Source organism: Rutidosis leptorrhynchoides, chromosome 5, assembly GCF_046630445.1.
Source record: "Rutidosis leptorrhynchoides isolate AG116_Rl617_1_P2 chromosome 5, CSIRO_AGI_Rlap_v1, whole genome shotgun sequence".
Classification (NCBI taxonomy): Eukaryota; Viridiplantae; Streptophyta; class Magnoliopsida; order Asterales; family Asteraceae; genus Rutidosis; species Rutidosis leptorrhynchoides.
In genome coordinates this window covers 364624890-364696978 of record NC_092337.1, presented here as the reverse complement: position 1 = coordinate 364696978, position 72089 = coordinate 364624890, and positions in this window count along the sequence as shown.

Here is a 72089-nt window from a genome sequence, read left to right as displayed (position 1 = left end):
TGGCATAACTCTTTTGCCGACTTCTGGCGGTTCTCAATCTTTCCTTAATCTGTACGATCTTCTCGGTAGTCTCATGAACAATTTCTGGCCCTGTGCGTTGAGCATCCCCAACCTCATTCCAACAGATAGGAGACCTACACTTTCTACCATACAGAGCTTCAAACGGTGCGGCTTTAATATATGCATGATAGCTGTTATTATAAGAAAATTTAGCTAGCGGCAAATATTTATCCCACCCATTACCAAATCAATAACACACGCTCGTAACATGTCTTCTAATGTTTGAATGGTCCTTTCACTCTGACCATCCGTCTGAGGATGATAAGCGGTGCTCATATCTAACTTAGTTCCCAAAGCTTTCTTTAAGGATCGCCAAAACCTTGATATAAATTGACTGTCTCGGTCCGAAATAATAGACACAGGAACACCATGTCTAGAGACAATCTCCTTCAAATACAAACTGTGACAAGCCAGAAATTTCCAACTAAATTTAAACTTTAATCTTTATATGTTTCCGACACGATAAGCAATATTTGTTAAGTTAAATTTCAAGAATTTTAAACTATGTTCATACATTCATTCAACCTCGACCAAGTTCCAACGATTCACGAACCATTAAACGAATATGATTATATATGTATATGTGTATATATTTATTACTTGAAACGTAAACAAAATATTAGATTAAATACTTTATATGATTGTATCTGTTTCAAAATATTTATCAATGGAATTAAAAGATAAGATCAAATGATTGAATTATCAGATATATTGAATTATGATTACAAGTCTCTGTTGAAAGGCCCACGTTGATTTGAGAAATCTTTCCATTTTAACAATATTCGGAAAATGGTAAAGTGATTTATAAATAAGAACAAATTGTCAATCATTGAGAACTAGACAAAGGATAGTGGAAGATTGAATCTCATAAAGACTCGATTGATCTATTTAGTTTCAAACGTACAAAAACGTTTTCAGTTTAAAAAGAACTTTATTATTAAAACGTATAAAACTTTTATAAATATCTAGAACCACTTTTGACAACTCATTACTTAACTAGTATGATAAAGATAACGATATTTATATTTTATTTTATTAAATATATATAACGATTTAAATTAATATTATATATATTTATACGCGTATTATACGTACATAGTTTTATACTTTTTAATATACTTAAACTTTACCTTTACTTTATTTTTACTTTACTTTAACTTTAATAATTCACTTTAATAATTCATACTTTAATAATTCACTTTAATAATTCATACTTTAATAATTCACTTTAATAATTCATACTTTAATAATTCACTTTAATAATTCATACTTTAATAATTCACTTTAATAATTCAAAAATCTATTATAAATAGAATTCAATAGGTTTCATTATTTCATAGAAACTTGAAAATATTTTTCTCTAAACTCTCTCAATCGATTTACATATATATATTTACTCCATATTATTTCAAGATATTATTAGTGTACATAAAATATTACGACGGAGTGCTGTCCGAGTGATTTCGAAATTGTTTTTCGAGTAGGATAGGATTAAGGAAATTATGGGTTATAGCTATGGAGGTGATTGAGTATGGTTCATGGGTATGCTCGTGAGGTCAATATAGTGTTTATCATTTCCGTTGCGTCTATGTACCGTTCCTGCAATATTGAATCTCAATATTGATACGTGAGTACTCATAATTTAACTTTTACATACTAATAGTGTATCCCTGACTAGTGCTCGAGTATTTAGGATTATGCATGCTTGTACTTTTGATATTGCCCTTAGACAGGTTAGGTTGAATCTTGAATTAGTTACATTTGCGGTTGAGATAAGGTATAAGATATGCATGTCCTTGGAAAGCCAGCGAAAAATTAAGAACTTTTCCTTTAGATATCGAATGGTTTCGATGAACGGATTAGAAGTTATAATCAATTGAATTTTTGATATTTTTATTAAAAATGATTATTATTATCATCGTTTTTATCGTCGTTCTAGTTTTATCTTATTATTATCATTATTATTATGTTTATCAATAAAAGGGATTTATCATTAAAAATTATTTTTTTTTATTATTACTATCGTTATTATCGTTAAAGTTATAATTAGTATTATTATTATTATCCAATTATTATTATTATTATTATTATTATTATTATTATTATTATTATTATTATTATTATTATTAGTATTATTATTATTATTATTATTATTATTATTATTATTATTATTATCATTATTAATATATTTATCATTATTTAAAAATGGTTATTGTTATTGTTATTATTATTATTACTATATTATCATTAAGATAATTATTAGTATTATCGTTAATAATGTTATAGTAACTATCATTATTAATATTAGTGTAATTAAAACAAATATTTGTAACACCTAATTATTTTGATTACTATTATTATCATTATTATGAACACGATATAAAAGACGATTAAAAGCTATTAAATGAAATGATTAGGAAATAATGAGTAAGAGTATCATGATGAAATTAAAATATTATAAGATATTGATTTAGATAAAATTATCGTTCTTATTAGTTTTATCATTACTATTATTATTAAAAGTATCGTTAGTATTAAAACTATCATTTTAACAAAAATTATCATTTTAATAGAAATGTCATTGTTACTATAAAATATCATTATTATTTTTATTTTAAATAGAATTATTATTTTAAATATAATATTAAAAATTATCGTAAATATTAAAGTTATCATAATTAGAATTATCGTTTTATCATAATGTCATCTTAGTAATTATAAATATTGATATTTTTATAATAATAATTATTATTACAAAATAATACAACTTTTACTTACTATCATTATAGATATTATTTTATCAAATAAATATGTGATACAAACATATTTTACTACGTGTAATAACTTACTTTAATAATACCTATCATATTATATTTATGATATTAAATGAACCCTATAAATTTTATTACTTAATATATATAAAAGTATATTTTATTATATAAATTTAATATAAAATTTTATTTATTAATAAATAAATTATATTATTTACTCTAATAAATCTTTAAAAAATATTTAAAAATATAAAACGACGATATTTAAACTATATATTAATCATGTATAGATTTTTGAAAAATATTTTGAGTCAAATTTACTTTTGTTGACTTTTGCATATTAGTCTCGAGCATTAGGATTGTGGCACACTATGACTTGACCTAATTTGTTAGACAAATATTGACCAACACATAAATATATATACTTAATTTAGGTTCGTGAATCCGAAGACAACCTTGCACTTTTTCAATGACGTTATATGTATTTTTACTACGAAATACAGTATGGTGAGTTTCATTTGCCTTTTTACCCTTTATATTTTTAGGACTAAGAATACATGCGCTTTTATAAATGTTTGACGAAATAGACACAAGTAATTGAAACTACATTCTATGGTTGAATTATCGAAATCAAATATGCCCCTTTTTTATTAAAGTCTGGTAATCTAAGAATTAGGGAACATACACCCTAATTGACGCGAATCCTAAAGATAGATCTATTGGGCCTAACAAACCCCATCCAAAGTACCGGATGCTTTAGTACTTCGAAATTTATATCATGTCCGAAGGAGGATCCCGGAATGATAGGGGATATTCTTATATGTATCTAGTTAATGTCGGTTACCAGGTGTTCACCATATGAATGATTATTTTGGTCTCTATGCATGGGACGTATATTTATGAGAACTGGAAATGAAATTTTTGTGGTCTATTAAAATGATGGAAATAAATGATTATGATAAACTAATGAACTCACCAACCTTTTGGTTGACACTTTAAAGCATGTTTATTCTCAGGTGTTAAAGAAATCTTCCGCTGTGCATTTGCTCATTTTAAAGATATTACTTGGAGTCTTTCATAGCATATTTCAAAGAACGTTGCATTCGAGTCATTGAGTTCATCAAAGATTATTATTAAATCAATTTATAGTTGGATAGTGGATATTATGAAATGGTATGCATGCCTGTCAATTTTTGATGTAAAGAAAGTTTGTCTTTTAAAAACGAATGCAATGTTTGTAAAATGTATCATATAGAGGTCAAATACCTCGCAATGTAATCAACTATTGTGAATCGTTTATAATGTATATGAACGGCCCTTTCAGTTGGTATCAGAGCGGTGGTCTTAGCGAACCAGGTCTGCATTGGTTTGTCTAACTGATAAGTCGATAGGATGCATTAGTGAGTCTGGACTTCGACCGTGTCTGCATGTCAAAAGTTTTGCTTATCATTTTGTGTCAAAAATTAACTACTTATCATCCTCAGGAAATTACCTGCTTATCATTTTTAGTCTAAGACACGTCTTGCTGCATTGATTGCATGAATAGTGTATAGACAAAAATTCATATCTTAGCATATCTGCTAAATCATATCTTATCGTATCTGTTACTTTAAACTTTGCCTGACATATCCTGCAAAGTCCTCCGTAATCTACGAAATCTTTTGATCTATATATATATATATATATATATATATATATATATATATATATATATATATATATATATATATATATATATATATTCTATGTAATTAGAATACCATCCATTAGCCAAAATCATTTCATATCGAAAAAAAAAATCCTTTATCCAATCGTACGAAATGGAATTCGTCATCAGTTCAAGTTACTCAGATTCCGAAATGGAATCCCATTCAAGCTCCGAAAGCAGTGTGACCGGAATAGATCAACCAATCAGTTATCACCTATTCTGGATGAATTGGGGATGGGTTCGTAGCCTCCTCAATCATTGGAGACAAGAAGAAGGTGATCCATTCCATCCACCACATTGCCCTCTTGACGAAGAACCTGAAGCACTTACCGGCGAACCTGTCCGAAACACCATTTTCTCGCTCATTTCCAGAGTATCTCATCACGATTATATATTGCATCAAATTTTAGATTTTATTTATCCGCTCGTCCGAACCGACAATCACCCCGGTGTAATAGAAGTCAACGAGCTTCGCGCTCGGGTAGTGACTTTGGAGAATATGGTGTAGAGATTACAAACACCAACAGCAGCATCAGCAGCATAACCATTACCACCTCCAACCATAACCGTGTCGTAAACCTCAACTTCACAATCTGTCCCACGAGCATCAACGTCATACGCACCATAGATACCAAGGAGTACCAACAACAATAACTGACGAAGTATTAATTCATAACTTCATTGGAGAAACATTCCGCGACGATTATGTAATCTCTAAAGTCTTAGAGATTATCTAATCTAGCCCTAACCATAAATCAGTTAAGCGAACCAAAATGATAGAAGGAAGAATAGAAACCCTGACAAAAATGGTGTGTGATTAACAAGCTAAACTTGTTTTACTAACAGCATCAACAGTACCGTCAGCGTTACCAGCATCGTCAGTACAATCAACATCCGAATCAACAACACCGATAACATCACAAACTCCGTCAGTTCAAGAATCATTGTGGACATCATTACAAATCAATAACGTGTATATTGTATCAACGAGTTATGAAGAATTAAATCATTCCCTCTGAAGAAATTATATGTATATTATATATATATATATATATATATATATATATATATATATATATATATATATATATATATATATATATATATATATATATTTTGAAATAAATCTTTCCGTGCTAAGATATTGTGTGTGAATCTTAACTACTCGGTTAATTCATATTACAAATATGCAATAATGTACGTCCTTCGGCCGCAACTTAACCAGCGTTATCTACAACCTCTGTCGCAATTCAACAAATTTCAATTCATAATAAATCAAGTATATATTTAATTTTACACTTTCATCATCGATGTACCCGAAACTTTTCAGATAACATCATTTTTACTTTGCGAAATTCACAAGAATTCCACGAACCGAACATCATACATCAACAAATAACAAAGTATTGATTCATAATTTCAATGTCATTAAAGAAATACTGCGTAAAAATTATGTACTTTTTAAAGCCTTTAGGGATTATTCAATTCTAGTTTCAACCGTACATCAAATGAGTTTAATTTAACATTAACTCATTAAATCTATGTTACATCTGAAGAAAATATACATATATATATTTTCATAAAGACTGTTATAAAATTCTTTTGTACAAAATATTAATTGTGAATTTTTTTTAACGGGTAGGTAATACCCGAGAGATATATAAATTCACAATTAATATGTTACATTCTTCGAATCTGATTCAGCAAATCATCCATTATACTCCCTACTTTCATAACAATATACATTCTTTTATAGAAATCAAAACAACCATACTCATTCAAAATTTAATTACATATTCTGATTTTGAAATCTCAAAATTCAACTTGAGATATGACCAAAATCATCACTCTTAGATCCTTACATCTTTCACAAGCTATATTTTGACTTCAAAACTGTGTTAGAACATCAAATGTATGTTAACGATTACAATCTGTGTTCAAACTCTTCGAAAATTTCTGAAGAGACTTCGAATGATGAGCAATCGAGATGATGATCCAACCACATGTTACCCACAGTTATGTACCCGAAAAACTCTTGAAACCAAAGTAAAAGTTTAAACAACGCATCCGCGTCAGATTCTTTGGCATTTATTAGCAAAAATAACTTTGCGACTCCTATTCAAAGTAGCCAGTTTTGTCACAGCTCCAGCAAGTCAACTTTGACTTTTCAGTCAGACTAACCTTATTATAACCTTGAGATATACACCATCGTTACCAGGGAACCTTTTACATTCCACCACATTATTAGCAGATTTACCAACAACTTCATTACCCTTTGACTTTAGCCTCTCCAAAAAGTCATTATAATTATTCATTGAAACCTCCTCATTTACTAATTCGCATCTTGTAATGAGAATTGCCATACGAATCATTGGGAATTAGCAATCAATATTTTGAAATCTCGCAGCATGTCTACGCCAACAGTTATATGTGTATATATAACGTCTATCTTCTGGACTTAATTTGAATATGAAGTTTCTGAAAAACACTCCGAACTACGAATTGGTTCTCCGAAAATGGAAAAAAAAATGCTGATGAAGCAGCAAAAACTATAAACGACTTTAAACGGTAAAAGCTGGTTGATAATGATGAAGTGTGCTGGCAAAGCGCAGAAAAAGAGAAGTTTTAGAACTGGAAAACGGATTGAGCAAATTAGGAAGGAGGCTGTGGACAAATTACAAAGACTGAACCTGAATTCAAAGGATCCAAATGATTCAGTACCTGCTGAAGTCATTAACGAATACCTTGCTCCTGACTCTAAACCCCTGCAGACAATATTCTTCATCATCCTCTGATATTAGAAATTCAAAAATATCATCATATCTTTCAATATAAATATCCTCCATATTTCTGAAGATATTTTCTTAATTTTTCTTATTTGAAATCATTTACCTCTTCGCGCTATCTGTACTACATCATAAAAGAAACTATTTTAGTTTCTAAATTCTGAAACATTCAATTTAAAATAGGAATATTTTGAAGTAGTGTTGGGAACTGAAGCATGAATTAGTATAATATAATGACACTTGATCAATGTGATTATATTACAGTAAGTCATGCTGAGTTTCTAAATGGAACGTGATGATTCACAGATCATAACATCATCATGTGTCATGTTACACGACTCTTGTATTCTATTTAACCTCTAAAATATCAAGAAAATATTTCTTGATGATTCGGCCTTTTCCAAGGTATTCTAGTAATTTAACAAGTCAAGATCGTGCCATCACAATTTTCTTCCTAGAACATTAACAATGTTCATTCCGAAATTCATATCTGTGAATTCTGGACCATTACAAGCGGTGCTTAATCGCAAGAAGAAGAAACGAAAGGACAAAACTCCGAAATAGAAAGTGGGGTATAAATTACAGCAAATAAAAGAGAGCATTAACTGTGAATGATAATGATTATAGAAGACAGAAGCAGAGACTTTGAAATATAAGGGAACATATAAAGCCCAACGACAAACCAGAAATTATAAACCATATATATCAATGCAAATAGCAATATAACGACACGGGAGAACTAGAAACACTATAAACCCAAGAGTATAGTAGAAGTAAATAGATTCTTCTGGCGGTAGATGAAAAAGAAGAATGACCGATATGAAAGTTAGAAGTATATCGAGAATCAGAACTGGATGGAGCATATTGATGAATACTTTAAAATATGAGTTGAGGGGGAAAGAATAGAAGGTGATGAAACATGACTAGGAACTTAGAAATCAACAGATTTAACTCACACAATGACGAAACAAGTGAATCAAACCCTCTAGTGAATACGTTAAGTTTTTTTTTTTTTATTTAGTCAAACCACAACTAAATCAAGTGTGATTAGATCAACACCTAGAGCTATTATTCACCACCTGGGTGATTTGGACTGAGAGAGAATCGGAGGAGCTCACTAGATCTGAGTGTGTGTAACAAATGAGAGGCTTAACCTAAAATGAAGAACATAAGACTTTATATACCCCTGCTGTTGACTCACCCATACGATTCATTCATCACACGTACGAGTTGGCTTCATCAGCCGTACGGGTGATCACTCACTCGTGTCTTCTCATTTAGGTTGTAATTGTGACTTAGTTCAGCATCAACCGTGCCTATGAGCCTGTCAGCGGTACTAGTGAGGCTTCACTCATACGTCTGACTAAGTCTAACATAGTCAAACATCTAAATCTCGTTCCTGTAGTTCCTGTAACCACATACAAATACGGATAGGATAATAACAAGCAATCATGGTGGCCTGTAAACTGTTGTACCTGTAATGAACGTGGGTAGATGTCTAGGGACTTGCATAAAATGCATCAACAGAAGGTGTGAGTTGTAAGGAAACGAATGAGGTGAATTTATAAGAAAATCTCAGACAGAACAATTAAAATGGACGATCGCATTTAAAGCGGATCCTAATTCCCTTGATTACCAGAGAGTCAAATCTTATTAAGAAGATTTTCTTCAAATCCCTTGAAATCTGGGAATCAATCATATCTACGTCAAATGATAAGATGAATCTACACTTACTCATTTCACTCTTCTATGTTAGCTTCATTCGTACTCTTCATATAAATGGATTGTTTATCCAAATTATTCGCTGATGATAAAACTCTAATTTTCAGCCCGTATGCATCATGAAAACATACTTATTATCATTCACGACCTTTCCACTCAAATTTTGGGACGGAATTTCTTTAACGGGTAGGTACTGTGACAACTCGGAAATTTCCAACCAAATTTAAACTTTAATCTTTATTTGTTTCCGACACGATAAACAATATTTGTTAAGTTAAATTTCAAGAATTTTAAACTATGTTCATACATTCATTCAACTTCGACCAAGTTCCAACGATTCACGAACCATTAAACGAATATGATTATATATGTATATGTGTATATATTTATTACTTGAAACGTAAACAAAATATTAGATTAAATACTTTATATGATTGTATCTGTTTCAAAATATTTATCAATGGAATTAGAAGATAAGATCAAATGATTGAATTATCAGATATATTGAATTATGATTACAAGTCTCTGTTGAAAGGCCCACGTTGATTTGAGAAATCTTTCCATTTTAACAATATTCGGAAAATGGTAAAGTGATTTATAAATAAGAACAAATTGTTAATCATTGAGAACTAGACAAAGGATAGTGGAAGATTGAATCTCATAAAGACTCGATTGATCTATTTAGTTTCAAACGTACAAAAACATTTTCAGTTTAAAAAGAACTTTATTATTAAAACGTATATAACTTTTATAAATATCTAGAACCACTTTTGACAACTCATTACTTAACTAGTATGATAAAGATAACGATATTTATATTTTATTTTATTAAATATATATAACGATTTAAATTAATATTATATATATTTATACGCGTATTATACATACATAGTTTTATACTTTTTAATATACTTAAACTTTACCTTTACTTTATTTTTACTTTACTTTAACTTTAATAATTCATACTTTAATAATTCACTTTAATAATTCATACTTTAATAATTCACTTTAATAATTCATACTTTAAAATTCACTTTAATAATACATACTTTAATAATTCACTTTAATAATTCAAAAATCTATTATAAATATAATTCAATAGGTTTCATTATTTCATAGAAACTTGAAAATATTTTTCTCTAAACTCTCGCAATCGATTTACATATATATATTTAGTCCGTATTATTTCAAGATATTATTAGTGTGCATAAAATATTACGACGGAGTGCTGTCCGAGTGATTTCGAAATTGTTTTTCGAGTAGGATAGGATTAAGGAAATTATGGGTTATAGCTATGGAGGTGATTGAGTATGGTTCATGGGTATGCTCGTGAGGTCAATATAGTGTTTATCATTTCCGTTGCGTCTACGTACCGTTCCTACAATATTGAATCTCAATATTGATACGTGAGTACTCATAATTTAACTTTTACATACTAATAGTGTATCCCTGACTAGTGCTCGAGTATTTAGGATTATGCATGCTTGTACTTTTGATATTGCCCTTAGACAGGTTAGGTTGAATCTTGAATTAGTTACATTTGCTGTTGAGATAAGATATAAGATATGCATGTCCTTGGAAAGCCAGTGAAAAATTAAGAACTTTTCCTTTAGATATCGAATGGTTTCGATGAACGAATTAGAAGTTATAATCAATTGAATTTTTGATATTTTTATTAAAAATGATTATTATTATCATCGTTTTTATCGTCGTTCTAGTTTTATCTTATTATTATCATTATTATTATCTTTATCAATAAAATGGATTTATCATTAAAAATTATTATTTTTTTATTATTACTATCGTTATTATCGTTAAAGTTATAATTAGTATTATTATTATTATTCAATTATTATTATTATTATTATTATTATTATTATTATTATTATTATTATTATTATTATTATTAGTATTATTATTATTATTATAATTATCATTATTAATATATATATCATTATTTAAAAATGGTTATTGTTATTGTTATTATTATTATTACTATATTATCATTAAGATAATTATTAGTATTATCGTTAATAATGTTATAGTAACTATCATTATTAATATTAGTGTAATTAAAACAAATATTTGTAACACCTAATTATTTTGATTACTATTATTATCATTATTATGAACACGATATAAAAGACGATTAAAAGCTATTAAACGAAATGATTAGGAAATAATGAGTAAGAGTATCATGATGAAATTAAAATATTATAAGATATTGATTTAGATAAAATTATCGTTCTTATTATTTTTATCATTACTATTTTAATAGAAATGTCATTGTTACTATAAAATATCATTATTATTATTATTTTAAATAGAATTATTATTTTAAAGATAATATTAAAAATTATCGTAAATATTAAAGTTATCATAATTAGAATTATCGTTTTATCATAATGTCATCTTAGTAATTATAAATATTGATATTTTTATAATAATAATTATTATTACAAAATAATACAACTTTTACTTACTATCATTATAGATATTATTTTATCAAACAAATATGTGATACAAACATATTTTACTACGTGTAATAACTTACTTTAATAATACCTATCATATTATATTTATGATATTAAATGAACCCTATAAATTTTATTACTTAATATATATAAAAGTATATTTTATTATATAAATTTAATATAAAATTTTATTTATTAATAAATAAATTATATTATTTACTCTAATAAATCTTTAAAAAATATTTAAAAATATAAAACGACGATATTTAAACTATATATTAATCATGTATAGATTTTTAGAAATTATTTTGAGTCAAATTTACTTTTGTTGACTTTTGCATATTAGTCTCGAGCATTAGGATTGTGGCACACTATGACTTGACCTAATTTGTTAGACAAATATTGACCAACACATAAATATATATACTTAATTTAGGTTCGTGAATCCGAAGCCAACCTTGCACTTGTTCAATGACGTTATACGTATTTTTACTACAAAATACAGTATGGTGAGTTTCATTTGCCTTTTTACCCTTTATATTTTTGGGGCTGAGAATACATGCGCTTTTATAAATGTTTGACGAAATCGACACAAGTAATTGAAACTACATTCTATGGTTGAATTATCGAAATCGAATATGCCCCTTTTTTATTAAAGTCTGGTAATCTAAGAATTAGGGAACAGACACCCTAATTGATGCGAATCCTAAAGATAGATCTATTGGGCCTAACAAACCCCATCCAAAGTACCGGATGCTTTAGTACTTTGAAATTTATATCATGTCCGAAGGAGGATCCCGGAATGATAGGGGATATTCTTATATGTATCTAGTTAATGTCGGTTACCAGGTGTTCACCATATGAATGATTATTTTGGTCTCTATGCATGGGACGTATATTTATGAGAACTGGAAATGAAATTTTTGTGGTCTATTAAAATGATGGAAATAAATGATTATGATAAACTAATGAACTCACCAACCTTTTGGTTGAAACTTTAAAGCATGTTTATTCTCAGGTGTTAAATAAATCTTCCACTGTGCATTTGCTCATTTTAAAGATATTACTTGGAGTCTTTCATAGCATATTTCGAAGAACGTTGCATTCGAGTCATTGAGTTCATCAAAGATTATTATTAAATCAATTTATAGTTGGATAGTGGATATTATGAAATGGTATGCATGCCTGTCAATTTTTGATGTAAAGAAAGTTTTTCTTTTAAAAAAGAATGCAATGTTTGTAAAATGTATCATATAGAGGTCAAATACCTCGCAATGTAATCAACTATTGTGAATCGTTTATAATGTATATGAACGGCCCTTTCACAAACGAGTGAGCTTCTCCATCGAATCTGTTTCCTTACTCGGCTAAAAGTGAGCTGACTTAGTGAGTCGATCTACAATCACCCAAATGGTATCATAGCCACCCACAACTCTCGGTAACTTTGTAATAAAATCCATAGTAATACCTTCCCACTTCCACTCAGGAATCTCAGGTTGCACCAAAAGTCCAGATGGTTTTTGATGTTCGGCTTTAACCTTGGCACAGGTCAAACACTTAACCACATATGTAGCCACATCAGCTTTTAAATTAGGCCACCAATACAGCTCCTTAAGATCATGATACATCTTTCCTGAACCAGGATGAATAGAGTACCTAGACTTATGAGCCTCATCCAAAACAAGTTGTTGCAGATCACTAAACTTTGGAACCTAAAGACGTCCCGCAAAGTATCTAGTACCATCTGCTCGTACCTCAAAATTCTTAGCTATGCTTCTGACTTTCTCGTTCACAAAATTCTCCTCCTTCAAGGCTTCTTGTTGTGCCTCAAGAATCTGCCTTGTGAGGTTTATTCGAATTGTCATATTCAAGGCTCTAAAACTGCGAGGTTCGGCCCTCTCTTTACAACTTAACGCATCGGTCACAACATTGGCCTTCCCCGGATGATATAAAAGTTCACAATCATAATCATTCAACGTCTCAATCCATCTTCATTGCCTCATATTCAACTGTTTCTGATCGAGGATATGTTGAAGACTTTTGTGATCTGTGTACATAGTATTTTGACCCCATACAAATAATGCTCCAAATCTTAAGTATAAAAACAACAACTCCCAACTTTAAATCATGGGTTGTATAGTTCTGCTCGTGAATTTTCAACTGACGTGATGCGTACACAATAACTTTCTTTCGTTGCATCAAAACACAACCAAAGCCCTGACGCGAAGCATCACAATAAACAACAAAATTATCATTACCCTCGGGTAGCGATAATATCAGAGCGGTAGTCAACTTCTTCTTCAAGGTTTGAAAAGCAATTTCTTGTTCATCCTTCCACTCATACTTCTTCCCCTTGTGCGTTAAAGCAGTCAGAGGTTTCGCTATATGAGAGAAATCTTGAATGAACCTTCTATAATAACCTGCCAACCCTAGAAACTAACGAATATGAGTAGGAGTTTTTGGAATTTCCCACCTTTCAATCGCCTCAATCTTAGCAGGATCAACTTGTATCCCCTGTTTACTAACAATATGTCCAAGGAATTGAACTTCTCTTAACCAGAAAGCACACTTAGAGAACTTAGCGTACAATTCTTCTTTCCTCAACAGATCAAGCACCAACTTCAAATATTCTTCGTGCTCTTCATCACTCTTGGAATAAATAAGGATATCGTCAATGAAAATGTAGTGACCCGAACTTTTCCATGTTTATATATATTAATTGAGATTGATATTTACATGACTAAATGTTTCCAACGTGTTAAGCAATCAAACTTGTTAAGACTTGATTAAATGAAATAAGTTTCATATAGACAATTGATCACCCAAGTTGACCGGCTATTCACGAATGTTACAAAATTGTAAAAAATACATGTTGTGGTATATATAGACATATATATATGGTTGACATAAGATTATGATGAGTAAGTATCTCACTAAATATATTAACAATGTGTGATATACATAAGAAATGAGATTACTAAGTTAAGAAACTCGAAATGATATTTATAACGATTATCGTTATGATAACGTCTACTAAATACATATGTATCATATTAAGATATTGATACACTATATTTAACATGATAAAATGATATTTAAATATATCATTAAGTGTGTTAACAATGAACTACATATGTAAAAACAAGACTACTAACTCAAGAATTACGAAACGAGACTTATATGTAACGATATTTTAATGTATATATCATATTATGAGTTATTAATACATCATAATATCATGATAATATAATAATTTAACATCTCATTTGATATAATAAACATTGGGTTAACAACATTAATTGAGATCGTTAACTTAAAGGTTTCTAATCAACACTTACATGTAACGACTAACGAAGACTTAACCACTCCATTAGAATGTATATACATGTTGTGTTTTGATATGTATTCTTACACTTTTGAAAGACTTCAAGACACATATCAAAGTACTTCTACTTAACAAAAATGCTTACAATTACATCCTCGTTCAGTTTCATCAACAATTCTACTCGTATGCACCCGTATTCGTACTCGTACAATACACAGCTTTTAGATGTATGTACTATTGGTATATACACTCTAATGATCAGCTCTTAGCAGACCATGTGAGTCACCTAACACATGTGGGAACCATCATTTGGCAACTAGCATGAAATATCTCATATAATTACAAAAATATTAGTAATCATTCATGACTTATTTAAATGAAAACAAAATTACATATCCTTTATATCTAATCCATCTACCATCGACCAAAAACACCTACAAACACTTTTATTCTTCAATTTTCTTCATCTAATTGATCTCTCTGAAGTTCCATCTTTAAGTTCTAAGTGTTCTTCATAAATTCCATAAGTATAGTTTCATAAAAATCAAGAATACTACCAAGTTTGCAAGTTTACTTCCAAGCTTTCTAATCCATTTCAAGTAATCATCTAAGATGAAGGAACCTTTGTTATTTATAGTAAGTTATCTTTCTAATTCAAGGTAATATTCATATTCAAACTTTGATTCAATTTCTACAACTATAACAATCTTATTTCGAGTGAAAATCTTACTTGAACTGTTTTCGTGTCATGATTCTGCTTCAAGAACTTTCAAGCAATCCAAGTATCCTTTGAAGCTAGATCCATTTTTCTTATTTCTAGTAGTTTTATCCAGAAAAATTGAGGTAGTAATGATGTTCATAACATCATTCAATTCATACATATAAAGCTATCTTATTCGAAGGTTTAAACTTGTAATCACTAGAACATAGTTTAGTTAATTCTAAACTTGTTCGCAAACAAAAGTTAACCCTTCTAACTTGACTTTTAAAATAAACTAAACACATGTTCTATATCTATATGATATGCTAACTTAATGATTTAAAACCTAGAAACACGATGAATACCATAAATTCGGATATACGCCGTCGTAGTAAAACCGGGGGCTGTTTTGGTTTGGATAATTAAAAACTACGATAAAATTTGATTTAAAATTTGTTCTTCTAGGAAAATGATTTTTCATATGAACATGAAACTATATCCAAAAATCTTGGTTAAACTCAAAGTGAAAGTATGTTTTTCAAAATGGTCATCAAGATGTCGTTCTTTCGACGGAAATGACTACCTCTTTAGTAATTGACATGTAACTTAAATTTCAGACTATAAACCTATAATTTTTCTGTTTAGATTCTTAAATTAGAGTTCAATATGAAACTATAGCAATTTGATTCACTTAAAACGGATTTAAAATGAAGAAGTTATGGGTAAAACAAGATTGGATATTTTTGATCTTTTTAGCTACGGGAAATGTTTAACAAATCTATACAAATCATATCCTTGCTAACTTATATTGTATTATACATGTATTCTAATATATTATGTAATCTTGGGATACCATAGACACGTATGCAAATGTTTTGACCTATCATATCGACCCATGTATATATATTATTTGGAACAACCATAGACACTCTATATGCAGTAATGTTGGAGTTAGCTATACAGGGTTGAGGTTGATTCCAAAAATATATATACTTTGAGTTGTGATCTAGCCTGAGACGTGTATACGCTGGGTCGTGGATTGATTCAAGATAATATATATCGATTTATTTCTGTACATCTAACTGTGGACAACTAGTTGTAGGTTACTAACGAGGACAGCTGACTTAATACACTCAAATCTTTAAAACATAATAAAAATAGTTGTAATTATATTTTGATCATACTTTGATATATATGTTCATATTTGTATAGGTTCGTGAATCGATCCGTGGCCAAGTCTTATTTTCGAGGAAGAAAATATATGTGAAAGTGAGTTATAGTCCCACTTTTAAAATCTAATATTTTTGGGATGAGAATACATGCAGATTTTATAAATGATTTACAAAATAGACACAAGTACATGAAACTACATTCTATGGTTGAATTATCGAAATCGAATATGCCCCTTTTTATTAAGTCTGGTAATCTAAGAATTAGGGAACAGACACCCTAATTGACGCGAATCCTAAAGATAGATCTATTGGGCCTAACAAACCCCATCCAAAGTACCGGATGCTTTAGTACTTCGAAATTTATATCATATCCGAAGGGTGTCCCGGAATGATGGGGATATTCTTATATATGCATCTTGTTAATGTCGGTTACCAGGTGTTCACCATATGAATGATTTTTTATCTCTATGTATGGGATGTGTATTGAAATATGAAATCTTGTGGTCTATTGTTACGATTTGATATATATAGGTTAAACCTATAACTCACCAACATTTTTGTTGACATTTAAAGCATGTTTATTCTCAGGTGAATACTAAGAGCTTTCGCTGTTGCATACTAAAATAAGGACAAGATTTGGAGTCCATGTTTGTATGATATTGTGTAAAAACTGCATTCAAGAAACATATATCGATGTAATATATTTCTATTGTAAACCATTATGTAATGGTCGTGTGTAAAAAGTATATTTTAAAATATCATTATTTGATAATCTACGTAATGTTTTTAAAACCTTTATTGATAAAATAAAGGTTATGGTTGTTTTAAAAATGAATGCAGTCTTTGAAAAACGTCTCATATAGGGGTCAAAACCTCGCAACGAAATCAATTAATATGGAACGTTTATAATCAATATGAACGGGACATTTCAGTTGGTATCCGAGCCAGGTTCTTAGAGAACCAGAAAAATTTGCATTAGTGTGTCTTATCGAGTTTGTTAGGATGCATTAGTGAGTCTGGACTTCGACCGTGTTTTCTTTAAAATTGATTGCTTAACATTTCTGTTGGAAACTATATATTATTAACATGTAAATATTATGTGATATATTAATCTCTTAACATGTTTGATATTGTGTGATAGATGTCTACCTCTAGCACAAATCCCATTGACTCAACTAATAATAACGAAGAGTCGAATATATATTGGCAAGATTTACAAGTTCCCGAAGAACCGGAAGAAGAGGAAACGGAACCGGAAGAAGAGGAACCGGAAGAAGAGGAACCAGAAGAAGAGGAACCGGAATAAGAAGAGGTTCCGAAGGGGTAATAGTAGGAACCACAGAAAACCGGTCAAATAAAAGAAAATCCTCAATCAATGGACCAAAGTTAATAATGGTCAATGGTGTTTCCGCTAAGGAAGCAAAATATTGGGAAAATTACCAATTTTCTGATGAATCGGATCCTGATGAGGATTCCGATGATGTTATAGAAATTACCCCGACCCAATTTAATGAGGCAAAAGAAAATAATAAGGGAAAAGGCATCAAAATAGAGAAATCTGATTCTGACCCCGATAAACTTTATATGTACTGTCAACACCCTTATTTTCAATATCGTGACAATAACCCGGGAACCTCTAAACCACCAGGTTTTTCTAAACCAATGTGGAAAACGACGACTCGTATTAGAGGAACATCATATATCCCTAGAAGATTAGGAAAAAGAACCAAGTACGATAAAGAAGAAACCAGTGATTTAGATTAGAGGGGTGTGAGCATGTTGTGTAATAAATGTATTGTAGTGTGCTTGTACTTTTATGTTCTATGTAAAAATTGCTTGTATTGTTTGTTATTACGAATCTAATCCTTGTCTATTTTACAGTATAAAAACAAAATGGACGTTAAGGGTAGACAACCGAATATTTTAAAAGACCTACCAGAGGATATGATTGAGGAAATCTTGTCTAGAGTCGGTCAGAATTCATCAGCACATTTAGTTATGGCGAAATTAACTTGTCAAACATTTGAAAGACTTTCCAGAAATGCCTTAGTTTATAAAAGGCTTTCCTTTGATAGGTGGGGTATATCACATTGGGGAGACTTTAAGTTACGCCGTGTTTTCTTTAAAGCGTTAAATGCGGGGAACCCAAATGCAATTTTACGCTACGGGTTAAGAACCTATTTTGACTCAACATATCCCAACATAGGATTTCGTGAATTAGAAAGAGCTTCTAACATGCAACATAAAGAAGCATGTTATGCTTACGGGTTAGTGATGTTCGCTTCTTACCAAAGTGAGAAAAAGAACATCGGATTGCAGATTTTAAATAAAACTTTCCCACAAGTGACAGATTCAGTAGTTGGGGTGAGAAACAAGGATTTTAGATTATTACGGGGCTGTTGGACATTACGAAACCCTCGTCCTTTTGACGACATTACAACATGCTGCCTAGCCAATGGTCATAACGTGAAATGACCCGTTCATATACATTATAAACGATTCACAATAGTTGATTACATCGTGAGGTATTTGACCTCTATATGATACATTTTACAAACATTGCATTCGTTTTTAAAAGAAAAACTTTCTTTACAACGAAAGTTGACGGCATGCACACCATTTCATAATACATCCAACTATAATTGACTTAATAATAATCTTGATGAACTCAATGACTCGAATGCAACGTCTTTCAAAATATGCCATGAATGACTCCAAGTAATATCCTTAAAATGAGCTAATGCATAGCGGAAGATTTCTTTAATACCTGAGAATAAACATGCTTTAAAGTGTCAACCAAAAGGTTGGTGAGTTCATAGGTTTATCATAACAATCATTTCAATATATTAATAGACCACAAGATTTTCGTTTATAAATATATGTACACTTGCAAGTGTATAAAGTATTCTATAAGTTGTAGGCACCCGGTAACAAGCCTTAACGTTCATGTTTTACCCTCTGAAGTACACCAGATCAGGTGTGTTTAAAATTACCTCGAAGTACTAAAGTATCCCATAGTGAGGATGGGGTTTGTCAGGCCCAATAGATCTATCTTTAGAATTCATGCCTACCGTACATAGACAAGTAGTTTAATGTTACCAAGCTAAGGGTATATTTCTGGTTTAAACCCACGTAGAATTAGTTTTAGTACTTGTGCCTATTTCGTAAAACATTTATAAAAACAGCGCATGTATTCTCAGTCCCAAAAATATATATAAAAGGGAGCAAATGAAACTCACAATACTGTATTTCGTAGTAAAAATACATATAACGTCATTTAACAAGTGCAAGGTTGGCCTCGAATTCACGAACGTATCAATATTGAGATTCAATATTGCAGGAAAGTACGTAGACGCAATGGAGATGATAAACACTAGATTGACCTCACACGCATACCCATGAACCATACCCATCACCTCCATAGCTATAACCCATAATTTCCTTAGCTTCGACTCATTCAAAAAAACTATTTTGAAATCACTCGGACAGCACTCCTTCGTAATATTTTATGTATACTAATAATATCTTGAAATAATACAGAGCAAATATATATATAAATTGATTGAGAGAGTTTAGAGAAATATATTTTCAAGTTTCTATGAAATAATGAAACCTATTGAATTCTATTTATAATAGATTTTTGAATTATTAAAGTGAATTATTAAAGTATGAATTATTAAAGTGAATTATTAAAGTATGAATTATTAAAGTGAATTATTAAAGTATAAATTATTAAAGTGAATTATTAAAGTATGAATTATTAAAGTGAATTATTAAAGTATGAATTATTAAAGTAAATTATTAAAGTATGAATTATTAAAATGAATTATTAAAGTATGAATTATTAAAGTGAATTATTAAAGTATGAATTATTAAAGTGAATTATTAAAGTATGAATTATTAAAGTGAATTATTAAAGTTAAAGTAAAGTAAAAGTAAAGTCAAGGTAAAGTTAAAGTATAGTAAAAGTATAAAAACTATATATGTATAATACGCGTATAAATATATATAATATTAATTTAAATTGTTATATATATTTAATGAAATAAAATATAAATATCATTAGATTTATTATACTGGTTAAGTAATGAGTTGTCAAAAGTGATTCTAGATATTTATAAAAGTTATATACGTTTTAATAATAAAGTTCTTTTTAAACTGAAAACGTCTTTGTACGTTTGAAAATAGATTAATAGAATATTATGGAAACCAATTCTCCACTAACTTTTGTCTAACTTTCGTAAATGACACTTTTTGTTTTTATTTGTAAATAGCTTTTCAAATTATTCTGAATATCGTTAAGAGGAATAGATTTTTTCAAATCATAGTGGACCTCTCAACAGAGACTTGTAATCATAATTCAATGTTTCTGATAATTCAATCATTTAATATATTTTTTTTATTTCGTCGAAAATCATATTGAAACAAATACGTTCGTGTAAAGTATTATACGTTTAATACTTTATTAATATTCTCAAGTTATAATATATATATACATATACATATCTATTTATATATAACGGTTCGTGAATCGTCGGAATTTGGTCGAGGTTATAATGAATGTATGAACACAGTTTAAAATTCTTGAGATTTAACTTAACAAACTTTGCTTATCGTGTCGGAATAATATAAAGATTAAAGTTTAAATTTGGTCGAAAATTTTTGGGTCGTCACAGTACCTACCCGTTAAAGAAATTTCGTCCCCGAAATTTGATAGAGGTCGTCATGACTAACAATGAGAATGTTATTATAATGATTATAGAGTTTTATCATGTTCAAGAAGAATGGATAAAATAATTCGATTCTCGAAGCGTGTGAGTGAAGTTATCGTAAATGAATGAAATAAGATAATAGTGATTCGTCGTATCTTTTGACGTCATCACGATTGATCTCCGAAAAGAAAATCTTTGTAATCTATATTGGATTTGATTATTCGGCGATTAAGGAAATTATGATCCTCTTCGAATTAATGCGATAATCCATTTTGATTTCTCTGTCGGATATTTCACTATAAATCCACCTCATTTGTTTTCTTACAACTCACACCTTCTCAACTCATATTTTAAAGTATTTGTCAATATGCTTCATCCAGTGCTGATTCTTGATATACTCCTCACTTTCATATCTGTCGCTCTTCTTTTTCATCTGCCTCTGGAAGAATCTATTTACTTCTACTATACTCTTGGTTTTATAGTGTTTTTAGTTCTCCCTTGTCTTTATATTGCTATATGCATTGATATATACGGTTTGTGATTTCTGGGTTGTTGTTGGGTTTTATATCTTCCCTTATATTTCAAAGTCCTTGCTTCTTCTATAATCATTGTCATCCACAGTTAATGCTCTTTTCTATTTGCTATGATTTATTATCCCATTTCTAGTTCGGAGCTTTGTCCTTTCGTTTCTTCTTCTTGCGATTAAGCACCCCTTGTAATGGTCCAGAATTCGCAGATATAAATTTCGGAATGAACATTGTTAATGTTCTAGGAAGGAAATTGTAATGGCATGATCTTGACTTGTCAAATTACCAGAATACCTCGGAAAAGGCCGAATCATTAAGAAATATTTTCTTGATATTTAGAGATCAAAGAGAATACAAGAGTCATGTAACATAGCACATGATGACGTTATGATCTGTGAATCATCATGTTCCATTTAGAAACTCAGCATGAATTACTGTAATATAATCACGTTGATCAAGTGTCATTATATTATACTAACTCATGCTTCAGCTCCCAACACTTCTTCAAGAATATTCCTATTTTAAACTCGAATGTTTTAGAATTTAGAAACTAAAATAGTTTCTTTTATGATATAATACAGATAGCGCGAAGAGGTAAATGATTTCAGATAAGAATAATTATAAAAATATCTTCAGAAGTATGGATGATATTTATAATGAAAGATACGATGATATCTTAGAATGTCTAATATCAGAGGATGATGAAGGATATTGTCTGCAGGGGTTTAGAGTCAGGAGCAAGGTATTCGTTAATGACTTCAGCAAGTACTGAATCATTTGGATTCTTTAAAGGCAGGTTCAGCCTTTGTGATTTGTCCACAGCCTCCTTCATACTTTGCTCAATCCGTTTTCCAGTTCCAAAGCTTCTCTTTTTCTGAGCTTTGCCAATATACTATCCTTTATCATCCAACTTTTTACTGTTAAGGTCGTTTACAGTTTTTGCTGCTTCATCAGCATTTTTCAAAATTTCAAGAACTGGTTCACAGTTTAGGGTGTTTTTCAGAAATTTCTCATTCAAAGAATGTAAGTCTTGGAGGTAGACGTTGTGTGTATATGTAATTGTTGATGTAGACATGCTGCGAGGTTTCAAAATACTGATTGCTGATTCTCAATAATTGGTATGGCAATTCTTGTTATAAGGTACGAATGAGTATATGATAGGGTTTCGATAATTATAATGATTTTTTTTTTGGAAAGTCAAAGATCAGTGAAGTTGTTGGTAAGTTTATTGCTAATGTGGTGGATATAAACGATTCCCCAGTAACGTTGGCGAAAGGGCAACGTATCTATCGAGGTTATAATAAGACTGTTTTGATTGAGAAGTCGAAGTTGACTTGCTGGAGCTGTGACAAAACTGTCTATTTTGAAACGGAATTGAAAAGTTATTTTAGCTAGTAAATGCCAAAGGGTCTAACACGGATACGTGTCGAACTATGACTTGGGTTTTGAGAGTTTTTCAGGTGTATAACTGTGGGTAACATGTGGTTGGATCATCATCTCAATTGTTTCTTAGTTGAAGTGTCTTCAGGAATTTCGAAGGGTTTGAGCACATATTGTAATCGTTAATACATATGATGTTCTAACACAGTTTTGAAGTCAAAGTATAGCTTTGAAAGATATAGGAATCTAAGAGTGATGATACTGGTTATATTTCGAATTGAATTATGCGATTTCAAAATCAGAATATGTAATTGAATTTGAATGAGTATGATTGTTTTGATTTATATGAAAGAATGGATATTGTTGTGAAAGTAGGGAGTATAGTTGATGATTCCTGAATCAGTTTCAAAAAATGTAATATATTAATTGTGAATTTATATATCTCTCGGGTATTACCTACCTGTTAAAAAAATTTTCACAATTAATATTTTATACAAAAGAAGTTTATTACAGTCTTTATGAAAATATATGTGTATATTTTCTTTAGATGTAATATGGATTTAATGAGTTAATATTAAATTAAACTCATTTGTTTTATGGTTGGAACTAGAATTGAGTAATCCCTAAAACTTTATAAATTGCATAAGTATTTCTTCAATAATATTGAAATTATGAATCATTACGTTGTTATTTGTTGGTTTTTCGTGAAATTCTTGTGAACTTCGCAAGGTACGAATGATGTTATTTGAAAAGTTTCGAGTACATCGATGATGAAAGTGTAAAATCAAACATATATTCGAATAATACACTTAATTTATTATAAATTGGATTTTTATTGAATTGAGACAGAGATTGTAATTAACGATGGTTAAGTTGCAGACGAAGGACGTACATCATTGCATATTTGTAATATGAATTAACTGAGTAGTTAAGATTCACACATAATAGCTTAGTACGGGAAGATTTATTATGGTTTAAAATTTTATACATATAAAATATACATATAAATCTTTCGATTGGAAATGAGTTAATACTTCATAACTCGTTGATACAATATATTTGTTATTGATTCGTAATGATGTCCACAATGATTCTTGAACTGACAGAGTTTGTGATGTTACATGTGCTGTTGATTCTGACGATACTGACGGCACTGACTGTGTTGATGATGCTACGGTCCTGTTGATGTTGTTGGTTAAACAATTCTAGCTTGTAAATCGTACACCATTTTCGATCAAAGTTTCTACTCTACCATCTCTGTTCACTCATCCGATTTATGGTCAGAATTAAATAATCTCTAAGATTTTGGAGATTACATAACTGCCGCAGAGATATCTCTTCAATGAAGTTTATGAATTAATACTTCATCGTTTGTTGTTGTTGATATTCATGGATATTTACAGGGCGAATGACGTTGATGTTTGCGATACAGATTGTAATGTTGCGGTGTGGGATGTGGATGTTGTTGTTGGTGGTGGTGATGGTACTGTTGGTGTTGCTGATGGTGGTACTGTTTATGCTGCTGGTGCTGTTGCTGGTGTTTGTAACCTTTACACCATATTCTCTAAAGCCACTACCCGAGCGCGAAGCTCTTTAACTTCTTCTATTACACCTGGGTGATTGTCGGTTCGGACGAGCGGATAGATAAAATCTAGAATTTGGTGTAGTATGTAATCATGACGAGATACTCTAGAAATAAGAGAGAAAATGGTGTTTCGGATAGGTTCGCCGGTAAGTGCTTCAGGTTCTTCGCCAAGAGGGCAATGTGGTAGATGGAAGGGATCACCTTCTTCTTGTCTCCAATGATTAAGGAGGCTACGAACCCATCCCCAATTCATCTAGAATAGATGATGACTAATTGGTTGATCCATTCCGGTCACACTGCTTTCGGAACTTGAGTGGGATTCCATTTTGGAATCCGAGGGACTTAAACTAATGACGAATTCCATTTAGTACGATTGAATAAAGAATTTTTCGATATGAAATGATTTTTCCGGCTATCGGGTGGTATTCTAATTATATAGAGCAAAAGGTTTCGTAGATTACGGAGGAATTTACGGAATATGTCAGGCAAAGTTTACAGTAACAGATACGCTAAGATATGAATTAGCAAATACGCTAAGATATGAATTTTGTCTATACACTATTCATGCAATCAATGCAATAAGATGTGTCTAGACTAAGAATGATAAGCAGGTAATTTCCGACAAAAATGATGAGCAAAACTTTTGACATGCAGACACGGTCAAAGTCCAGACTCACTAATGCATCCTAACGACTATCAGTTAGACACACTAATTGTCACGACCCGGAAATTTCCGACCAAATTTAAACTTAATCTTTATATGTTTCCAACACGATAAGCAAAGTTCGTAATGTTGAAATCTCATAATCATTGAACTATGTTCATGCATACATTCTACCATTGAACTACTTATGTGGATTCAGTGAACCTTTGACCATTCTCGACTATTCACGAACAATGATAATGTGATATATATTAATGTATAAGAAATTAATGCCCAAAATAGGTTATTATATAATATGTTATATTACATAATCAATAATGTGTAATATTAATATATTTAATTGCAAGTAAAAATATAGTTGTTTTGGTAATGTTATTATTACTCTCATTATTACTATTAATATTAATATCAATAATAGTATTACAAATATTATTAGAATTTTTATTATTAATAACATTATCAATATTATTATTATTAAAATATTTATTAATTATTAGTTTTAATTAAAAATGAAAATGACAAAAGCATGGGATTCCTTTTATGTGCTTATCATAATATTTTTCTGTCAGTAAATGAATAGAATATTTCATTACTATAAGACAATTGATCATTGACAAATTCGGTTAGAAATCAACTTCAACTTTTATTTCTTTCTATTCATGATTTTGATTGATACACTTCTATTACTATAAACCTCGATCAATTTCAGTGTAAAGGAATCAATCGAATTTTTATATCATCACTAATACCACACCTTGCATCTGCAACTCGAATCTTTGTTCATGCTATTCGAATAACCCTAACAAAACTACCATCTCTCTCTTTGTCACTTTCTCGGTCCAAGAACCACCTCAAAATAACTATCACCCAAGACTAAGCAACCTCTACAAGCGTCTCTCTGCAACTCGTCTTGTTTTCTGCTTCTTTCTTATACAAACAACCAGCATCACCCTACTCTCTCTCTCTATCTCTCCCCTCTTGGTACTATTTTGGTTCGAACCAACATCAAACCACCACCACGTCTATTCAATTACTGTTGATTACTACTTTGTTTTCAGACTCGCAAACAATTACTGAATAAACCCATTAATGTTACATGCCACCACTTGTGAATATATATTTCTGTTTTGTCACCAAAGACCAAACCTATTTAAACACCCAACACCACCCTAACTATCACAACCGTCCACCACCACATCGCCTTCTACATGTCCCCTTGCTACTATGCAGTATTTCTGTTTCAGTTTTACAGCTCGACCTATTACCATAAATAAACAGTCACCCTTGTTTTCCACTCTTGTTTGCTGTTACTACTTCTACATCTGTTTCAATCGTAAACCCAGCCCATCGAGCGAAATGAAATGATACTGCACCTGTGTGTATTGATGAACAAAATGATGAACCAATTTAAAGATATATAATATGTGTCACCCACATGTTGGGGTCGATTGCAGTTAATCAAGGAAATTAAATAAGGATGATGAGGTGTGGGGAAATAAAACAATGATAATGGGGTCAATTAGATTTATTTAGGTGGAACAATACATCTACTATGGCCGACATTTACCTAATAAAGGTGGCCAAAACTTGCAAGTTTGTGTTTATTACTTTAATCAATCTTATTCCCTTCGTTTTCAAAACAGTCGACAACTTAAACCATAAACCTTTGATTAGCAGGCCATAAATCCTTGTGATGGGCTTTTGTTGATTGGATCAAGGTTTACATTTTCTGTTTGGGCCGTATTCTGTGCATACGGTTGGGCCCAAAAGTCGAACTATGTTGCTGTGGGATAGTTAGTGTCGAATTACTATCAGAGAGGAACAAGAAGACCGAAATAAAGGTTATATAAATTAGGACGTGCATAATAACAGAAAGAAACATATAGCACGCTGGTTAGGGGTTTGGTGTTTAACCGAGAGGTCAAGGGTTCGAGCCTTGGCAAGGGCATTTAATTTTTTTTTCAAAAGCCTAGTACACTAAGGTAGTCTTTCTACTACTACTATTACTATTATTGATATTATTATTGTTGTTATTATTATTACTAGTATTATAACTATTATTAGTATCATAATTATTATTATCATTTAGATATTATTTATCTATTTATTATTATTATTATTATCATTATTATTATTGTTATTATTATTATTATTAAAATTATTATTAATAATGCCATTTATATTATTATTAGTATCATTTTTTTTTTATTAAAAACTATTATATTAAAAGTATCATTTTTACTATTATTATTATTATCATTATTAGAGAAATTATTTTTTTTATCAAAATTATTATTATTACTATCATTATTATTATTTTGACATTAATATTATGATATTATCAATATTAGTATCATAATAACTATTATTATTATTATTGTAAAATAATACAACTTTTATTTATTATAATATTATTTTATCAAATAACAATTAGTTATATAAAACCATATTTACTACACATAACTATATTAATACTTTTATAATAAATATTAATAAATATAATTAATTAGGTTATTAATGAAACACCTAATTAAAATAACATTTAAATCATTAATAATATATAAATTTGATCGACTACCATTATATGTGTTAACATATATAAATGATATAGGTTCGTGAATCTGAGGCCAACCCTGCATTGTTCAATATAGTCATATGTATTTTTACTACAAAATACATTAGGTGAGTTTCATTTGCTCCCTTTTTAATTGCTTTTGCAATATATATTTTTGGGCTGAGAATACATGCGCTGCTTTTATAAATGTTTACAAAATAGACACAAGTACTTAAAAATATATTCTACGTTGAGTTGTACTACTGGCATATTTCCCTGTAGCTTGGTAACTACTATTTACATGGGTATTGTAAACGCGAATCCTGTTGATAGATCTATCGGGCCTGACAACCCCAACCGGACTGGACGACCAGTATTCAATGGTTGCACAGTACTTCGTTTTGTAGGCTACACTTGGTACGGTGTAGTGAGATTTCATAATAAAGGGAATATGCGACGTTGATTAATAGTTAAGTATGGTTACCAAGTGCTCAACAACTTAGAATAATTTTGTTAAAATGTTTATGAATATGAAATCTTGTGGTCTATTAAGATATTGAAATGATTGTTATGATAAACCTATGAACTCACCAACCTTTTGGTTGACACTTTAAAGCATGTTTATTCTCAGGTACGAATTAAGTCTTCCGCTGTGCATTTGCTCAATTTAAGGACATTACTTGGAGTCGATCATCGCAATGGGACCAAATGTTGATGACTTCATCCAGGTGGATAAGGACGGGTTATTACAGGTGGTATCAGAGCATTGGTCTTAGCGAACCAGGTCTTGCATTAGTGTGTCTAGCTGATAGTTGTTTAGATGCATTAGCGGGTCTGGACTTCGACCGTGTCTGCATGTCAAAAGTTTTGCTTATCATTTCGTGTCGAAAATTACCTGCTTATTATTCTAAGTCTAGACACGTCCTACTGCCTTTATTGCATAGATAGTGTACTGACAAATCCATATCTTAGCGTATCTGCTAATTCATATCTTAGCGTATCTATTACGATAAAATTTGCCTGATATCTCCCGTAAATTTCTCCGTAATTTAAGGAATCCTGGTACTATATATATCTATGCATATTATGCATTGAGAATACCATCCAACTATCAGTTGCTGTCACTAAACGTTTCATACCAAAAATATTTTTCTGTGATCGCGAAAGATGGCCTCTACGAATCGTCCAAGTTCCTCTGACTCCGAAGACAGTGTGACAGGAGCACACCAACCAATCAACTACCGTGATTACTGGAGAAGATGGGGATGGGTTCGCGACATACTCACCCTATGGAGAAGGGAAGAAGGTGCTCCATATCATGAACCGAATCTACCACCTAACCTTGGAGTACTCGACCCGCTCACCGGCGAACCTGTTCGCAACACCGTTTATACCCTTTTTGCGAGAATTTTTCATCTTGAGACTACCATTAATGGAACTAGAGAAGATATCCGATCTCTACCTCACACTGATAACCAACTAGGGTTAGTAGAAGAAGTTAAAGAACTTCGAGCTCGAGTGCTAACCTTGGAGAATATGGTTCAAAACTTACAAGCACCAGCAGCATCACCGGCACTAACAGTACCACCAACATCAGTATCACCAACACCAGTAACATCACCAGCCTCAGCACCAACAGCACTAGTACCACCAACAACAACATCCGCGTCACCAGCTTCGACATCTCATTATTTACCTCGAGTATAATCATCGTTCTACATATCGTTCTACATCGATTATCTTCGCTCGACATGGCGATTACGTAATTTCTAAAGTTTTAGAGATTATGTAATCTAGTATTAACGATAAATCAAATGAGTTTAATATCTTATTGACTCATTAAATCCATGATTACATCGGAAGAAAATATATATTTATATATGTTTTCATAAAGAATGTAATTAATAATTCTTTTGTACAAATTGTTAATGGTGAAAATATTTTAACGGGTAGGTAATACCCGAGGAATATTTAGATTCCACATTAATAAGTTACACTGTACATTCTTTCAAATCTGATTCAACAGTCATTTACTATCCTGTTTACATCTACAGATATATGTATCCATTCACCGCAGAATAATCATATCCATCCAATTTCATATTTGGATTTTGATTTATCAAAAATCAAGTGGCTTAATGAAGGAAACATTTGACAAAATAAAATTTGTTAGAAACAAACAAATTAACTATGAGAAATTTTGTTAAGAATCCACGCTAACTGATCCTAGCTAATTGTTCCCAGCTAACTGATTACACTTTTTTTATCGCAATTTAATTATCGCAATTTACATTCTCGCAATTTTATTTATCGTCATTTAATTTCTGTTATTTACATTACGCATTTTATTTATCGTCATTTAATTTCTGTATATTTTTTTTTACGCACTTTAAATATCGGGACACATATACAAGGTTTTGACATATCATATCGACGCATCTATATATATTATTTGGAATCACCATAGACACTCTATATGCAGTAATGATCGAGTTCTCTATACAGGGTTGAGGTTGATTCTATAATAATATATATACTTTGAGTTGTGATCGAGTCTGAGACGTATACGGGTCACGACACGTATTAATTAATTCGAATATAATATAATAAACTATATATGAATTACTGGACTGTTAACTGTGGACTATCGACTGTGGACTAATAACATTGGACAATTAAAATGAATTAAAATATTGATTATAACATATGAAACTAAATAATTCTTCAAGTTTGCCACTTAATTTCATTTTAAACTTCATTTGTATCTTGGCGATTACAATTTGCGTTCAAACCTTTCATAATTCTTGAAAACATCTAAATCGAGAGGATGAACCAATCGCACTTCATCTACGGAAGAAAAGATTGATGCATATAGTTATGCAACTGAAAAACATTCGGAACCTGAATAAACGTTTAACATGAATATGTGCTAGCTCCTTTGACGTTGTTATTTCCGAAAATAACTTTACCATCCCTCTCTAAAAATAGCCAATTTTATCACAGCTCCAACAAGACTTTTCATTTAAAACAACCTTATTATAACCTTGATATATATGTGTGCTCATTTATTGTTATCAGAGAACTTTTATATTCCACCATATTACCATCAGCTTTTAATCATCTAAAAACACAATTCTCCTAAAACCCCTCGGTTTGATAACCAATGATCCAGATCCGGAACTTTAAAAATGCTAACGAAGCATCATGTAGTAAATGGTCTTAATGGCCAAAAGTGATGATAAAAGCATGGAGTGTTGGGAGCACTCGATAGAAAATTTGGTACTGAAAAACGGATTGAGCAAACCATGAAGGAGACCAAGGACAAATACAAGGACCATACCCTATATTCAAAGAATCCAGATAATTCTGGATCCGATGAAACTTTCAACGAATATCTTGCTCCTTACTCATGTTAAAATCTTGTGGAAAATTTTTCTTCATCAACCTTTGAACTTAGAAATTCCAAAATATCATCATAAATATCTTCGATACTTCTGAAGATATTTTCATAAATATTCTCATCCGAAATTATATACCTATTTGTGCTATCTGTATTCCATTATATTGGAAACTTCTATAAAATCTAAGTATAAATACGAATGAATTCTGGAAAAGTGTAGGGAATTGAAGCATGGGTTAGTATAATATAATGACACTTGGCCAACGTGATTATATTACAGTAAGTCATGCTAAATTTCTAATGTAACGTGATGATGATTCATAGACCTTATCCTCATCATGTACCATGTTACACGACTCTTTCATTCTACTTAAGCTCTAAGCATATCACGGAAATATTCCCTTTGATATTTATGTTCTTCTGCTTCTAACATTTGCTAATAAATCGTGCTATACATTTTCTTCCTGATTAGAAGATTTTCCTTAAATTCCTTGAAATTCGAAAATCCACCATGACTACGTCAAAAGTCAAGACGAAACTTTTCACTCTTTTGTGATAGCTTCACTCGTACGCTTCACATGATCGAATTGTTTTATCTATATTAATCAATAATGATAAAACTCTATTTATCAACTCATATTCGTCATGAAATCATTTTTAGTGTTAACCATGACGACCTCACTCAAATTTCAGGACGAAATTTCTTTAACGGGTAGGTACTGTCACGACCCGGAAATTTCCGACCAAATTTAAACTTAATCTTTATATGTTTCCAACACGATAAGCAAAGTTCGTAATGTTGAAATCTCATAATCATTGAACTATGTTCATGCATACATTCTACCATTGAACTACTTATGTGGATTCAGTGAACCTTTGACCATTCTCGACTATTCACGAACAATGATAATGTGATATATATTAATGTATAAGAAATTAATGCCCAAAATAGGTTATTATATAATATGTTATATTACATAATCAATAATGTGTAATATTAATATATTTAATTGCAAGTAAAAATATAGTTGTTTTGGTAATGTTATTATTACTCTCATTATTACTATTAATATTAATATCAATAATAGTATTACAAATATTATTAGAATTTTTATTATTAATAACATTATCAATATTATTATTAAAATATTTATTAATTATTAGTTTTAATTAAAAATGAAAATGACAAAAGCATGGGATTCCTTTTATGTGCTTATCATAATATTTTTCTGTCAGTAAATGAATAGAATATTTCATTACTATAAGACAATTGATCATTGACAAATTCGGTTAGAAATCAACTTCAACTTTTATTTCTTTCTATTCATGATTTTGATTGATACACTTCTATTACTATAAACCTCGATCAATTTCAGTGTAAAGGAATCAATCGAATTTTTATATCATCACTAATACCACACCTTTCATCTGCAACTCGAATCTTTGTTCATGCTATTCGAATAACCCTAACAAAACTACCATCTCTCTCTTTGTCACTTTCTCGGTCCAAGAACCACCTCAAAATAACTATCACCCAAGACTAAGCAACCTCCACAAGCGTCTCTCTGCAACTCGTCTTGTTTTCTGCTTCTTTCTTATACAAACAACCAGCATCACCCTACTCTCTCTCTCTCTCTCCCCCCTTGGTACTATTTTGGTTCGAACCAACATCAAACCACCACCACGTCTATTCAATTACTGTTGATTACTACTTTGTTTTCAGACTCGCAAACAATTACTGAATAAACCCATTAATGTTACATGCCACCACTTGTGAATATATATTTCTGTTTTGCCACCAAAGACCAAACCTATTTAAACACCCAACACCACCCTAACTATCACAACCGTCCACCACCACATCACCTTCTACATGTCCCCTTGCTACTATGCAGTATTTCTGTTTCAGTTTTACAGCTCGACCTATCACCATAAATAAACAGTCACCCTTGTTTTCCACTCTTGTTTGCTGTTACTACTTCTACATCTGTTTCAATCGTAAACCCAGCCCATCGAGCGAAATGAAATGATACTGCACCTGTGTGTATTGATGAACAAAATGACGAACCAATTTAAAGATATATAATATGTGTCACCCACATGTTGGGGTCGATTGCAGTTAATCAAGGAAATTAATTAAGGATGATGAGGTGTGGGGAAATAAAACAATGATAATGGGGTCAATTAGATTTATTTAGGTGGAACAATACATCCACTATGGCCGACATTTACCTAATAAAGGTGGCCAAAACTTGCAAGTTTGTGTTTATTACTTTAATCAATCTTATTCCCTTCGTTTTCAAAACAGTCGACAACTTAAACCATAAACCTTTGATTAGCAGGCCATAAATCCTAGTGATGGGCTTTTGTTGATTGGATCAAGGTTTACATTTTCTGTTTGGGCCGTATTCTGTGCATACGGTTGGGCCCAAAAGTCGAACTATGTTGCTGTGGGATAGTTAGTGTCGAATTACTATCGGAGAGGAACAAGAAGACCGAAATAAAGGTTATATAAATTAGGACGTGCATAATAACAGAAAGAAACATATAGCACGCTGGTTAGGGGTTTGGTGTTTAACCGAGAGGTCAAGGGTTCGAGCCTTGGCAAGGGCATTTAATTTTTTTTTCAAAAGCCTAGTACACTAAGGTAGTCTTTCTACTACTACTATTACTATTATTGATATTATTATTGTTGTTATTATTATTACTAGTATTATAACTATTATTAGTATCATAATTATTATTATCATTTAGATATTATTTATCTATTTATTATTATTATTATTATCATTATTATTATTGTTATTATTATTATTATTATTATTAAAATTATTATTAATAATGCCATTTATATTATTATTAGTATCATTTTTTTTTATTAAAAACTATTATATTAAAAGTATCATTTTTACTATTATTATTATTATTATCATTATTAGAGAAATTATTTTTTTTTATCAAAATTATTATTATTACTATCATTATTATTATTTTGACATTAATATTATGATATTATCAATATTAGTATCATAATAACTATTATTATTATTATTGTAAAATAAGACAACTTTTATTTATTATAATATTATTTTATCAAATAACAATTAGTTATATAAAACCATATTTACTACACATAACTATATTAATACTTTTATAATAAATATTAATAAATATAATTAATTAGGTTATTAATGAAACACCTAATTAAAATAACAATTAAATCATTAATAATATATAAATTTGATCGACTACCATTATATGTGTTAACATATATAAATGATATAGGTTCGTGAATATGAGGCCAACCCTGCATTTTTCAATATAGTCATATGTATTTTTACTACAAAATACATTAGGTGAGTTTCATTTGCTCCCTTTTTAATTGCTTTTGCAATATATATTTTTGGGCTGAGAATACATGCGCTGCTTTTATAAATGTTTACAAAATAGACACAAGTACTTAAAAATATATTCTACGTTGAGTTGTACTACTGGCATATTTCCCTGTAACTTGGTAACTACTATTTACATGGGTATTGTAAACGCGAATCCTGTTGATAGATCTATCGGGCCTGACAACCCCAACCGGACTGGACGACCAGTATTCAACGGTTGCACAGTACTTCGTTTTGTAGGCTACACTTGGTACGGTGTAGTGAGATTTCATAATAAAGGGAATATGCGACGTTGATTAATAGTTAAGTATGGTTACCAAGTGCTCAACAACTTAGAATAATTTTGTTAAAATGTTTATGAATATGAAATCTTGTGGTCTATTAAGATATTGAAATGATTGTTATGATAAACCTATGAACTCACCAACCTTTTGGTTGACACTTTAAAGCATGTTTATTCTCAGGTACGAATTAAGTCTTCCGCTGTGCATTTGCTCAATTTAAGGACATTACATGGAGTCGATCATCGCAATGGGACCAAATGTTGATGACTTCGTCCAGGTGGATAAGGACGGGTTATTACACTAATGCAGACCTGGTTCGCTAAGACCACCGCTTTGATAGCAACTGAAATGACCCGTTCATATACATTATAAACGATTCACAATAGTTGATTACATCGCGAGGTATTTGACCTCTATATGATACATTTTACAAACATTGCATTCGTTTTTAAAAGAAAAACTTTCTTTACAACAAAATTTGACGGCATGCACACCATTTCATAATACATCCAACTATAATTGACTTAATAATAATCTTGATGAACTCAATGACTCGAATGCAACGTCTTTCAAAATATGCCATGAATGACTCCAAGTAATATCCTTAAAATGAGCTAATGCACAACGGAAGATTTCTTTAATACCTGAGAATAAACATGCTTTAAAGTGTCAACCAAAAGGTTGGTGAGTTCATAGGTTTATCATAACAATCATTTCAATATATTAATAGACCACAAGATTTCCGTTTATAAATATATGCACACTCGCAAGTGTATAAAGTATTCTTTAAGTTGTAGGCACCCGGTAACAAGCCTTAACGTTCATGTTTTACCCTCTGAAGTACACCAGATCAGGTGTGTTTAAAATAACCTCAAAGTACTAAAGCATCCCATAGTGAGGATGGGGTTTGTCAGGCCCAATAGATCTATCTTTAGGATTCGCTCCTACCGTACATAGACAAGTAGTTTAATGTTACCAAGCTAAGGGTATATTTCTGGTTTAAACCCACGTAGAATTAGTTTTAGTACTTGTGCCTATTTCGTAAAACATTTATAAAAACAGCGCATGTATTCTCAGTCCCAAAAATATATATAAAAGGGAGCAAATGAAACTCACAATACTGTATTTCATAGTAAAAATACATATAACGTCATTTAACAAGTGCAAGGTTGGCCTCGGATTCACGAACGTATCAATATTGAGATTCAATATTGCAGGAAAGTACGTAGACGCAACGGAGATGATAAACACTAGATTGACCTCACAAGCATACCCATGAACCATACCCATCACCTCCATAGCTATAACCCATAATTTCCTTAGCTTCGACTCATTCAAAAAAACTATTTTGAAATCACTCGGACAGCACTCCGTCGTAATATTTTATGTATACTAATAATATCTTGAAATAATACAGAGCAAATATATATATATATATATATATATATATATATATATATATATATATATATATATATATAAATTGATTGAGAGAGTTTAGAGAAATATATTTTCAAGTTTCTATGAAATAATGAAACCTATTGAATTTTATTTATAATAGATTTTTGAATTATTAAAGTGAATTATTAAAGTATGAATTATTAAAGTGAATTATTAAAGTATGAATTATTAAAGTATGAATTATTAAAGTGAATTATTAAAGTATGAATTATTAAAGTGAATTATTAAAGTATGAATTATTAAAGTGAATTATTAAAGTATGAATTATTAAAGTGAATTATTAAAGTATGAATTATTAAAGTGAATTAATAAAGTTAAAGTAAAGTAAAAGTAAAGTCAAGGTAAAGTTAAAGTATAGTAAAAGTATAAAAACTATATATGTATAATACGCGTATAAATATATATAATATTAATTTAAATCGTTATATATATTTAATGAAATAAAATATAAATATCATTATATTTATTATACTGGTTAAGTAATGAGTTGTCAAAAGTGATTCTAGATATTTATAAAAGTTATATACATTTTAATAATAAAGTTCTTTTTAAACTGAAAACGTCTTTGTACGTTTGAAAATAGATTAATAGAATATTATGGAAACCAATTCTCCACTAACTTTTGTCTAACTTTCGTAAATAACACTTTTTGTTTTTATTTATAAATAGCTTTACAAATTATTCTGTGTGAGGACCCGTCCTTATCCACCTGGACGAAGTCATCAACATTTGGACCCTTTGCGGTGATCGACTCCAAGTAATGTCCTTAAAATGAGCAAATACACAGCGGAAGACTTAATTCGTACCTGAGAATAAACATGCTTAAAAGTGTCAACCAAAAGGTTGGTGAGTTCATAGGTTTATCATAACAATCTTTTCAATATATTAATAGACCACAAGATTTCATAATCATAAACATAATACACTCGCAAGTGTATGTAAAGCATTCTAAGTGGTTGAGCACTTGGTAACCATACTTAACTATTAATCAACGTCGCATATTCCCTTTATTATGAAATCTCACTACACTGTACCAAGTGTAGCCTACAAAACGAAGTACTGTGCAACCGTTGAATACTGGTCGTCCAGTCCGGTTGGGGTTGTCAGGCCCGATAGATCTATCAACAGGATTCGCGTTTACAATACCCATGTAAATAGTAGTTACCAAGCTACAGGGAAATATGCTAGTGGTACAACTCAACGTAGAATATATTATTAAGTACTTGTGTCTATTTCGTAAACATTTATAAAAGCAGCGCATGTATTCTAGCCCAAAAATATATATTGCAAAAGCAATTAAAAAGGGAGCAAATGAAACTCACCATACTGTATTTTGTAGTAAAAATACATATGACGTCATTTAACAAGTGTAGGGTTGACCTCGGATTTATGAACCTCAAAAACTTTTCCCAAAAATAAAATGACCTAGACAAGGCTCGATCCTGCGACCTCTCGTTTAACCAATCAACGTCCTAACCATCCCTCTGTTACATCGTTTCTTGAATTAATTAATACTTAATACTATATAAAGCTTATATTTACGTTTTCATTTTTTTTTTAAAATCATCAGCAACATCATTATCATCATCATAATCATTTAACATAATCATTATGATCTCGTTTCATCACCATCATAATAATCACGTTATCATCATCGTCTCACAACTATCATCATAACATCATACGATCATCATATCAACATCATTTTCTTATCATCAACATATTCATTCGTCATCATCATGTTACATCATCACATCATTATTACCATCGAATACCACAAGGATTTACATATGATACTTATTAGAGAATCGAACCAACAAGCATGCATCTCTCTGCCCAACTTCATGAAGTTAAATGGCCCAACAATATATAAATAAGCCCACGACTTTAAGAAGGAAACCGAAATCTGTGGCTCAACATAAAAAAAATAAAGGATTCGGCCCAACAACATTAAAACTCACGAGCCCACGCTGCAATGCCCATGTATCCTATTTATTAAAAAGAAAACCGAAGCCCCCTAGTTTAATTCTCGGTCAGGAAGCGATTTAATTAATCATTTTTTTTTATAGTATACCCACTCCTCATATAAAGGAAGTGTTTCCCCACTAGATTAAGAAAGTGTCGGCCACTTGGTTATGATTAGTTCCACTTACATAACATTGCTTTAGAGATAAATAATGCAATGAATATTATATTCATCACACTCCTAACGACAAGCTTTCATCTATGACCCGTTAGCTTTGTTCTTATTCATATCATCATTTTTATTGAGCGAATTTCGAATAACACAACCTTTTAGCAGCGTAGCAGGTTGGTGACGGTTGAATGGGAAGACAATAATAGCGTGGCAATAGTTGGAATAGCAGGAAGTTGTAGGGTTGTTTGTGAGCTGCAAAACAGAAGAGACGAGTAGCAGCAAACCTTCGATGTTGGTGATTAAAGGTAATGAGGTACGATTTCAAGATAATAATCAAAGGTTATGGCAGCTAATGGGTTTAAATATATGCGTTTTTGGGTGATGGTTTCCGGTTGTATTGCAGCAATGGTATCCTCAATGATGGTGGTTGCAAAATATGGATTGTGGTCTCAACAGAAAAAATATATAAGGTGCAGCAATTTCAATTGATAAGAACTTTACAACAGTAGTTGTGGTGGTGTGTGTCATGATTGCAAGATAATAACAGCAGGGGTCGGTTATGGGTTGTTTTATGTTGCAGCAAGAAACGAAAACTAAATAGATGATGTAGGTTTCGATGGCCTGTGGTGGTGTAAATGGAGATGGTTGTGGATTTCCCTCGGCCAACACAACAGTGAGAGGAGCAGATGATTAACGACGGGTTGATGGTAGTCGTGCAATCATGAAGAAGATAGAACGTGGTTATGGTGGTTCTCTTGTTGACAGAAATTAGATTTTTGGAGGGAGAGTTAGTGAGAGAGAGGAGAGAGATGGATAGAGATGTGGTAGTTTATGGTGTTCATGGGTGTGTGTAGAGTGAGGTGCCGATGGTGGCTTGATGTCGGGGTGATGGTTGATAGTCATGGTGGTCGACGATGATTGTGGTGATGGTGGTGTTCGGTTGTCACCAAGAAGAAAGAAGGAGAGGAGTGGAGTTCAACTAAGTGGTGCATTAGTTGATAACTTTTATAGCATGTATATATTATAAGTGTGAGATAGATAGATGGATTTTTATAATTCAAAAAGCACACAGTAATTATCAATCATCATTCAATAATACGGGTTTGATTACAATTATTCTGCCGACAGTTTAAGATATTTTCAATTTTCGGAGTGCTATATCGTGTCCATTGCTAAACAGTTACGGATAAAAGTGTTCCTAAAAATCCAAAATATTTAGATTAAATATATTTAATTATTTCACTCATTACCTTTTTGAAACCTGCTCAAAAAGGTTTGAAAATTATTTATTTTCTGTTCCGATTATTATGTACGGAGTACTAATATTTAAACTTAAAAAGGTAAAAATACATTTAACAAATCTAAAATCTTCGTAATTGATTTACAGTTCAACTTTTATTTTACTCCTTCATAAACTTATATTAAATTTATATGAACGCTAACGAAATGTCAACTGAATTTTACTGACGTTTACTAATTAAGCATCAAAATCATTTATATTCCCTTTCTATATATAAACAGTTTTAGAATAGCAAATTTAATTACTAAAACAATTATATTATTAAACAAATAGATTTAATACAAATTTTATATACTTACGAGTAATGTTTATATACATATTTATATATATCTATATATTCTTAAATACAGTTTCCATTACATCGCATTTTATTTATGTTACAATATAAATCCTAATAATCATATTATATAATATTCTAAATTATATTTCAAATTATAAATACCTATTTAAATATATATGTTATCTATTTACGAATAGTTGTTCGTGAATCGTCGGGAATGGTCGAAAGTTAACTGAATGTATGAAATAGTTCAAAATTTTTGAGACTCAACCTAACAGACTATGCTTATTGTGTCAGAAATACTAAATTGTATCGAGAGTTTGGTTTAGAATTAGACGAAATTTTTCGGGTCGTGACATTCTGAATATCGTTAAGAGGAATAGATTTTCTCAAATCATAGTGGACCTCTCAACAGAGACTTGTAATAATAATTCAATGTTTCTAATAATTCAATCATTTAATATATATATTTTTTAATTTCGTCGAAAATCATATTGAAACAAATACGTTCGTGTAAATTATTATACGTTTAATACTTTATTAATATTCTCAAGTTATAATATATATATACATATACATATCTATTTATATATAACGGTTAGTGAATCGCCGAAATTTGGTCGAGGTTATAATGAATGTATGAACACAGTTTAAAATTCTTGAGATTTAACTTAACAAACTTTGCTTATCGTGTCGGAATAATATAAAGATTAAATTTTAAATTTGGTCGGAAATTTATGGGTCGTCACATAACGGTTATTTTCCACAAGACCAAGGATGGGAAGTCGTTTTAGTAAAACCAGAATGCATGACTTGTTTCTGGACTTATGAATTACGTGTCTTTATTTCCTTTGCCGAACAACTTGCGTATTAACTAGATTTATCTTCAAAACTATTCTGTATCATAGTGTACTATATTTCATGTTATATGTAATATAGCGAAGTTGTAAGTTTGAAGAATATTTGTATGTGATATATTATTATAATCAGTTTTTCATATGGAATTGTAGTAGTTGAATTGTATATTAGCTACTAAGTATGAACTTAACAGATAGGTAGTACCCGAATTTAAACTTATAAAACGCTAATATGAAGAAAAAGCTTTTATAAATGAGTTCATATTATGCTACGAGATACTATTGACTACTCTTAATATTCTTTATGATTAAATTGTTTTCATTTGACTATTTTGAAGGAAATGGCACCGACTACTCGACACACCTTGAATATGAGCGAAGAAGAATTTCGTGCCTTTCTTACTTCAAACATAGCTGCAGTACAGGCCGTGCTACATACCAACAATAACTTTGAATCTAGCAATACAACTAACGGCGCAAGAAATCGTGTAGGATACTCCTACAAGGAATTCACTGCCTGCAAACCTTCAGAATTTGATGGGACCGAAGGACCAATCGGATTGAAACGGTGGACCGAGAAAGTTGAATCGGTGTTTGCCATAAGTAAGTGTGCTGAAGGAGACAAAGTGAAGTACGCTACGCATACCTTCACAGGTATTGCGTTAACATGGTGGAATACCTATCTAGAGCAAGTGGGACAAGATGCTGCTTACGCGCTACCGTGGTCAGCATTCAAGCACTTGATGAACGAGAAGTACCGTCCCAGAACCGAGGTCAATAAGCTCAAGTCAGAACTTAGAGGGTTACGAACACAGGGATTTGATATTACTTCGTACGTAAGATGATTCACAGAATTGTGCCTATTGTGTCCAAGAGCGTTCGAAGATGAGGAAGAGAAGATCGACGCGTTTGTGAAAGGGTTACCGGAGAGAATCCAAGAAGATATAAGTTCACACGAGCCTGCCTCCATACAAAAGGCATGTAGAATGGCTCACAAACTAGTGAACCAGATTGAGGGAAGAATTAAAGAACAGGCAGCCGAAGAGGCCAACGTAAAGCTAGACAAAAGAAAGTGGGAGGAAAACGATGATAAGAGTTACCAATACAACAACAACTATCCTAACAATTGCAACAAATGGCACAACAACAACAACAACAACAACAACAACTACAACAATCATCCCAACAACAATAACAACCGCAACAACAACAACAATCAGAAGCAGCTATGCCAAAGGTGTGAAAAGTATCATTCGGGGTTCTGCATCAAATTTTGCAACAAGTGTAAAAGAAATGGTCATAGCGCGGTGAAGTGTGAGGTCTACGGACCAGGGGTTATCAGAACGAAAGGAACAAATGGTGTCAGAACTAGTAATGGTGAAGCAAGTAGTGTCGGAGCAAGTTATGTCAATGTAGTTTGTTATAAATGTGGAAAACCGGGCCACATTATTAGAAATTGCCCGAACCAGGAGAACACGAATGGACAAGGCCGCGGAAGAGTTTTCAATATTAATGCGGCAGAGGCACAGGAAGACCCGGAGCTTGTTACGGGTACATTTCTTATTGACAATAAATCTGCTTACGTTTTATTTGATTCGGGTGCGGATAGAAGCTATATGAGTAGAGATTTTTGTGCTAAATTAAGTTGTCCATTGACGCCGTTGGATAGTAAATTTTTACTTGAATTAGCAAATGGTAAATCAATTTCAGCAGATTATATATGCCGGAATCGAGAAATTAAACTGGGTAGCGAAATATTTAAGATTGATTTGATACCAGTAGAGTTAGGGAGTTTTGATGTAATAGTTGGCATGGACTGGTTGAAGGAGATGAAAGCAGAGATCGTATGTTACAAAAATGCAATTCGCATTGTACGAGAAGAAGGAGAGCCCTTAATGGTGTACGGAGAAAAGGGAAACACGAAGCTACATCTTATTAGTAATTTGAAGGCACAAAAACTAATAAGAAAAGGTTGCTATGCTGTTCTAGCACACGTCGAGAAAGTACAAACTAAAGAAAAGAGCATCAATGATGTTCCCGTTGCAAAAGAATTTTCCGATGTATTTCTGAAAGAATTACCGGGACTCCCTCCACATCGATCTGTTGAATTTCAAATAGATCTTGTACCAGGAGCTGCACTAATAGCTTGTGCTCCTTACAGACTCACACCCAGCGAGATGAAAGAACTGCAAAGCCAACTGCAAGAACTATTAGAACGTGGTTTCATTCGACCAAGCACATCACCATGGGGAGCTCCTGTTTTGTTTGTCAAGAAGAAGGATGGTACATTTAGGTTATGTATTGACTACAGAGAGTTGAATAAACTTACCATCAAAAATCGTTATCCACTGCCGAGAATTGACGACTTATTTGATCAACTACAAGGCTCGTCGGTTTATTCAAAAATTGATTTACATTCTAGATATCATCAAATGCGAGTAAAGGAGGATGATAGTCCAAACACTGCTTTTAGGACGCGTTATGGTCATTACAAGTTTATGGTTATGCCGTTTGGATTGACTAACGCACCAGCTATGTTCATGGACCTTATGAACCGAGTGTATGGGCCATATCTTGACAAGTTTGTCATTGTTTTTATCGATGACATACTTATTTACTCAAAGAATGATCAAGAGCATGAAGAACATTTGAGAAAAGTGCTAGAAGTATTGAGGAAAGAAAAACTGTACGCTAAGTTTTCAAAGTGTGCATTTTGGTTGGAAGAAGTTCAATTCCTCGGTCACATAGTGAACAAAGAAGGTATCCAGGTGGACCCGGTAAAGATCGAAACCGTTGAAAAGTGGGAAATCCCAAAAACTCCGAAGCATATACGTCAATTTTTAGGATTGGCTGGTTACTACAGAAGATTCATCCAAGATTTCTTCAAAATAGCAAAACTCTTGACTGCATTAACGCATAAAGGGAAGAAATTTGAATGGAAGGATGAACAAGAGAAGGCGTTTCAGTTATTGAAGAAAAAGCTAACTACGGCACCTATATTGTCATTGCCTGAAGGGAATGATGAATTTGTGATTTATTGTGACGCATCAAAGCAAGGTCTCGGTTGTGTATTAATGCAACGAATGAAGGTGATTGCTTATGCGTCTAGACAATTGAAGATTCACGAGCAAAATTATACAACTCATGATTTGGAATTGGGTGCTGTTGTTTTTGCATTAAAGACTTGGAGGCATTATTTATATGGGGTCAAAAGTATCATATATACCGACCACAAAAGTCTCCAACATATATTTAATCAGAAGCAACTGAATATGAGACAACGCAGGTGGATTGAACTGTTGAATGATTATGATTTTGAGATTCGATACCACCCGGGGAAGGCGAATGTGGTAGCCGAATTTGAGTAGAAAGGACAGAGAACCTATACGGGTAAATGCTATGAATATAATTATTCGTACTAACCTTACTACTCAAATAAAGGAGGCGCAACAGGGGGTTGTAAAAGAAGGTAAGTTGAAGAATGAGATACACAAAGGATCAGAGAAACATCTTAATATTCGGGAATACGGAACCCGATATAGGGCTGATAGAATTTGGGTACCAAGGTTTGGAGATGTGAGAGAAATGGTACTTCAAGAAGCACATAAAACCAGATATTCAATACATCCCGGAGCGGGGAAGATGTATAAAGATCTCAAGAAATACTTTTGGTGGCTGGGTATGAAAGCCGATATTGCTAAATATGTAGGAGAATGTTTGACGTGTTCTAAGGTCAAAGCTGAACATCAGAAACCATCAGGTCTACTACAACAACCTGAAATCCCGGAATGGAAATGGGAAAACATTACCATGGATTTCATTACTAAATTACCAAGGACTACAAGTGGTTATGATACTATTTGAGTAATAGTTGATCCTCTCACCAAGTCATCACACTTCCTGCCAATGAGAGAAGATGACAAAATGGAGAAGTTGGCGTGATTGTATTTGAAGGAGGTTGTCTCCAGACATGGAATACCCGTCTCTATTATCTCTGATAGGGATGGTAGATTTGTTTCAAGGTTCTGGCAGACGTTGCAACAAGCATTAGGGACTCGTCTAGACATCAGTACTGCCTATCATCTACAAACTGATAGGCAGAGCGAAAGGACAATACAAACACTTGAAGACATGCTACGAGCATGTGTTATTGATTTCGGAAACAGTTGGGATCGACACCTACCGTTAGCAGATTTTTCCTACAACAACAGTTATCATTCTAGTATTGAGATGGTGCCGATTTGTTGGAATGAAGTAGGGGATAGACAGATTACGGGTCCGAAGATAATACAAGAAACTACCGAGAAAATCATCCAAATTTAACAACGATTGAAAACCTCCCAGAGTCGACAAAAGAGCTACGCGGACAGTAAAAGAAAAGATATAGAGTTTGATATTGGAGAAATGGACATGCTTAAGGTTTCACCTTGGAAAGGCGTTGTTCGATTTGGTAAACGGGGGAAACTAAATCCAAGGTACATTGGACCATTCAAGATTATAGATTGTGTCGGACCAGTAGCTTACCAATTAGAGCTACCTCAACAACTCGTGGCTGTACATATCACTTTTCACGTCTCGAATTTGAAGAAATGTTTTGCTAAAGAAGATCTCACTATTTCGTTGGACGAAATCCAAATCAATGAAAAACTTCAATTCATTGAAGAACCCATCGAAATAATGGATCGTGAGGTTAAGAGACTTAAGCAAAACAAGATACCGATTGTTAAGGTTCGATGGAATGCTCGTAGAGGACCCGCGTTCACCTGGGAGCGTGAAGATCAGATGAAGAAGAAATACCCGCATCTATTTCCAGAAGATTCGTCAACACCTTCAACAGCTTAAAATTTCGGGACGAAATTTATTTAACGGGTAGGTACTGTAGTGACTCGAACTTTTTCATGTTTATATATATTAATTGAGATTGATATTTACATGACTAAATGTTTCCAACATGTTAAGCAATCAAACTTGTTAAGACTTAATTAAATGAAATAAGTTTCATATAGACAATTGATCACCCAAGTTGACCGGCGATTCACGAACGTTACAAAATTGCAAAAACTACATGTTGTGGTATATATAGACATATATATATGGTTGACATAAGATTATGATGAGTAAGTATCTCACTAAATATATTAACAATGTGTGATATACATAAGAAATGAGATTACTAAGTTAAGAAACTCGAAATGATATATATAACGAATATCGTTATGATAACGTCTACTAAATACATATGTATCATATTAAGATATTGATACACTATATTTAACATGATAAAATGATATTTAAATATATCATTAAGTGTGTTAACAATGAACTACATATGTAAAAACAAGACTACTAACTCAAGAATTACGAAACGAGACTTATATGTAACGATTATCGTTGTAACGATATTTTAATGTATATATCATATTATGAGTTATTCATACATCATAATATCATGATAATATAATAATTTAACATCTCATTTGATATAATAAACATTGGGTTAACAACATTAATTGAGATCGTTAACTTAAAGGTTTCAAAACAACACTTACATGTAACGACTAACGAAGACTTAACCACTCCATTAGAATGTATATACATGTTGTGTTTTGATATGTATTCTTACACTTTTGAAAGACTTCAAGACACATATCAAAGTACTTCTACTTAAAAAAATGCTTACAATTACATCCTCGTTCAGTTTCATCAACAATTCTACTCGTATGCACCCGTATTCGTACTCGTACAATACACAGCTTTTAGATGTATGTACTATTAGTATATACACTCTAATGATCAGCTCTTAGCAGCCCATGTGAGTCACCTAACACATATGGGAACCATAATTTGGCAACTAGCATGAAATATCTCATAAAATTACAAAAATATTAGTAATCATTCATGACTTATTTAAATGAAAACAAAATTACATATCCTTTATATCTAATCCATATACCAACGACCAAAACACCTACAAACACTTTCATTCTTTAATTTTCTTTATATAATTTATCTCTCTCAAGTTCCATCTTCAAGTTCTAAGTGTTCTTCATAAATTCCATAAGTATAGTTTCATAAAAATCTAGAATACTACCAAGTTTGCAAGTTTACTTCCAAGCTTTCTATTCCATTCCAAGTAATCATCTAAGATCAAGGAACCTTTGTTATTTACAGTAGGTTATCTTTCTAATTCAATGTAATATTCATATTCAAACTTTGATTCAATTTCTACAACTATAACAATCTTATTTCGAGTGAAAATCTTACTTGAACTGTTTTCGTGTCATGATTCTGCTTTAAGAACTTTCAAGCCATCCAAGGATTCTTTGAAGCTAGATCCATTTTTCTTATTTCCAGTAGTTTTATCCAGAAAACTTTAGGTAGTAGTGATGTTCATAACATCATTCAATTCATACATATAAAGCTATCTTATTCGAAGGTTTAAACTTGAAATCACTAGAACATAGTTTAGTTAATTCTAAACTTGTTCGCAAACAAAAGTTAATCCTTCTAACTTGACTTATAAAATAAACTAAACACATGTTCTATATCTATATGATATGCTAACTTAATGATTTAAAACCTGGAAACAAGATGAACACCATAAAATCGGATATACGCCGTCGTAGTAAAACCGGGGCTGTTTTGGTTTGGATAATTAAAAACTATGATAAACTTTGATTTAAAAGTTGTTCTTCTGGGAAAATGATTTTTCATATGAACATGAAACTATATCCAAAAATCTTGGTTAAACTCAAAGTGAAAGTATGTTTTTCAAAATGGTCATCAAGATGTCGTTCTTTCGATGGAAATGACTACCTCTTTAGTAATTGACATGTAACTTAAATTTCTGACTATAAACCTATACTTTTTCTATTTGGATTCTTAAATTATAGTTCAATATAAAACCATAGAAATTTGATTCACTCAAAACGGATTTAAAATGAAGAAGTTATGGGTAAAACAAGTGGATATTTTTGATCTTTTTAGCTACGGGAAATGTTTAACAAATCTATATAAATCATATCCTAGCTAACTTATATTGTATTATACATGTATTCTAATATATTATGTAATCTTGGGATACCATAGACACATATGCAAATGTTTTGACATATCATATCGACCCATGTATATATATTATTTGGAACAACCATAGACACTCTATATGCAGTAATGTTGGAGTTAGCTATACAGGGTTGAGGTTGATTCCAAAAATATATATACTTTGAGTTGTGATCTAGCCTGAGACGTGTATACACTAGGTCGTGGATTGATTCAAGATAATATATATCGATTTATTTCTGTACATCTAACTTTGGACAACTAGTTGTAGGTTACTAACGAGGACAGCTGACTTAATACACTCAAATCTTTAAAACATAATAAAAATGGTTGTAATTATATTTTGATCATACTTTGATATATGTACATATTTGTATAGGTTCGTGAATCGATCCGTGGCCAAGTCTTATTTCCGAGGAAGGAAATATCTGTGAAAGTGAGTTATAGTCCCACTTTTAAAATCTAATATTTTTGGGATGTGAATACATGCTGGTTTTATAAATGATTTACAAAATAGACACAAGTACGTGAAACTACATTCTATGGTTGAATTATCAAAATCGAATATGCCCCTTTTTATTAAGTCTGGTAATCTAAGAATTAGGGAACAGACACCCTAATTGACGCGAATCCTAAAGATAGATCTATTGGGCCTAACAAACCCCATCCAAAGCACCGGATGCTTTACTACTTTGAAATTTATATCATATCCAAAGGGTGTCCCGGAATGATGGGGATATTCTTATATATGCATCTTGTTAATGTCGGTTACTAGGTGTTCACCATATGAATGATTTTTTATCTCTATGTATGGGATGTGTATTGAAATATGAAATCTTGTGGTCTATTGTTACGATTTGTTATATATGGGTTAAACCTATAACTCACAAACATTTTTGTTGACATTTAAAGCATGTTTATTCTCAGGTGAATACTAAGAGCTTCCGTTGTTGCATACTAAAATAAGGATAAGATTTGGAGTCCATGTTTGTATGATATTGTGTAAAAACTGCATTCAAGAAACATATGTCGATGTAATATATTTCTATTGTAAACCATTATGTAATAGTCGTGTGTAAACAGTATATTTTAGATTATCATTATTTGATAATCTACGTAATGTTTTTAAAACCTTTATTGATAAAATAAAGGTTATGTTTGTTTTAAAAATTAATGCAGTCTTTGAAAAACATCTCATATAGAGGTCAAAACCTCGCAACGAAATCAATTAATATGGAACGTTTATAATCAATATGAACGGGACATTTCAGAAAACAATAACGAATTTGTACAGATAGGGTCTACACACACGGTTTCTGAGGTCCATGAACACAGCAGGTGCATTTGTCAATCCGAACGGTATAACAAGAAATTCATAGCGACCATAACGGGTGCGAAAAGCGGTTTTCAGAACATCAGATTCTTTAACGCGCAGTTGATGATAACCGGAACGAAGATTGATTTTGGAATAAACAGACGAACCTTGAAACTGATCGAACAGATCATCAATTCTTGGAAGAGGGTAACGGTTTTTAACTGTAAACTTGTTTAATTCAAGATAATCAATGCACAAACGAAACGAACCATCTTTCTTCTTAACAAATAGAACAGGAGCTCCCCAAGGGGATGAACTGGGATGAATAAAACCTTTGTCTAACAACTCGCAGAGTTGACTCGACAATTCTTGAAGTTCGAAAGGTGCAAGTCGGTAAGGAGCACGTGCTATAGGAGCAGCACCGGGAACAAGATCAATTTGAAATTCTACCGCGCGTTGCGGCGGAAGGCCAGGTAAATCTTCGGGAAACACTTCGATAAAATCTCTAACATTATGAACATCACCAACGCTCTTCTCTTCTCTATCAGAATCAATAACATGAGCTAGAATAACATGACAGCCTTTGCGAAGATGTTTATGAACTTTCAAACAGCTAATAAGATTTAACTGTCTGCATTTCTTATCCCAAAAAACCATCATCGGCTCTCCAACCACAATAGTAATACGAATAGCTTTCTCATAACACATGATCTCAGCATGATTCGCAGACAACCAATCCATGCCAATAACAATGTCAAAACTGCCTAGCTCAATCGGTATCAAATCTACCTCAAAATCTCTACCAGTCAGATTAATGTTACATTTACGATACACAGTCTTAGCAGTTAGTACTTTACCATTAGCTATCTCTACAGCATAAGTGCTGTCTAGAGGAGTTAACGGTGTTTTAATTTTTGGACTTAATTTACTCGACACAAAACTCAAATCAGCCCCTGAATCAAATAATACATAAACTGATAAATCGTTGACCGAGAACGTACTCATAACAAGTTTAGGATCTTCCTCAGCATCCCTGGCGTTAATGTTGAATGCTCTTCCACGTACATTCTCAGTAGTCTTCTTGTTAGGGCAGGCATCACGAAAATGCCCCGGCTTACCACATTCATAACAAACTCTCTGATTACCACCATTTCTCGGCTTCCCATTACCATTACCATTACCACCATTATTACCAGCATTATTACTACCACCTGCAGCAGGAGTAGCAGCACCCAGCACAAGCACCATACAATCTTTAGCAATGTGTCCCTGCTTGGAAGACCTCTTACAAGTAACCGTACAATAACCATCATGAGCCTTATAACATCGAGGACAAACACGCTGATTTCGGTTGTTAGAACCAGAAGTATCTTGTTTCTTCTGCTGACTTTGGTTCTGATTTCGGGCACAGCAGCCTTACTTCTCCTCAAAATCTTATCATTAAGTTTATGGGCCATAGACATAGTAGCTTCAATAGATTGGGGCTCACTAAACTCAACCCCATGCTCAATTTTCTCAGATAACCCATCACTATAAGCTTCAATCTTGCGGTCCTCATCCGCATAAGCATTAGGACACAACAAAGTCAACTCAAAGAACCTTTGCTCATAAGCATCAAAATCGGTGCCCTTTATTTTTATGTTCTTAAGTTCAGCCTCCAATTTCTTAAGTTCACCCCGGGGACGATAACGGGTGATCATTCTCTCTTTAAAATTATTCCAAGTTAAACCATACGCCTCATCATTACCCAAACTATTCACCAAGTTGTTCCACCAGGTTAATGCACTATCTTTAAGAGTGCAGCTTGCAAAACTAACCTTATTCTCATCACGAACTCGGCTAACCCTAAAAATAGACTCAATCTTCTCGAACCAACGAGTAAGTCCAATGGGTCCTTCAGTGCCACTAAATTCTTGCAGACGACTGGCCATAAACGTCGTGTGGGAGCATCCCACCTGATTGTTGTTATTAACGTTAGCATTAATGTTTGCTGTCATAGCCGCTGCTATCCCTTCGGAAATAAGATGTTGCATACGGGCTTCGTTGGACTCGCGGGCAGGCATGATCTTCAAAACAGAATAACACAACTGTTAGCACTAAGAATAATACTAGTGTTATAAAGGAATAGATCGAACACGAAAAGGTTAACTATTAAAATAATAGTTAATGAACAATATGAGTAATAACATGATAGTATGATAGTTATATAAATAGCCACCACATGCATACATATTTTATGATAAAATCATACAACATCCATAGCACCTGTAGTGACCCGAACTTTTATGAACTTTTCCATGATTATATATTAAATGAAAACTATATTTACATGATTAAATGTTTCCAACATGTTAAGCAATCAAACTTGTTAAGACTTGGTTAATTGAAACAGAAATTATGTAAACGTTTGACCACCCAGTTGACCGATGATTCACGAACGCTATAAGTTGTATATGACATGATGATACATATATGGATAAATAAATGTGTTTAACATGATATTATGATAATAAAGTATCACATTAAATATAGTAACAATGAGTTATATACATAAAAATGAGACTATTGACGTAAGAAACTCGAAATGATATATATAACGATTATCGTTATAACAACGCCTTACTAGATATATATGAATCATATTAAGGTATTGTTACATTATATTTAACATGATAAAATGATAATTAAATATATCATTAAGTGTGTTAACAATGAACTACATAAGTAAAAACAAGACTACTAACTTAAGGAATTCGAAACGAGACATATACGTAAAGATTATCGTTGTAACGACATTTTAATGTATATGTATCATATTAAGATATATTCAAAAATAATGTTAACATGATAATATAATAATTTAACATCTCATTAGTTATAATAAACAATGGATTAACAACATTAAATGAGATCGTTAACTTAAAGGTTTCAAAACAACACTTACATGTAACGACTATCGATGGCTAAACGACTTCATTAAAATGTATATACATGTAATGTATTTAAATGTATTTGAACACTTTTGAAAGACTTCAAGACACATATAAAAGTACTTCCAGTTAACAAAAATACTTACAATTACCTTCTCATTCATTTTCATCAACAATTCTACATGTATGTACCCGTACATGTACTCGTACAATACGCAGCTTCTAGATGTATTTACTATTGATATATACACTTCAATAATCAGCTCTTAGCAGCCCATGTGAGTTACCTAACTATGTGGGAACCATCATTTAACATCTAGCATGAAATATCTAACAAAAATACAAACTAATGGAGCCTATATGGAGACTCTAAAATCACGTGAATGGGGGTACTCACAAACACATTCACTTTGCAATTTTCTTGAATCAAATTAATCTCTCTCAAGTGTTCTTCCATTGTTCTAAGTGTTCTTCATCATCTTCATCAAAATCTAGCTCAATCTAGTTCATAAATCCATACATAAACCAAGTTATAAAAAACTACTCAAGAACACACCAAGAACACTTTCAAGTTTGCTAGCTTACTTCCAATCTTGAAAATCCATTCCAAGTAATCATCCAAGATCAAGAAACCTTTGTTTCTTACAGTAGGTTATCTTTCTAATTCAAGGTAATAATCATATTCAAACTTTGGTTCAATTTCTATAACTATAACAATCATATTTCAAGTGATGATCTTACTTGAACTTGTTTTCGTGTCATGATTCTGCTTCAAGAACTTTCAAGCCATCCAAGGATCCTTTGAAGCTAGATCTATTTTTCTCATTTCCAGTAGGTTTATCCACAAAGCTATCTTATTCGAAGATTATAACTTGTAATCACTAGAACATAGTTTAGTTAATTCTAAACTTGTTCGCAAACAAAGTTAATCCTTCTAACTCAACTTTTAAAATCAACTAAACACATGTTCTATGTGATGACCCGGGAATTTCGGATCAAATTTAAAATTTAATCTTTATATGTTTCCGACACGATAAGCAAAGTCGGTAATGTGAAGTCTCAAAAACTTTGAAATGTGTTCATATATTCAATTGACCTTCGACCATTGCTGACGATTCACGAACAATTGTTTGTAAATGAATATATATATATATATATATATATATATATATATATATATATATATATATATATATATATATATATATATATATATATATATATATATATATATATATATATATATATAAATGTAAGGATATATGATAATTTAAAATAATAAAATATAAACTAAACCTTGGAATTATTTATGTAAAACAATAACTAAGTTACTATTAAAATGAATACTTATATATAAATATAATTCCTATACATAACTAATATTGTATGTAATATATATAAAATATAAAATATATAAATATAAAATATGCAGGATATATTATTAATATATTAAAATAATTATAAATTATAATATAGTTCTTATATTAATAAATATTACTTTCATTAGCAACATTAATACCAATATTATTAACATTATTAATTTAATACATAAAATAAAAATATGAGAATTGATAAGCATAATTTGTTGTATCAACATTATTAATATTACTCTCATCACTAGTATCAATATTAATATCAGTATTATTATTTGTATTATTAAGACATATATTAGATAGATATGAAAAATGAAACATGTAACTTGTGGTTATTAGTAATATTATCAAGTACTATCATTAAAAATCATAATTTTCATTATTATCATTAATAATATGATCATTACCATTTTCATAGTTATTATTATAATTACCATTATTTATTATCATTAATATTAGTATTAGTGATATTATTATCATTATTATTATTTCTATTATTATTATTAATATTATTTTGATTTGTATTATTATTATTATTATTATTTTTTATTATCAGTATTTTTCTATAACACTTTATTATTTGATATTAACATTATTAATATTATGATTAATTCCTTTATCATTATTAGTATATTTATTATTAATCTTTATATTTACATTTTGTAGTCAATAATGCAGATAGAAACAAACTGATTGGAATTAAAAACAGAAAACTTGTACGAATCAGTGGAAAACTCACTATCTGATTCCTCTTTATTTTATTTTATTTTTTTTTACTTCTCCATCTAAATCGAATATCCTTGTCGACAAGTCAGTTAAGGGTCAGTTTCTATTGTCAATTAAAAACATTAAGTTATCAATTATCTTACAGCATCACTCAATTATCCTATAAGATCCCCTACGTACTGAAATTCGTGATTTAAAAACAGAAAAATTAAAAACACCATAGGTGTCGACCTCTGTTCCTGTCCCAGCTTTCAAATGTTTCAAAAACGAATTTAATTTCAAAATGTATTAATGCTATATTGTTAGGAATCGTCTATGTAAAATTTCTGTAAAATATCAAGGATCAATTCTTCCTAACAAAGTTTGATTGTCGAGTCAAAGTTATGTTTCAAAAAAAGTCAATTTATGTTCTTCAGATAAATCCGAACTTTCTGTTTCGATTTAAATAAAATTGATGTTTGAGAATGTTTGTAGGAGAGATTTAAAGTCTTTTTCGTGTTATACATATTGACTGAAACGTACTATAATTCGAAAATGGATTTAAGCTTCATCGTGTTCTTCAGCCAAATTTATACAGCTTTTATTTATTTAATTATTTTTATTGTTTTAATTAATTACAAACATAAACAAATAATTCTGTTCGGTTTAGTGTTTTTAAATATATCACATATATTGGTTTGATGATTGAAATCGATCCTCTGGTTAATTCGATTGTTTTTTGGTTGGGAGAAGAAGGGAAAAACAGTTTGATATGGGTTATAAAAATTAAAGTGGGTTTCAAATCAGAAAAATGAAAACAGACGGCTGTTTAGAGGTGTTGTGGGTCGAGTAGGAGGTCGCGAGTTCGAGGCCATCCTGGGCAGTTCTTTTTAGAGGAAATTTTCTAGGGTATACACTTTTCTTTTATTTTCATTTCTAATATTATTATTATTATTATTATTATTATTATTATTATTATTATTATTATTATTATTATTATTATTATTATTATTATTATTATTATTATTGTTGTTGTTGTTGTTGTTGTTGTTATTATTATTATTAATTATGATCGATGTTATTACAAGTATTAAAACTATTATTATTATTAATACTAATATAGGTATTATTATTATTATTATGATTAAGGATTATTATTATTAGGTATTATAAGTTTATGAACTAATATCTTATGAGCTTAAATAAGTTAAGTAAGTATATAGTTATAAAGTTTATATTGAGTAGGATATGAGTAACACAGCTATGGTCATGTGTATGATAATCAAAGTATTTATATATATTTGTATGTACAGACATAAAACCGTTAAGATTTTTAAGATATTAGAATATTATGAAGAATGTTATGACATAAAAGTATTGTAACAAAGTTATGAGTTAAGTAATATAATTAAGCTTAAGTAAAATTCATGATTTAAAAAGTATGGTTACAAATGTTAATTCAAAGCTTCGAATACGAAAATAATATTTTGCTAAATGATATTAAGCATATATAAATTTATGGAGTTAAAAACTATGGATAAATTATAATTTAAGCGAGCTATTAATTATCAATATCATTATCATCAAAATTATTACTAACACTAACTGTAGTAATAATTAGTATTATCATCATTATTATTATCATTTTTATTATTTTTATTATTATTATTATTATTAGTATCATTATTATTATTAACATAACTAGTAGGTATATAAAACAATATTTAAAATAGATAATTTAACTCTATTATTATATTTTAATAAGTATTAATTAATTATTTAAGATATATAAAATAAATATATTTAAGTTATTTATTAAACATAGCATACGAATCATTAAATATAACAAGTATATTAATATTGTTAAAATATGAACTTGTTATATGTTTTAATACATATATGAATAATATAGGTTCGTGAATCCGAGGCCAACCCTGTATTGTTCAGTTGTTCAATATAGTCATATGTATTTTTACTACAAAATACATTAGGTGAGTTTCATTTGCCTTTTTACCCTTTATATTTTTGGGCTGAGAATACATGCGTAATTTTTATATTTGTTTTACGAAATAGACACAAGTAATCGAAATTACATTCTATGGTTGAATGATCGAAACTGAATATGCCCTCTTTTTAGTCTAGTAATCTAAGAATTGGGGAACAGACACCCTAATTGACGCGAATCCTAAAGATAGATCTATCGGGCCCAACAAGCCCCATCCAAAGTACAGGATGCTTTAGTACTTCGAAATTTATATCATGTCCGAAGGAGGATCCCGGAATGATGGGGATATTCTTATATACATATTGTGAATGTCGGTTACCAGGTGTTCAATCCATATGAATGATTATTTTGTCTCTATGCATGGGACGTATATTTATGAGAACTGGAAATGAAAATCTTGTGGTCTATTAAAAAGATGGAAATGTTTATTTATGTTAAACTAATGAACTCACCAACCTTTTAGTTGACACTTGAAAGCATGTTTATTCTCAGGTATGAAAGAAATCTTCCGCTGTGCATTTGCTCATCTTAGAGATATTACTTGGAGTCATTCATGACATATTTCAAAAGACGTTGCATTCGAATCGTTGCGTTCATCAAGATTATTACTAAGTCAATTATAGTTAGATATATTATGAAATGGTATGCCTGCCGTTAACTTTCAATGTAATAAAAGTTTGTCTTTTCAAAAACGAATGCAATGTTTGTAAAATGTATCATATAGAGGTCAAGTACCTCGCGATGTAATCAACTGTTGTGAATCGTTTATAATCAATATGGACTTCGTCCGGATGGATTAGGATGGGTCTCTACAGTTGGTATCAGAGCGGTGGTCTTAGCGAACCAGGTCTTGCATTAGTGTGTTTAACTGATAGTTGTTTAGATGCATTAATGAGTCTGGACTTCGACCGTGTCTGCATGTCAAAAGTTTTGCTTATCATTTCGTGTCGAAAATTACCTGCTCATCCTTCTTAGGGAATCACTGGCTTATCATTCTTAGTCTAGACACATCTTACTGCATTGATTGCATGAATAGTGTATAGACAAAATTCATATCTTACCGTATCTGTTATTGTTACCTTTGCCTGACAGATTCTATAGATTCCTCCTTAACTTATGGGATTTTAGTATTATATATGCATATGTAAATTATGTATTGCAGGGTACTAATCTACATCCTATAATCTATTTCTTATCGAAAATCCTTCATTTGATCGTACGAGATGAATCCCTCAACCAGTTCGAATTCCTCGGATTCCGACAACTATTCCGATATGGAGTTTTACCTAAGCTCCGAAAGCAGTGTCACCAGAATGAACCAACCAATCATCCATCCCCAATTCATCTGATGGGTTAGTAGTGGACTTAATTAATGGAGACGCAAAGAAGGCGATCCTTTCCACCAACCAAATTGCCCTCTTGGCGAAGAACCTGAAGCACTTACCGGCGAATCTATCCGAAACACCATTTTCAGCCTCATTTCCAGAGTAGTTCGACACGATTATATTCTATCCACAATTCTAAACCTTATTCATCTGCTCGTTCCGACTGACAATCATCCCTGAATAATAGAAGAAATTCACGAACTTCGCGCTCAAGTAAACAATTGGGAGTATATGGTGCAAAATTTACCAGCTTCAGCAACATCACCGGCACCAACAGTACCCCATCATCAATACCAGTACCACCAACAACCCAAGTTCAACATCACACACCTCAACATCTCATTATGTACCTCGAGCATAATCATCAATTTGCGATTCATTCTACATCATTTATCTTTGTTCGAGATGACGATTATATAATCTCTAATGTTTTAGAGATTATATATTCTTATTCTAACGGTAACTCAAATGAGTTTAATATCATATTGACTCATTAAATCCATGATTATATCTGAAGAAGATATATATGTATATATATTTTCATAAAGGTTGTAATTGAAAATTCTTTCGTACAAACTGTTAATGATGAAAATATTTTAACGGGTAGGTAATACCCGAGGAATATTTAAATTTCACATTAATAAGTACACTGTACATTCTTTTAAATCTAATTCAACAGTCATTTACTATCCTATTTACAACCACCGATATACGTATCCGTTCACCACAGAATAACCATTTTCATTCAATTTCATATTTGGATTTTGATTTATCAGAATCCAACAAGTGGCATAATGAAGAAAACATTTGACAAAATAAAATTTGTTAGAAACAAACAAATTAACCATGAGAAAATTTTGTTAAGAATCCACGCTAATAAAATCCTAGCTAACTGTTCCTAACTAACTGATTACATTTTATCTATCGCAGTTTATTTATCGCAATTTAATTATTCCAATTTTATTTATCGTCATTTAATTTCTGTTATTTACTTTACGCATTTTATTTATTGTCATTTATTTTCTGTATTTATTTTACGCATTTTAAATATCGGGACACGTATACAAGGTTTTGACATATCATATCGACGCATCTATATATATTATTTGGAATCACCATAGACACTCTATATGCAGCAATGATAGAGTTCTCTATACAGGGTTGAGGTTGATTCTACAATAATATATATAGTTTGAGTTGTGATCGAGTCTGAGACGAATACGGGTCACGATACGTATTAATTAATTCGAATATTATATATTAAACTATATATGAATTATTGAATTGCTAACTGTGGACTATCAACTGTGGACTACCAACATTAGACAATTAAAATGAATTAAAATATTGACTATAACATATGAAACTAAACAATTCTTTAAGTTTGCCACTTGATTTCATCTTAAACCTCATTTGTATCGTGACAATTCCAATCTGCGTTCAAACCTTTCATGATTCTTGAAAATACCTCAATCGAAAGGATGAACCAACCGCACTTCATCTACGGAAGGAAAGATTTATACATATAGTTATGAACCTAAAAAACTCTCGGAAACTGAGTAAACGTTTAACACATATCAGTGCTTGCTCCTTTGGCGTTGTTATTACCGAAAATAACATTTCAATTCTCTTCAAATTAGTCAATTTTGTCACAGCTCCAACAAATCAACTTCAAATTTTCGTTCGAAACAACCTTATTATTACCTTGACTTATATGTATGTTCTTTTATTGTTACCGGGGAACCTTTTATATTCCACCATATTACCGTCAGCGTTTAATCATCTAAAAACATAATTATCTTAAAATCACCTCGGATCGATAACTAATGATTCAGATATGGTAGCAGTAAATGTAGAGGAATCGGCAATCAGTACTTTGAAAACTCACAGCATATCTACATCAACAGTTATATGTATAACATTTATCTTTTAGAATAATGATCTTCCATTCTGAAATTTTGAAAAGCACCCAGCCTACGAATTAATACGTTGAACTTTGAAAAAGCTGAATGAAGCAGCAGAAACTGTAGATAACCGTAAATGACCTTAATCATCGGAAGTTTGATGATAGAGAATAATATGTTGGAAAAGCTCAGAAACGTTGGAACTGGAAAACGGATAGAGTTAACCATGAAGGAGACCAAGGACAAATACAAGGACCATACCCTATATTCAAAGAATCCAGATAATTCTGGATCCGTTGAAATCTTTAGAGAATATCTTGCCCCGAAGTCATGTTAAAATCTTGCGGAAAATCTTTCTCCATCAACCATCGAACTTAGAAATTCCAAAATATCATCATCAATATCTTCGATATTTCTGAGGATATTTTCATAAATATTCTCGTCCAAAATTATATACCTCTTCGTGCTTCCTGTGTATCATTATATTGGAAACATTCAAGAAAAAAAATTTAGTACCGAAAAGCAGATTATGCGAAACTATGAAGAAAGCCGTGGACAAATCATAATGAATAAGTTTGACTTCAAAGAATCCAAATGATTCAATGTCTGCTAAAGTCTTTAGTGAATATCTTACTCCTTACTCTAAACCCTTGCAGACAATAGTTTCTATCATCCGCTGATCTTAGATATTCCGAGATATTATCGTATCTTTCATTATAAAAATCCTCCATATTTCTGGAGATATTTTTATAACAATTCTTATCTGAAATCATTAATCTCTTCGTGCTATCAGTATTACATCATAAAGAAACTGTTAGTTTCTATATTCTGTAAATTTTCGAGCTTAAAATATGAATGTTATTGAAGTAATGTTGGGAACTGATGCATGAGTTAGTATAATATAATGACACTTGATCAACGTGATTATATTACAGTAAGTCATGCTGAGTTTCTAATGGAATGTGATGATTCACATATCATAACATCATCATGTGCCATGTTACATAACTCTTTCATTCTGCTTAACTTCTGAACATATCAAGAAAAATATATTCATGATAGTTCTATTCTCAGTGATTCAGGTAATTTGACAAAACAAATCGTGCTACTACCTTTCCTTTCTATCTTATATATTATGATAATTCAAAACTCCATACCTATGAATTCTGGACCGTTATTTGCGAAAAGTAAACAAAAGCATGAAGCTCCGAAATAGAAAGGGGGTATAAATCGCAGCAAATAAGAGAGCGCATTAACTATGGATGACAATAATTATAGGAGACAGAAGCAGGGACATTGAAATATAAGGGAAGATATAAAACCCAATAACAACACAGAAGTTACAAACCGTGGATATTAATACAAATAGCAATATAAAGACACGGTAGAATTAAGAATAGTATCACCCCAAGGTAATAGTAGAAGTAAACAGATTCTTCTGGTGAAAGATTGAAAGAAGGATAACAGAAATAATAATTAGGAAAATATCAAGGATTAGAAATGAATTAAGCATTTTCAAAATCTTTTGGTGTATGAACTAAGAAAGAAAGTATATGAATGGTGAGAATAATGGAACGAAAGAGTTGGGTTAATAGGAATATCAGACGGAGTAATCGAGGCAGATCACTGTATTTAATTATAGAAATCTTACTTTCCTTATTCACTGAAGAATCAGATCTTATAGATTTCCAAGTTTTTCTTTAAATTCCTTAAATTCCGGAATCCAACAATGACTACATCAAATGTTAAGATGAATCCTTATTCTCTCATTTTACTCTTTTGTAATAACTTCACTCGTACTCTTCGAGTAATCGAATTATCATATTCATATTACTCAACAGTAATAAAATCCTATTTATCAACTCATATTTGTCATGAAAACATTCTTATTGTTATCCATGACGACCTCTATCAAATTTCGGGATGAAATTTCTTTTAACGGGTAGGTACTGTGATGACCCGGGAATTTTGGATCAAATTTAAACTTTAATCTTTATATGTTTCCGACACGATAAGCAAAGTCTGTAATGTGAAGTCTCAAAAACTTTAAACTGTGTTTATATATTCAATTGACCTTCGACCATTACCGACGATTCACGAACAATTGTTTGTAAATGAATATATATATATATATATATATATATATATATATATATATATATATATATATATATATATATATATATATATATATATATATATAAATGTAAGGATATATGATAATTTAAAATAATAAAATATAAACTAAACCGTGGAATTATTTATGTAAAACAATAACTAAGTTACTATTAAAATGAATACTTATATATAAATATAATTCCTATACATAACTAATATTTTATGTAATATATATAAAATATAAAATATATAAATATAAAATATGCAGGATATATTATTAATATATTAAATATAATTATAAATTATAATATAGTTCTTATATTAATAAATATTACTTTCATTAGAAACATTAATACCAGTATTATTAACATTATTAATTTAATACATAAAATAAAAATATGAGAATTGATAAGCATAATTTGTTGTATCAACATTATTAATATTACTCTCATTACTAGTATCAATATTAATATCAGTATTATTATTTGTATTATTAAGACATATATTAGATAGATATAAAAAATGAAAAATGTAACTTGTGGTTATTAGTAATATTATTAAGTACTATCATTAAAAATTATAATTTTCATTATTATCATTAATAATATGATCATTACCATTTTCATAGTTATTATTATAATTACCATTATTTATTATCATTAGTATTAGTATTAGTGATATTATTATCATTATTATTATTTCTATTATTATTATTATTTCTATTATTATTATTAATATTATTTTGATTTGTATTATTATTATTATTATTATTTTCTATTATCAGTATTTTTCTATAACACTTTATTATTTGATATTAACATTATTAATATTATGATTAATTCCTTTATCATTATTAGTATATTTATTATTAATCTTTATATTTACATTTTGTAGTCAATAATGCAGATAGAAACAAACTGATTGGAATTAAAAACAGAAAACTTGTACGAATCAGTGGAAAACTCACTATCTGATTCCTCTTTAATTTTTTTTTTTTTGTCTTCTCCATCTAAATCAAATATCCTTGTCGACAAGTCAGTTAAGGGTCGGTTTCTATTGTCAATTAAAAACATTAAGTGATCAATTATCTTACAGCATCACTCAATTATCCTATAAGATCCCCTACGTACTGAAATTCGTGATTTAAAAACAGAAAAATTAAAAACACCATAGGTATCGACCTCTATTCCTGTCCCAGCTTTTAAATGTTTCAAAAACGAATTTAATTTCAAAATGTATTAATGCTATATTGTTAGAAATAGTCTATGTAAAATTTCTGTAAAATATCAAGGCTCAATTCTTCCTAACAAAGTTTGATTGTCGAGTCAAAGTTATGTTTAAAAAAAAGTCAACTTATGTTCTTCAGATAAATCCGAACTTTCTGTTTTGATTTAAATAAAATTGATGTTTGAGAATGTTTGTAGGAGAGATTTAAAGTCTTTTTCGTGTTATACATATTGACTGAAACGTACTATAATTCGAAAATGGATTTAAGCTTCATCGTGTTCTTCAGCCAAATTTATACAGCTTTTATTTATTTAATTATTTTTATTGTTTTAATTAATTACAAACATAAACAAATGATTCTGTTCGGTTTAGTGTTTTTAAATATATCACATATATTGGTTTGATGATTGAAATCGATCCTCTGGTTAATTCGATTGTTTCTGGGTTAGGAGAAGAAGGGAAAAACAGTTTGATTTGGGTTATAAAAATTAAAGTGGGTTTCAAATCAGAAAAATGAAAACATACGGCTGGTTAGAGGTGTTGTGGGTCGAGTAGGAGGTCGCGGGTTCGAGGCCATCTTGGGCAGTTCTTTTTAGAGGAAATTTTCAAGGGTATACTCTTTTCTTTTCTTTTCATTTCTAATATTATTATTATTATTATTATTATTATTATTATTATTATTATTATTATTATTATTATTATTATTATTATTATTATTATTATTATTATTATTATTATTGTTGTTGTTGTTGTTGTTGTTGTTGTTGTTGTTGTTGTTGTTGTTGTTGTTGTTGTTGTTGTTGTTACTATTATTATTAATTATGATCGATGTTATTACAAGTATTAAAACTATTATTATTATTAATACTAATATAGGTATTATTATTATTATTATTATTATGATTAAGGATTATTATTATTAGGTATTATAAGTTTATGAACTAAAATCTTATGAGCTTAAATAAGTTAAGTAAGTATATAGTTATAAAGTTTATATTGAGTAGGATATGAGTAACACAGCTATGGTCATGTGTATGATAATCAAAGTATTTATATATATTTGTATGTACAGACATAAAACCGTTAAGATTTTTAAGATATTAGAATATTATGAAGAATGTTATGACGTAAAAGTAATGTAACAAAGTTATGAGTTAAGTAATATAATTAAGCTTAAGTAAAATTCATGATTTAAAAAGTATGGTTACAAATGTTAATTCGAAACTACGAATACGAAAATAATATTTTTGCTAAATGATATTAAGCATATATAAATTTATGGAGTTAAAAACTATGGATAAATTATAATTTAAGCGAGCTATTAATTATCAATATCATTATCATCAAAATTATTACTAACACTAACTATAGTAATAATTAGTATTATCATTATTATTATCATTATTATTATTATTATTAGTATCATTATTATTATTAACATAACTAGTAGGTATATAAAACAATATTTAAAATAGATAATTTAACTCTATTATTATATTTTAATAAGTATTAATTAATTATTTAAGATATATAAAATAAATATATTTAAGTTATTTATTAAACATAGCATATGAATCATTAAATATAACAAGTATATTAATATTGTTAAAATATGAACTTGTTATATGTTTTAATACATATATGAATAATATAGGTTCGTGAATCCGAGGCCAACCCTGCATTGTTCAGTTGTTCAATATAGTCATATGTATTTTTATTACAAAATACATTAGGTGAGTTTCATTTTTCTTTTTACCCTTTATATTTTTGGGCTGAGAATACATGCGCAATTTTTATAACTGTTTTACGAAATAGACACAAGTAATCGAAATTACGTTCTATGGTTGAATGATCGAAACTGAATATGCCCCCTTTTTAGTCTGGTAATCTAAGAATTAGGGAACAGACACCCTAATTGACGCGAATCCTAAAGATAGATCTATCGGGCCCAACAAGCCCCATCTAAAGTACCGGATGCTGTAGTACTTCGAAATTTATATCATGTCCGAAGGAGGATCTCGGAATGATGGGGATATTCTTATATACATATTGTGAATGTCGGTTACCAGGTGTTCAATCCATATGAATGATTATTTTGTCTCTATGCATGGGACGTACATTTATGAGAACTGGAAATGAAAATCTTGTGGTCTATTAAAAAGATGAAAATGTTTATTTATGTTAAACTAATGAACTCACCAACCTTTTGGTTGACACTTGAAAGCATGTTTATTCTCAGGTATGAAAGAAATCTTCCGCTGTGCATTTGCTCATCTTAGAGATATTACTTGGAGTCATTCATGACATATTTCAAAAGACGTTGCATTCGAATCGTTGCGTTCATCAAGATTATTACTAAGTCAATTATAGTTAGATATATTATGAAATGGTATGCCTGCCGTCAACTTTCGATGTAATGAAAGTTTGTGTTTTCAAAAACGAATGCAATGTTTGTAAAATGTATCATATAGAGGTCAAGTACCTCGCGATGTAATCAACTATTGTGAATCATTTATAATCAATATGGACTTTTTTCGGATGGATTAGGACGGGTCTATACATTCTATATCTATATGATATGCTAACTTAATAATTTAAAACCTGGAAACATAAAGAACACCCTAAAACCGGACATACGCCGTCGTTGTACAACCGGGGGCTGTTTTGGTTTGGATAATTAAAAACTATGAAAAACTTTGATTTAAAAGCTATACTTATAGGAAAATGATTTTTCTTATGAACATGAAACTATATCCAAAAATCTTGGTTAAACTCAAAGTGAAAGTATGTTTTTCAAAATAGTCATCAAGATGTCGTTCTTTTGACGAAAATGACTACCTCTTTCAAAAACGACTTGTAACTTGTATTTCTGACTATAAACTTATATTTTTTCTGTTTAGTTTCATAAAGTTAAGTTCAATATGAAACCATAGCCGCTTAAATCACTCAAAACGGATTTAAAACGAAGAAGTTATGGGTAAAACAAGATTGGTAAAAATTACTTATTTTAGCTACGTGAAACTTCATAACAAATCTATTCCAACCATAACTTAATCAACTTATATTGTATATTATGTAATCTTGAGATACCATAGACACGTATACAATGTTTCGACCTATCATGTCGACCCATCTATATATATTGCGGAACAACCATATGCACTCTATATGCAAATGTTGGAGTTAGCTATACAGGGTTGAGGTTGATTCCAAAATATATGTATAGTTTGAGTTGTGATCAATACTGAGATATGTATACACTGGGTCGTGGATTGATTCAAGATTTATATATTAAATTATTCATGTACGACAAACTATGGACTACAAACGATGGACTGCTAACTGGACAACTAAAATCATCAACACGTAATAAAGAAAATATTGTGAATATATTTCGATCATATTTTGATATATGTATATGTTGTTATAGGTTCGTGAATCAACCCGTGGCCAAGTATAATTCCCGACGAATTGATAATCGGTGAAAGTGAGTTATAGTCCCACTTTTAAAAATATAATATTTTTGGGATGAGAATACATGCAGTTTTATAAATGCTTTTCGAAATAGATACAAGTAATCGAAACTACGTTCTATGGTTGAATGATCGAATTTGAATATGCCCATTTTAGCTTGGTAGCCTAAGAATTAGGGAATAGACACCCTAATTAACGCGAATCCTAAAGATAGATCTATGGGCCCAACAAACCCCATCCGAGTTACGGATGCTTTAGTACTTCGATTTTATCATGTCCGATGTAGAGTCCTGGAATGATGGGGATATTCCATATGCATCCACGTTAGTTCAGTTACCAGGTATTCACCATATGAATGATTTTTATCTCTACAGATTGTGAAATACCTGATTTGAGATGGTTATTATGAAAAATGAAATCTTGTGGTCTATTATTATGATTTGATAAATGTAGAAATTAAACCTATAACTCACTAACATTTTTGTTGACGTTTAAAGCATGTTTATTCTCAGGTGATTATTAAGAGCTTCCGCTGTCGCATACTAAAATAAGGACAAGATTTGGAGTCCATGCTTGTACGATATTGTGAAAAACTGCATTCAAGAAACTTATTTCAATGTAACATATTTGTATTGTAAACCATTATGTAATGGTCGTGTGTAAACGGAATATTTTAGATTATCATTATTGATAATCTACGTAAAGCTTTTTAAGCCTTTATTTATTAAATAAAAGTTATGGTTTGTTTTTAAAAATGAATGCAGTCTTTGAAAAACGTCTCATATAGAGGTCAAAACCTCGCAACGAAATCAATTAATATGGAACGTTTTTAATCAATAATAACGGGACATTTCAGTTGGTATCCGAGCATTGGTCTTAGAGAACCAGAATTTTGCATTAGTGTGTCTTATCGAGTTTGTTAGCATGCATTAGTGAGTCTAGACTTCGACCGTGCCTTTCGTTAAAAATGATTGCTTAACAAATTTTGTTGGAAACTATATATTTTTAACATGTAAATATTATGTGAAATATTAATCTCTTAACGTGTTTAATATTGTGTGATAGATGTCTACCACTAGTACAAATCCCATCGACTCACCTAATAATAATGAAGAGTCGAATATATATTGGGAAGATTCACAAGTTCCCGAAGAGGAACCGGAAGAAGAGGAACCGGAAGAAGAGGAACCGGAGGAGGAGGAATCGGAAGAAGAAGAGGAACCGGTGGGGGAAATAATAAAACGATTAAATAAAAGAAAATCCTCAACCAACAGACCAAGGTTAATTATGGTCAATGGTGTTTTCGCTAAGGAAGCAAAATATTGGGAAGATTACCAATTTTCCGATGAATCGGATCCCGATGAGGATTCCGATGATGTGATAGAAATTACCCCAACTCAATTTAAAAAGGAAAAAGAGAATAATAAGGGAAATGTCATCAAAATAGAGAAATCTAATTCCAACCCCGATGAACTTTATATGTATCGTCAACCCCCGTATTCCCTAAGTTGTAACAATGACCCGGGAACCGCTAAACCACCAGGTTTTTCTAAACCATTGTGGAAAACGACGACTCGTATTAGGGGAACATCATATATCCCTAGAAATTTAGCAAAAAGAACCAAGTTCAAAGAAGAAGAAACGAGTGAGTCGGAATAAGAAAGTGGTAATCATGCGGTGTAATATATGTAATATAGTGTGCTTGTGCTTTATGATATATGTAAAAATTTCTTGTATTGTTTAATAAACATCTTTTATGAATCTAATCCTTGTCTATTTTACAGTATAAAAACACAAAATAGATGTTAAGGATAGGCGACCAAATATTTTAGAAGACCTACTTGAAGATATGATTGATGAAATCTTGTCTAGAGTAGGTCAGAATTCATCGGCACAACTATTTATGGCAAAATTAGTTTGTAGAACATTCGAAGAACGTTCCAAGCATGCCTTAGTTTATAAAAGGCTTTCGTTTAAAAGATGGGGGATATCGCATTGGGGAGTCCATAAGTTACGCCGTGTTTACTTTAACGCATATAATGAGGGGAACCCAAATGTTATTTTACGCTACGGGTAAAGAACTATTTTGACTCAACGTATCCGAACATAGGACTTCATGAGTTAGAAAGAGCTTCTAACATGCAACATAAAGAAGCATGTTATACTTACGGGTTAGTGATGTTCGCTTCTCACCAAAATGAGAAAAAGAACATAGGATTACAATTATTAAATAAAACATTCCCACAAGTGACGGATTCGGTAGTTGGTGTAAGAAATGAGGTTTTTAGGTTGTTACGAGACTGTTGGTCATTATGTAACCTTCATCCTTTTGACGACGTTACAACACGTTGTCTTGCTATCGGTCACAACAGTTATGTTCCACAAGACCAAGGATGGGAAGTGGTATTAGTAAAACCAAAATGCATGACTTGTTTCTGGACGTATGAATTACGTGTCTTTATTGCCTTTGCTGAACGTCTTGCGCATTAACTAGAATTATCTTCGCAACTACTTTGTATCAAAGTTTTTATGTGCTATATTTCATGCTATATGTAAAATAGCGGTATTGTAAGTTTGCAAGTTATTGTATAAAAGTTTGAATATGAAATAATTTTTTTTTTTTGTGATTAGTTTTTCATATAGAATTGTAGTAGTTGAAATGGTATATTAGCTACTAAGTATGAACTTAACGGATAGGTACTACCCGAATTAAAAAGTATAAAATGCTAATATGAAGAAAGAGCTTTTATAAATAAGTTCATATTATGCTACGAAATACTATTGACTACTCTTGATATTCTATATGATTAACTCGTTTCTTTTGGCTATTCTTGAAAGAAATTGCCCCAACTACTCGACATACCATGAGTATGAGCGAAGAAGAGTTCCGTACCTTTCTTGCTACGAACATAGCCGCAGTGCAGGCTGCGATGCATAATAACAACAATAACTCTGAAACTAGCAATGGAACAAATGCCAGAAGAACTCATGGCGGATGCTCCTACAAAGAATTCACTGCCTGCAAACCGCTGGAATTCGATGGAACCGAGGGTCCAATCGGATTAAAATAGTGGAATGAAAAGGTCGAATCGGTGTTTGCCATAAGTAAGTGTGCTGAAGAAGACAAAGTGAAATACGCTACGCATACCTTCACAGGTGCTGCTTTAACATGGTGAAACACCTATCTCGAGCAAGTGGGACAAGATGCTGCTTACGCACTACCGTGGTCAGCATTCAAGCACTTGGTAAACGAAAAGTACCGTCCCAGAAACGAGGTCAATAAGCTCAAGGTGGAGCTTAGAGGATTACAAACGCAAGGTTTCAACATTACCACGTACGAACGAAGATTCACAGAATTGTGCCTATTGTGTCCAAGAGCATTCGAAGATGAAGAAGAGAAGATTGACGCGTTTGTAAAAGGGTTACCAGAAAGGATCCAGGAAGATGTGAGTTCAAACGAACCAGCCTCCATACAAAAGGCAAGTCGAATGGCTCATAAGCTCGTAAACCAGATCGAAGGAAGAATGAAAAAGCAAGCGGTCGATGAGGTCAACACGAAACAACTCAAGAGAAAGTGGGAAGAAACCAGCGACAAAGGTTATAAATACAACAACAACAGTAACTATAGTATCGACAAACAACCCCAAAATCACAAACACAAACGCACCTTTTTCACAACAATAACCGTAATAAAAACCATCCCAACAACAACAACAACTACAAAAACCGTTTCAACAACAATAACAACCGCAACAACAACTATCCGAACAACAACAACAAGAATCAACAGCAGCCACGTTATAGGTGTGAAAGGTACCAGCCGGCTGGGTTATGCCCAACAGTTTGCACTAAGTGTAATAGAACTTGTCATAGTGAGAAGAAGTGTGAGTTCTACGGACCGCAGAATAACAACGCTAGAGAAACAAATAATGCCCACATTACTTGTTTCGGATGCAGAAAGAAGGGCCATTACAAAACTACGTGCCCAAATCGGGAAAATAATAATGGGCAAAACCGTGGGAGAGTCTTCAACATCAACGCGGCAGAAGCGCAAGAAGACCCGGAGCTTGTTACGGGTACGTTCCTTATTGACGATAAACCTACTTATGTTTTATTTGATTCAGGTGCGGATAAGAGCTATATGGGTAGAGAATTTTGTGCCAAATTAGGTGGTCCATTAACGCCCTTGGATAATAAATTTTTACTCGAATTAGCAAACGGTAAATTAATGTCAGCAGATAAAATATGTCAGAATCGTGAAATTAAACTGGTTGGTGAAACGTTTAAGATTAATTTGATACCAGTAGAGTTAGGGAGTTTTGATGTAATAATTGGCATGGATTGGATGAAAAAGGAGAGAGCAGAGGTTGTATGTTACAAAAATGCGATTCGCATTGTACGAGAAAAAGGAAAACCTTTAATGGTGTACGGAGAAAAGAACAACGCGAAGTTAAATCTTATTATTAACCTGAAGGAGCAAAAACTAATAAGAAAAGGTTGCTATGCCATTCTAGCACATGTAGAGATGGTGCAAACCGAAGAAAAGAACATCAATGATGTTCCCGTCGCAAAAGAATTTCCCGACGTATTTCCGAAAGAATTACCGGGACTACCTCCACACCGATCCGTTGAATTTCAAATAGATCTTGTACCAGGAGCTGCACCAATAGCTCGTGCTCCATACAGACTCGTACCCAGCGAAATGAAGGAACTCCAAAGCCAATTACAAGAACTTTTGGAGCGTGGTTTCATTCGACCAAGCACATCACCATGGGGAGCACCGGTGTTATTTGTCAAGAAAAAGGATGGTTCATTCAGATTATGTATCAATTACAGAGAATTAAACAAGCTTACTATCAAGAACCGTTATCCACTATTGAGAATTGACAACTTATTTGATCAACTACAAGGCTCGTCGGTTTATTCAAAGATTGATTTACGTTCTGGGTATCATCAAATGCGGGTGAAGGAGGACGATATTCTGAAGACTGCTTTCAGAACACGTTACGGTCATTACGAGTTTATGGTCATGCCATTTGGTTTAACTAATGCACCATATGTGTTCATGGACCTTATGAACCGAGTGTGTGGACCATACCTTGACAAGTTTGTCATTATTTTCATTGATGACATACTTATTTACTCAAAGAATGATCAAGAGCACAAAGAACATTTGAGAAAAGTGATAGAGTTATTGAGGAAAGAAAAACTGTACGCTAAGTTTTCAAAGTGTGCATTTTGGTTGGAAGAAGTTCAATTCCTCGGTCATATAGTAAACAAAGAAGGTATTAAGGTGGATCCGGCAAAGATTGAAACCATTGAAAAGTGGGAAACCCC